Source organism: Melanostigma gelatinosum, assembly GCF_949748355.1.
Source record: "Melanostigma gelatinosum genome assembly, chromosome: 8".
NCBI classification, from domain to species: Eukaryota; Metazoa; Chordata; class Actinopteri; order Perciformes; family Zoarcidae; genus Melanostigma; species Melanostigma gelatinosum.
The window spans coordinates 23260969-23332634 of NC_136641.1; the positions used below are offsets into that span (position 1 = coordinate 23260969).

At 42.6% G+C, this 71666-nt stretch overlaps 4 protein-coding genes across 4 annotated transcripts; 2 read left to right on the forward strand and 2 right to left on the reverse strand.

Moving 5' to 3' along the window:
- Positions 1 to 9533: 9533 nt before the first annotated feature.
- Positions 9534 to 12902, forward strand: LOC306781180 (transcription factor-like 5 protein; the record flags this gene model as incomplete). Its single annotated transcript, XM_079273923.1, has 6 exons — positions 9534 to 10021; positions 10120 to 10258; positions 10357 to 10501; positions 10599 to 10785; positions 12311 to 12452; positions 12777 to 12902. The coding sequence occupies 6 exons, from the start codon at positions 9534 to 9536 to the stop codon at positions 12900 to 12902; spliced, it is 1227 nt and encodes a 408-aa protein (XP_079130049.1).
- Positions 12903 to 13569: 667 nt separating this feature from the next.
- Positions 13570 to 28824, reverse strand: col9a3 (collagen, type IX, alpha 3). Its single transcript, XM_079273728.1, has 32 exons — positions 28655 to 28824; positions 27798 to 27866; positions 26490 to 26525; positions 25631 to 25702; positions 25451 to 25504; positions 22988 to 23023; positions 22540 to 22563; positions 22309 to 22362; positions 21177 to 21230; positions 20999 to 21040; positions 20850 to 20906; positions 20666 to 20719; positions 20494 to 20547; positions 20350 to 20403; positions 20178 to 20231; positions 19991 to 20044; positions 19854 to 19907; positions 19715 to 19768; positions 19552 to 19605; positions 19378 to 19422; positions 19238 to 19291; positions 19063 to 19116; positions 18450 to 18503; positions 18296 to 18367; positions 17558 to 17593; positions 17337 to 17381; positions 16898 to 16930; positions 16082 to 16228; positions 15907 to 15961; positions 15635 to 15817; positions 14875 to 14952; positions 13570 to 14644 (listed from the first exon to the last, which is right to left on the reverse strand). The coding sequence occupies exons 1-32, from the start codon at positions 28718 to 28720 to the stop codon at positions 14460 to 14462; spliced, it is 2037 nt and encodes a 678-aa protein (XP_079129854.1). The 5' UTR covers positions 28721 to 28824; the 3' UTR covers positions 13570 to 14459.
- Positions 28825 to 31858: 3034 nt separating this feature from the next.
- ogfr (opioid growth factor receptor) lies at positions 31859 to 37231 on the reverse strand. The gene is made up of 7 exons (XM_079273729.1): positions 36989 to 37231; positions 36399 to 36464; positions 36226 to 36307; positions 36063 to 36141; positions 34920 to 34986; positions 34296 to 34444; positions 31859 to 34203 (listed from the first exon to the last, which is right to left on the reverse strand). Exons 1-7 carry the CDS (start codon positions 37115 to 37117, stop codon positions 33087 to 33089), a joined length of 1689 nt encoding a protein of 562 aa, XP_079129855.1. The 5' UTR covers positions 37118 to 37231; the 3' UTR covers positions 31859 to 33086.
- An 8271-nt stretch (positions 37232 to 45502) lies between these two features.
- kcnk15 (potassium channel, subfamily K, member 15) lies at positions 45503 to 47030 on the forward strand (the record flags this gene model as incomplete). The annotated part of the gene is made up of 2 exons (XM_079273737.1): positions 45503 to 45791; positions 46024 to 47030. The coding sequence occupies exons 1-2, from the start codon at positions 45509 to 45511 to the stop codon at positions 47028 to 47030; spliced, it is 1290 nt and encodes a 429-aa protein (XP_079129863.1). The 5' UTR covers positions 45503 to 45508.
- Between the last annotated feature and the right edge of the window lie 24636 nt (positions 47031 to 71666).

Sequence of the window (71666 nt, forward strand, 5' to 3'; positions counted from 1 at the left end):
AATGACCCCGATGGACATAAAAGTAATCTTGTCGAGAGCACCGTTGAAGGCTTTTCTCCCTGTTCAAATGAACTTCGTCACAATGTGAAGCTTGAAACTCCAGAACCACCACAATCCCAGGAGCCTCAAAAAAGTGGCCATGATGACACAGGTAGTGGTTCTTCTACACACGTCGATAAACCCTCTCAACAGGAGACTCTGTTTATGAACAAAATCGACAGTACAGTCCCTTTAAGAGAAATTGATCCACCCATTCGAGATTCTCCTCATAGCCCTGATCCAGAGCCCCAATTTGCGAAACCTAGCATCATAGAAAATAGTAACTCTGTAAAAATTGAGGAAATCAGAGCTCCTTTGATGAATATCAGCGTCTCAACGCAACATGTTAAAGTTGAAAATAAGTATCTGCCTGATGGAGGTCAAACAACAATGTCCAATATGCTGTGGCCTTCTGTTGGAGGTCCAATATCAAATGTTCGAGATATTGTTTTGAGAGCCCTAAATCTTAAGGGCCCAGGTGTCAGAGAAAAGGATATGATAGAGGCAGACAAACAGATAGAAGGGGAAATTCCAGGTTTAAAGAATCAAGTTGTTCTGCGTCAAGGGGGAGGACTTTCAAATCAAGCTACAGGCGCAGATGTTCAGGGCTCAGGAACTGAAATAGACCCCATACGAAAGCATCCAGGACCTGGTAAGAGTGGTCCAGGTATCAGGAATGCAGGATTAGATGTGAAAGAACTTGGACATAGGACTCCACAGATAGATTGTAGAGAAACAGGAATTCGATTCCCAGGACCTGATATGAGACATCCAGGCATGCAAGGAATAAGTCCTAACATTTGGGGACCTGGATCACATACACGAGACCTATATAGTATGCAAGGTGTGAACCCAGAAGTAAAAGGCCCAGGCCCTGATATGAGACCCAGCGATACAGAAATGAGAGGACAAATTCTTTTAACAGCTGTCACACAGGCTCCAGATATTATAGGAAGAGGTGGCGGCCAAAAAGATAGGGGTGAAAGTCCACATACTGGAGGTATGAGATCTGCTATGAGGGCTGGTGGTGTAAGAGATCTAAGTCCAGATACAATGAGACCAGGTCCATCATTTAGGGGTTCAGGAAGAGTTCAAAGGCAATCGAGGCATGATGGCAGTCCAGTTTTAGAGGAAAGGGGCCCTTCGAAAAGGTATTTTCAGGCTCATGGGAGAGATGCAGTCTTGAGCAGGACGGGTGGTGTTCGAGAGAGGAGTATAGATTCAAATGCAACTACAGGCTCAGAGGGTAGAGTTCTAAGAGCAATGCCAGATGAAAGGTGGGCCCTACAAAGAGGGCAAGAAGGACCCATGAGAGAACCAGGGCCAAACATAAAAAATGAAAGTGGTGGACAAGACAATAGCGGACCTAGAGAACAATTCAAGGAGCCACGGCCTGATATTAGGGCTGAAAGGAGTGTGCATGGCACTGACCGGAGAGAATCAGAAACTATGCATGAATTAAGAAGGCCAGAAAGCATTTATATGCCGCCTGGTCAAGATATGGGTGATGTGGGTAGCTCAGAAACAAGGGGTGGTGGCTTTCCAAACATTGCAAATCCAGATTGGAGAGGTCCAGTACCCGGTGTTGTTGGTCCTGATATGAGGGGCCAGAGGAGTCAAAATATAGGCCTGGGTCCACATATGAGGGGTCCAGATTGGAGTGGCCCAGGATCAGACAGAAGAGATGATTGGAGAGGGCCAGATAGGAGAGGATCAGGTCCAGTCAAAGGGGAGCCATTTGAAGATGAACTGAAAATCCATCCGCCTGATAGAAGAGATGCTAAAGACCTAGCCTTTAGAGAACCAGGGTCTGAAATGAGTGGTCCAAACATGGAGGACCTCAGGCATGACAGGAGGAGAGTAAGAAGTGCGGATTTCATGGGACAAGAGCCTGAACGGAGAGGTCCAACTAGGGGCAATTTAGGACCTGGTATGCAAGGACCAGGGGGTCCAGATGTTTTGGGACCAAGACTTGAAAGGAGAGGGGTAGCTATGGAGGGTCTAGGGCCTAACAATAGAGGACCTGGGGGTCCACATTTCAGAGGACCAGGACCTGAGAGAAAAGGTCCAGCTATGGAGGGTCAAGGACCTGACATGAGAGGACTGGCAGGTCCAGATTTCAATGGATCATGGCCTGAAAGGAGAGGACCTGATATTGTTGGTCCAGGGCCTGAAAGGAGAGGTCCAGCTTTGGAGGGTCCTGGGCCTGATCCAGATTTCAGTGAAGCGGGACCTGAAACAGGATGTTTATCTTTGGAGGGTCCTGGTCCTTACAGGAGAGCACCTGGAGTTCCAGATTTCAGGGGACTGGGCCCTGAAAGCACAGGCGTCTCCATGGAGGGTCCTAGGCCTGACAGAAGAGTACCTGAAAGTCCAGATTTCAGAGGACATAGGGCTGAAAGCGGAGGCTTTTCTATGGAGGGTCCTAGGCCTGAGAGGAGAGGACCTGGAGGTCCAGATTTCAGGGGTACAGGGCCTGAAAGCAGAGGCTTATATATTGAGGGTCCTGGGCCTGACAGGAGACGACCTGGAGGTCCAGATTTCAGAGGACCAGGACCTGAAAGAAGAAGTCCAGCTATGGAGGGTCCAGGGCCTGTCAGAAGACGACCTGTGGGTCAAGATTTAAGGGAGCCAGGGCCTGAGAGGAGAGGTAAGGCTATGGAGGGTCCAGGGCCTGAAAGGAGAGGACCTGGAGGTCCAGATTTCAGGGGACCAGGGCCTGAGAGGAGAGGTCCAGCTATGGAGGCTCCAGGGCCTGATAGGAGAGGTCCTGGAGGTCCAGATTTCAGGGGACCAGAGCCTGAGAGGAGAGGTCCAGCTATGGAGGGTCCAGGGCCTGATAGGAGAGGTCCTGGAGGTCCAGATTTCAGGGGACCAGGGCCTGAGAGGAGAGGTCCAGCTATGGAGGGTCCAGGGCCTGAAAGAAGAGGACCTGGAGTTCCAGATTTCAGGGGACCAGAGCCTGAGAGGAGAAGTCCAGCTATGGAGGGTCCAGGGCCTGACAGGAGAGGTCCTGGAGGTCCAGATTTCAGAGGACCAGGGCCTGAGAGGAGAGGTCCAGCTATGGAGGCTCCAGGACCTAACAGGAGAGGACCTATAGGTCCAGATTTCAGAGGATCGCGGCCCGAGAGGAGAGGTTTATCTATGGAGTGTACTGGGCCTGATGGTAGAGAATCTGGGTGTCCAGATTTCAGAGGACCAGGACTTGAAAGTAGAGGTCCAGCTATGGAGGCCCCAGGACCTAACAGATCCACAGGTTCAGATTTCAGTGGACCAGGACCTGATAGAGAACGTCCTGCTATGGGTCGGTTCTGGCCTACCAGGGGAGAATCAGAAGTTCCAGATTTTAGTGGGCCAGGACATGAAAGGAGGGGTCCCACTATGGACAGTCAAGAACCAGACAGGAGAGGACCAGGAGGTCCTGGTTTCCAGGGACCAGGGACTGACAGAAGAGATCTAGCTATGGATGGAATAGGGCCTGACAGAAGAGGACCAGGAGGTCCAGAATTTAGAGGGCCTGAGTATGAAAGTAGAGGTCCCTCTATGAAGGGTCAGGGACCTGACAGGAGAGGTCCCGGAGATCAAAACACTGATATACATGGTGCTGACAGGAGGGGACCATATGTAAGAGGTCCAGGGACTGAGTTTACTGGAATGGGGCCTGAAAGAACTAGTCCAGGCATAGAAGGTCCAGGGCCTGATGGTAGAGGACAGAGAGGACCACACATCAGGGGTCTAGGGCCAGAAAGTGGACAACAAAATATTGAGGCCCCAGGGCCTGACAGGAGTGGTCCAGTTATCAGGGGACCAAGGCCGGAAGGACCTGGTTCCAGTATGGAGCGTCCAGGGCCCAACAGGAGAGTGCCAGGAGGTCCAGACATGAGGAGACCAGGGCTTCAGTGTTCAGATACAAACAGAGAAAGCCCAGGAGCTGACAGGAGAGGTGCAGAAGGCCCACATTTTAGAGGGCCTGAGCCAAGAAGAAGACCTCCAAATGTGGAGGGCCCAGAGTCTGATTGGCGAGGTCCACACATCAGGGGGGTGAGGCCTGAAATAACTATTGTGGATGGTCCAGGGCCTGCTGGGAAACATCCAAGAGGTCCAGATTTTAGAGGAATAGGTTGTGAAAGTAGATGTCCAGACATTGAGGGCCCTGGGCCTGGCAGACAAGAACCTGTAGGCTCAGGCTTCAGGGAGCCTGAGCCTGAAAGAAGAGGTCCGGACATGGAGGGACTAGGACCAGAATGCAGAAGATCTGGTGGTCCAGAATTTAGAGGCCCAGGTATCAGACAAAAAGGTCCAAATTCAGAAGGTCTAATGCAAAGAAGAGATGACTGGGGAGGGCCTGACTTTAGTGGGTCAGAACCTATCCAAGAGAGCCAAGATATTGCTGGCCAAGGAGCTGATAGAAGAGGACGAAACTTGAGGGGTTCAAGGCCTATAAGGAGAGGCATTAGACGATCACGGCCAGATATAAGCAGTCTAAATCGGGGAGACCGATGGAAAGGGCCAGACTTTAGGGACTCTGCACTTGATAGGAGAGGCACAGACACAGAGGAACAATGGTCCGATGGAAGAGGGCCCAATATGGAGTCTGTAGGAAATGAAAGAGAATGCTCAGGAGATGATTGGAAAAGACATGGCAACATAGGTCCAGGCCCCATACAGGAAGGTCCTGGCGAGCAGGTTCAAGAACATAGTAGGCTAATTCCTTGTGGGGAATGGAGAGGCCCTGAAAGTAGAGGGCCAAGGTCCATACAGGAAAGACAAAATATGCCATTTCCAGGGCCTTTGAGAGTTCCAGGAGATGATTGGAGTGGTTCTGTTTGCAGGGGCTCAGGGCCTGTCCAGGGTGACCAAGAAATAGTTTGCCCAGGGCCTGGTAGGGGAGGACCTGGAAATGGATGGAGACAGCCAGAAAGAGGGGGTGCTGGACCAAATAGAAGGGGGCGTGGACCATTTTTCAGTGGGGAAAGAGTTCCAGACAATCGAGGTCAAGGCTGTGATAGTAGAGGTCCAAATATGGGAGAACCAGGATCAGATATGAGAGGAGGGCATATTGAGAATGACTGGATGCAGCCAAATTTCAGGGGTAATATGAGAAGGCCAGACATGGAAGGACGTGGGGCTCCACACTTGATGAATTCATGCCCAAACAGGAGAGATTTTGAAATGGAAGGTCTTGATAGAAGAGGCCCCAGAGGTCCAGATTCTAGACGTGTAGGGCCTGAAAACAGAATTTCAAACATTGACAGTCCTGGGACTGATGAAAGGTTTTCAGATTGTGGGGGATTAGGATCTGAAATGCAAGGTGTAGATGTGGAAATCCCTAGGACAGGTAGACAAGGATTTGAGCATGATTTTAGGAGGGGAAAAAGACGTCCAGATATGAGAAGGTTAGGGCCCGGTAAAACAGATAGTAGGGGAGCACCTTTAAGTTCAGATACAAGACATGGGCTTGGGAGGTGGGATACAAACACTGAGGGTCCTAGGTCTGATAGAAGATTTCCAGATATGGGCCCAGCCATGAAGGATGACATGCAAGGGTCAAATATAAGGGGCCCAGGATGTGATAGCAGAGGGCCAGACATGACAGCATCACCTCAGTTCAATAGTCCTCATCTAGTTGACAGATCCCAAGGCCCTAGGGATCCACATTCTGCAACATACAATGGACCCCTAGGTCCAACTCAGCATGCAGTAAAGCCCCAGAGACACAGAGCTGCCTTGCTTCCCACTCCAACAGAAGGTATCATACGCTATCCGAATCATATGATCAACAATCCTGATGTCCTTAGCCCGAAACGGAAAAAAATATGTCACCCAACAGACAGGACGTGGAGTAAAGGTAGACCAGTGAGTCGAGAGCGAGAGGTGATCAAAGGGCAAAGACAGGAGCAGGAGAAAAGTCCTGCTGGTAAAATAAGCACAGCTGAAGATGAAAACAAAGAGGATGGAGAACAAAAAAAGGAAGTGGGCAATGAAACTGATAAACAAGATACATGTGTAGAAATTAAAACCAATGAGAGTGTGGACAGTGATGGAAATAAAAGCAATGTCCAGTCAAGTTAGACACAGGCTAAAATCATAACGCATGGACCCCTCAGGACAGTAAGGCTGTCGAAACTAGACCTGCAAAAAGTGTCTTAGTGTCATCACATTGAATAGAGATACTACAGCATATCACACACTGAATGTAATTTTCTTCAGGAAAGCGTTTGTCCATATTTCTAATTTTAAAAAGACCTACAGGCAAAGCCATGCGGAAGATCAGACATTGTAGCTTGATATGAAAATGCTCTGAGGTATTTGAGTTTATGTTTTAGTTTGTCTAGTATTCAAAGGCGATGCATTTGTTTTTTTGTTTTTATTGGATTATGACGAAATGCTAAACTGAAATCAATGACTTCAACTCGATGTGTATTTCTAATTGGAAATGTTTTGTACAGAGAATGTACAGTTTGTTTTGTTCGATATTTAACTTAGCCATAGTGTCAGTACAGTAGCCTTGATCTGGCTTTTATGTTATTCTGCTGATAATAAATGGCTTGTTTCATTGTTATTTTAGAATGTAAGGTCAATAAATTGATATACCTTTTTAAAAATTTGTATTAAGTCTGAGTTTGTTTGTTTGGAATTGATCGATTACTTCACATTAGTGCCTAAAGCTGTTATTTTGAAAAAACAAGTCCCCTATTAATGTTCCAGCACCCTTTTGTTTGTGGTAATAAATCAAACTGGTTTATATTTTTCGAGGTACAATCAAAAGTGTCCTTTACTGCTCTCAACAAGGTCTGTGCATTATCTTGAGATAGCAGGTCATGATTTCTGGAAAGAGACATTGCTGTTGAGTTTTTCAAATATATTTTTTGGGGGCTTTGAGGCACTGCAAGCCATATACTCCCAATATATGCGAGAAAAGGCAGACATCTCTATGGACCATACTTTCAAAACCAAGCAACTCATACCAAAACAGTCTAGACTGATAAATAGCACTACAGGTTACTACAGGTTGTGTACTTTTGATTTGGGGTGAACTGTTCCTTTAGGTAAAGGTACAGCAAGGAAAACTGTTGCAAGCATAATGTACTCAACGTAAACATGCAGAATAAATGTCCATGTCAGTGTTATTATTGAGTTTTAACACATTCATGTGTGCGTATATATTGTATTTATTTAAACTATTTATGAATGTTAGCTACTATATTTGGTAGGTCACAATGCAAAATACTTAATCAGATAATCATGTCTTTCGTATATAAAGTTAATCTGCAATTAGGTATATTATATGTAATAATTACGTCACATTTGTCAAATTACTTCATATGCAATGTAGGTGGAGTAGAAATACAAAGTAGCATGAAATATGTATACTCTAGTACAAGTACAGTAATTTAGTAAACATTCTACCATTGAATATAACGATTTGAATGGTCAGTATTGTAAGACACAAAAACAAGCACATATACTGTTATGGGAGAGACTCCGGTCTCTCTTTAACATGATCCCCTTGTGCTTTGGAAAGAGTCATGGTGTTTTCACAATAACATGGGGATGACCTAGTTAACACCAACACTACCTTGTAATTTGTTGTCAGGTTTCTTAAGGGCTCATGATGAGACAAGCAGGTGGAGATAGACAATGGGTTGGCAAAAGAGAGAGGAGGGAGAAGAGAAAGTAAAAACTAAATCATGCTCATAGAGGACTGAATCTGCCTGAGGCAGTATTGTGTCTTATCTTCCACAGCCAAACTCATGTTTGACCAGTAGAGGGCGACAGCATTCTTCAGTCCGTCATCAGGCATCACAGCATCCACCAAGGAGTTGATGTTGATCTAGCTGTACTTAAACATTTGAGGTATTTTATTATTTTATCTTCGCCTACTTTGAACTCTAACCTTGTACACAATTAATGATAATTTCCAGTTTCCTATATATACACATACTGCCTGATTCAACACATGTTATTGGTTAATTTTGTCTCTTTGTGCTATTTGTCTCTTTTATTGTCATGACAATTACATGGTGTCCTGAGTGAGATCAAGTGTAGACCACGAAGTATTTTGTAGAAGAGCACTTTTGGCAGATTATTTTTGCTCCTGTAAAATGACAAATTTAACTGAAACAAAATCACCCTTTAATATTAATGTTCTAGTCCAGTAGACCTACTATTAGATAAGATACAATAAGAGAATCCTTTATTAGTCCCGCAGTGGGGACATTTACAGGATTACAGCAGCATAGTAGATAGTGCAAAGAAGAGACATAGTAAAAAAAACAAGATCAAAACAAGTATTATAAATAAGTAATACAACAGTAAAGAATATTAGATTAATAAAAAAGTAAACAAATCCACAATAACTAAAGAGTTATATATACGGACAGAATAATTGTTATAATTGGTGTGTTGCAATATTATATATACAGACAGAATAATTGTTATAATTGTTGTGTTGCAATATTATATATAAACTGTGCAATACTAATTGTAGTATTGCACAGTGTGTTATATTTATTATGTATTTGTATTATTACAATTTAGAAGCTTCTGACAGTTGGGGTATTTGCAAAGATAGTTTGATAGTAATAATTTATTTGACAGTACTGGAACTAAGTATTATACTTAATTATACTTTAGGAAAGGTTATTATTACTAATGTATTCATGCGTAAGCAGCATGTTATAGATGGGGGGACAACTACTTTATGGATCGTTTGATTCAAAACGCTGCATATTATTTTGTAAGGATTAAAACAACGCTATTTTATGTTGAAATGTAGTAGAGTGGAGATATTAGCATATGATGGAACCGGAAATAGTAAAACTTGTTAACCTACTAAATTGACAGTGACTCAGTGTAACGACGACCGGTCACTCCGGTGGTTGGACGTCAGTTTTCTTCTTCTATGGTTATCACCGGCCGCAATCAAAGTAAGTTTAAGTACCAAAATAATAAGGCCCATAAAGAAAGATGAATAAGAGCTGCATCTTATTTAGAGTCCAACTAGTATATATTGAACATACTTATTAATTGAAAATGTTTACTATTTACTATTTAACGTCAGCGTACATTACGTACGTCTTTTCTAATTTACGAACGTTAGCTTAAAGTCACGAGCTAGTTAACGTTAGCTTTGGTAATTAGCTACGGGCTAACCGACATTTTGGAGTTGGGGATGACGTAACGTTAAGTTGTTTCGGCTAATTTGAACAAGAATTTTGTCCATTTTTAATGATGTTAATAATATAATGTTTTCTAGTTGATTAACATGGACTGAAGCTACATAGCGTGTTCTGGTGTCAGTGTACGAAGAGTAATATATACATATATTTATATATATATATATATATATATATATATATATGTTTATGTACATGTTGTTTTCCTTGATCTCCAGCCCGTCTCTAGAGTGAAGGATGTCATCATTTCCCTCAGCGTGTACAGCCCTCCATGTTTCCCCTTCATCCAGAGAACACACCTGTGACCTCGGCGGGATGATTTTGAGCCACTGCGGATGTGTGCCGATCGATCACGGGCAAATGTTGGGACCTGATCTCAGTCTGGTGGAGATGTCCGAGGTTGAATACACACACTTCCAGCACCTCATCCAGGCACAAATGGAGGTACATGTTGCCCCTCCAGAGTTACCTGCCAGATCTCACCCAGCTACGGTGATGGTTAAAGACGCCACAGTGACTTCCCCCATCGTGACCACTCAAGCTGTCGACCTGTCCACTTCAATGGATGAACACCATCAGGTGATGCCAGGAGAAAAGACACCGGCTTCTCACGGAGAGGTCCCGGGTTTTGTGCTGGCCAGAATCCGAGGTGAAGACAGCCCGACTGAAGTATGTGCCAACAGCAGCACGTACTCGCAGACGCGATCCAGATCGGCTGCCAGGGTTTGCTTGGAGAAAAGGTTTAACGCCCTGTCTGCTAACACCCCAAGACAGCAAGATATTCAGTCTGCAGTTCTCAGCAAGTAGGCGTCACTCACATAGTCTACTGCTATTTGTTAGTAAATATAGCCCCATAACGCTCATTTTTATGGAATGTGCAAAAATCTCTGTTGTGTTTCAGTTTCTTGACAATGCTTCAGCAGTCTGCAGAGGCTCAAGAGGCGTTCATACACGTGACCACTGACAGAGCCAATCCTTTTGAGGTTTCCAGCGTATATGCAGGGGGTGTATTTAACCCAGTCACCAACATGTGTGAACAAGTATGATGACAAACAAAATATGCACTGTCGTACAGCTTGTATTGGAAGCACAGGTAGAATTCATTGTTCAATCCTCTATTTTCCTGTTTCAACCTCAGGTGATTGGCCATAATCCTCATATGGTTGAACCTAACAATCATCAGGGTTTAGTCATCCCCAAGTTCTCATTTAACTTCTGCCCAGAAAGGGTTGTTACGAAAGCTCACTGTACAATAGAGGAGCAGCAGTTGGTGAACACAGGAAGTAATGATGAGTACTCTAAACCCACTCTTTCTTTCATACATTTCTTTGTCATTGCTTTGTGTCTTAATTTAGTCTTCTACACTCGTGTTTTTCAAAGATGATGTGGCGACACCGGCTGCCTTCAGGAAGCGCGGTGGCACCCGCACCTCCCGACCCAGCAAGGCTGCTTCGGCTGCCCTGGACTCAGCCGGAGAATCAGGGAGCAGCACCTCCAATAGGACCCAATCTCATCTGTCACTGATCCAGCGCAGGGAGGTACACAACAGTAACGAGAGGAAACGCAGGTGAGTCACAGTCTGTTACATGGTCTTATGAAATAACATCCATAAATATGAATGTACTTTTTAATCAGAATTTTATGTTTTCTCTCTGGGTCATAGTCACAGTCATGTATATTCTCTTGGGGTGTGAAATAATGTTTGTATAACAAGTGTCTTGCTTAGCTGTCACTTCAGATTTAATTACTCCCTCGTTCAGTCACTGTACGCTATTCCCTAATAAACACTCAATAGTTTTATTCTATGGCACACTGACTTATAAATTGAGATTTGGACAATTGTCATAGGTTTCACTCTGACTGACGTGTGTAGTGTTGTGTTACTGTCATTTACACATCCATCAAAGGCTTTCTCGGTGTGATATATTTACAATATTTGTGTATATGTACATGTTTAAGTCAAGTACAAGGACCGAACATTCCCGAGCTTTGGCTTCTCAGTTGCGTGGGTTTGCTGTATTGCTTTGTCTTGAGTGATAGTAATTCAATCATGTAAGGATTGGTCGAGTGGTGGAGGGATTATATACACAGAAGAAACTAAAATAAACTTTCAAAAGACCATAAGGAAATCCATCAGTCAACAAAGAAAAGTTGGTAATTGGACTGAACCAACTTCAACTCCTCCTGCACATGAACCAAAGTTAGTGAATAACGAATTCAGACAATAGAATAACAGTTCTATGCAAAACAACAAACTACCGGTACTTTTCTAATTATCATAACATAGAAATATTGACAATATATATTTATATATTGTTTATGGTAGCCTCTGTTCCCTGCTCATCATGGTACAGTCTTGAGCCCCCCCCCCCCCCCCCCTACTATAAAGGCTATTGGATGCATTCACTTCCTGTTTGTCAGTTTGGACTCTTGACTCTCTCAATAAAAAGTCATAATATGGTGAGTCATTCAACAATCTTAGTACATGTCATAAAATGTCAAACATTGTTAAAACAGTCAGTATAGTATGTCATAAATAAGTCATAGTATCGTCTCTGTTTGGATCAGTAATGGGCGGCCCCAGACAGGAGTGTGGAAGAATGAAGGATTTATTGTAGAGTGATGAGGACGGTGAGAGGCTGAGCTCGGCTGAGCTGATGAGAGTGGGAGCTGCTACGATAGCTCGAGGTCACGGTAACGAGCTGGTGTGTTGGAGGATAATGATTCTGGGGACACGAGGAAACGGGTCAAGTTCAAGTAAATCAAACCGCATGAAGAAATAACTCATACGCATAAAACAGAGCGGCCAAGAGCGACGAACAACCGGCGTGGATATGGAGAAGAGTTATAGAGTAATATCATAAAAAGTAATAGCATAGTATGTCATAAATACTCATCATATATATCATTTAAGTCATGGGAAAGCATGCCATAAAAACATTGCAATTTAATAGTTAAGTGCATATAGACTGGTATAGACAGGGCATCTACACCTTTATTTATCTTATTTTATACTTCTGTCTTTCTCTGCTTGTAAAGACGTGTACACGATAAGGTGCTATTCAGATAAACTTGTCTTTGCTTGTGCACAGGAAGATGATTCGTTTGTACTGTGATGAGCTGAACATGCTGGTGCCGTTTTGTGAGTCGGATACGGACAAAGTGACCACCCTGCAGTGGACCACCGCCTTCCTCAGATACATCAAGAAAACATACGGAGACACCTTCAAAGAAGTGAGCTTGTGTTCAGTTTGGCTTCGTCCTCCTGCAACGGAATCATTTGAGACTTGAAACCCGGGGCTGCTCTTGCTGCCTGAGTAATAAGTAATGCAGATGAACTTTATTATTTGACTATGATGGCTCATCTAGCGTTGCAGTCTGTGGTTTTACATGCTAAAAATCTTGGCAGCGAAGTGAAACAATCTACCACATTATGCTGACTGTGTGCAACAACAACACCACCACCACCTGGAGTAAAGGAGGGGGAGTCTAGATAGACACTTAAAATAATAAGGTATCGCTACTATCTGTCATTTGCCACAATCATTTGCTTTACAGGAGTTCCAGAAGACATTCCCTGATGGGAAAGGACGCTTTCTTAAATCCAGCCCTTCTTCAGGCCCGGACCCAATCCACCGGGAGGAGGACGACACACTGAGCAGCCCTCTGGCGGTAGAGCAATGACCCTCTCACTACTTTATCCAACACATCAGCCAGATATCTGAGTACATTTGAACGTAACATGGAAGCCTGTGTTGTCCCAATGAGGCCTGGCTATGGGTGAGGCCAATGTGTTGTCACATTTTTACTGACAAAAAGCATCCTTTTCAGAGGAGCTCTGCTTCTGACTACATAACAGATATGTAGAAGTCTCAGACCACAGGATGCTCAAACATGGCTGGTGTTCTCCAGCTGCATCTCTAAACCACACTGCATGAGGCTGGTGTTTGAAGTGCCATGCCATTTCTTCTTCTGCTGATATATTACCCCCCCCCCCCGCCCCACACACAATGTATTAAAAAAAGGTTTTCCTCGAGCCGTACACAGGTGGCACTGTTTCCCTTTGAGAACAGCTGAGCTAGTGCTCTAATGATTTGATTCCATCTCTTCAGCTATCATACATTTTTTATGATAAATACACATTTTATATGCTTGATTCAAATTTTGTTATTTAATGTTTGCAAATGCACTGCCATGCTTAAGTGTTGCTACTTCATGAATGAATGGGATTACTTGATTTTCATGCGTTAGCGTATTACTCTGACATACAGACTGTTCACTTGATGTGTAGAGAAGAGTAATGTTTTACTGAAAAGTGGCTTTATTTGTTCTTTCTTACAACATGTCGCTGTAGCATCTTACTGTACATACAACAGTCACCCACAAATAATAAATAGTATTTAAGGTCATGTATATTTAATAGTTACAGCACCGGTAGTACATCGTGGATGTGATCAATGTAGTTTTAAAAAAGAAAAAAAAAGAAAATATACTCTGCTCCTAAGATTATTAAATTTATTTTACAATGTCTGATTTACGCATTTACACAAGTTTTATTTTGTTTTTGATTCTCAAATCTAGAGAATCATCTTCACATGTAATAGAAAAAACAAAGAAGCTGTAAAAAAAAAAAAAAAGACTATAAAAAGTTTTTTTGCATTAATCTACACAATTTCTGGGCACCTTGGTATTTGTTTTTTTTATTACTTTTACAATACATACACAGCTCCTCGACGGAGGCTTTTTGCCTCCGTCGTCTATTTCCATATCTTACACTGTAAGCTCGTATGTTGAGGTAACACCTGTGATTTATGCACATTCACCTCAGAGACAGTCACCGTTGTTTTTAGGATGTTAACCAAGGTCAGCGGGGCATGGAAACAACATGTACAAAGTTTTTATACACCAAAGGACTCGTTCATTTTCCAGTTGTTTGTAGGTCAAGTCTTGTTATGTGACACTGTAGTATATGGAGCAATGCAGTTGATCTCTTGGACTCTTCTGTCTGTTCATTTCTGGATGTCTTCTTCATGTGTTTGTCTCTCAGTTGCTCTGGTTTTCATGTCACTCCTGGGATGTTCCTCTCAAAATATCACCTGTTTGATGTTACTCTTCCCATCTTGTGATACATGAATTTAAATAAAGAGGACATTTTTGGGACCACTCTTCTTTCCTTCCTTCCCTCACTTATCACCCTCCCTCCTTTGGGGGTGGATGGCATCAGGTTGTAGGAAGTCACGTTTAATGGTTTTTGGGGTTGGAGGATTTCCCAGCGACCGATGCTCCCTGGCAGGCTGCTGTGTCACAGATTCCAGGAGGTCCCTGGTGCCCCGTCCTACCCACCCTGCCTGACTCTCCAGGCTCACCTGGGTCTCCTGGAGATCCGTCACGCCCATCTTTGACAATTCCACGTACTCCTGGTAGACCTGTGGACAGCGTACAGGGAAGGAGCAGAAGGCAGAGCGCCGCGGCTCTTTCAACAGGTTTGTAACAGATTCATATTTGAACAGGAGAAAAATATTAGTCTTATTGGATAGGTTTGACAAGTCAAAATGTCTGCCATGAGTATGGTCAATATGTAGAGTATAGTAACTTTAAATCTGCTAGTGTCCAACGTTTAAACTCTAATCCGAGTGAACTCCTTAAGGCCACATACCTTGGTATCCTTGGTCTCCAGTGGGCCCATCAACAGCTTTGCCAATGGATCCCCTATCACCGTGCTCACCAACATTACCTGTTGTGAAGACATTTTCCATCAGTGGTGGAAAGTAACTTGTTGCATTTGTTACTAAAGTACTGTACTTTACCTTTACTTGACTACTTCCATGTTATGCTACTTTATGCTTTTACTCTGCTACATTTCAGAAGGAGATATTTTATTTTGTATTAGAATAAACATGATAAACTTTCAGAATACTGTGCATTGGATGCAACCAGTGGTTCACAAAAGGTTCCACCAAAGGGTGAGTCACTCTCTAAAGGTTTTCGTGAAAATAAATGTTCAAGGTCCAAAGAGATGGAATCATCCAAACAATGAGAAAAGAAAAAATACAAATGTATAGAGTACAACGTTTCTTTTCCTACCCCAGTGATCATCTCACAACCCCTCAGATTAATCTTGAGCTCGGCCCCTAGGTGGACTAAACTACCTCGCTGTATGTAAAACATACACTGCTGTGTCTGTATTAATTGAATAATGCCATGTTAGATCTGTCACATGGAACAGAGGTCTTTTATTTATTTATTGTTATTTATAACACCTCTGCACTTTTGAGTAGTTATTTTAAATACACAGCTTTTACTTGCAGGAGAGTACATTTACTCAAGATGATGATCTTCTTCCTCCATTGATTTTAAGTTATTTTTGTGCTCCTTTCAACAGATCTAAAGTCAGTACTGATGCCACTTGTCAGTACCTCTGGGACCTGGGTCTCCGAGTTCTCCTGGCAGGCCTCTGTACCCTGGTGGTCCACGTTGACCTGGATGCCCATAGGAGCCAGCGACTCCCGTCTTTCCTGGAGTCCCTGCAGGGCCGGCGCGGCCCACCATTCCAGGGGCCAGGGGTCTCCGAAGGTTAGCCGCCAGCTGTGCAATCTGGTCTGCGTGGTAGAAAAACACCAGAAGGTCAATTATCCAGCTCACCTTTTACTCGACACTGCAGAACAAAAGATTGATGAAGACGTCTCACCATCGATCATCGAGCCACACAGCTCTCTGATGTGCTGCTCACTCGTCAGTTTACCCTGAAACAAAAGTGAATAAGAACAGTGTAGGCTCATACAGGCAGTTCATTAGAAAACATGAATATGTGTCAATCAATCACAAGCTTTTTACAGATTAGAATAAATAGAAGAAACACTCACAGGTACACCCGTCTTTCCTGCAATTCCAGGCATGCCCTGCTCCCCTTGGAAGCCCATTATTCCTGTTTTTCCTGGAAGCCCTCTCGCCCCAAACTCTCCTTGTGGACCCGTCACGCCCTTAGGTCCAAGTTCACCCCGCTTTCCTGCCTGTAATCAGCAAGAGCTATCTGTTAAATAACTCGTGACAATTTCTTTGCAAAAATGAAGAAATTCATTTTCTTCCAAAAGTGGAGCTAAAAACCTCCGTAAGCCTCGTGATTTGATCGTTTAACCAAGGAGCAGACTGGGTCTGTTGAGACGATGCGGAGGCGGCTTCATATGGCGTCGTGATGCTTGACGATTACTCCAACGAGCAAACATTAAATGAGACTGTGAGTCTGAGGCTCATGAGTGCCGAGTCTCTAATTACATAAATTGTTCTGCAGCTTAATGTGACTCGTCTCTCCCTCGTGGCGGCGAACAGGCTAATAAAGCCAGAGCAGCAATACCTAACTCTAATTAATCCTATTAAACCTGGAATGTGAAGCACAATCATGTGCAGTGACTCTGACAAGTGGGCGGCAGCGTGGAGCGGGGCTCCATCTTTAAAGTTAAGTGAGGGAGTTGACACAGAGGGAGTTTGGAACAAACTTGTGCTGCTAATTGAACCCACTCACAACATCTGATCAAACTCTGTGCTGTGTTAATGGAAGAGCATCCACTGTGTCTACAGAACTGGTTTAAAGGGAGCTGATCTATTCAGAGTTACCAAACACTGCAGAAGTGTCAAGAGGACACACGTAACAAAACGTAAATGAAAACATTGATGTGACTCACCGCTCCTTTTTGTCCAACTGGGCCGAAAGGACCCTGTAAAATACAGACGTGTTCAGTTTCACAGCTTCAACTGTATTCGTATAGCAGCTTTCCTGCAGGTTACTGCGATCCAAAGAGTCGACGAGGCGATACAAGTGAACATAAATGAATTTAGAAAATGTAAATAATGGCCATAACACCGTTTATTCAACAGACAGACCAAGCTAGATTGTACTCTTTACAATCTAAACACGTACAAGTATTTTCTATCTGAACACTGACAGGAGACCAGCGTAAAGATGTGTAATGTGTTCTCTCCTCCTGGTTCTCCTCAGCAGTCGAGCAGCAGAGTTCTGAATCAATTATAAAACTAATTGCTGCTGACAAAGTAATGAGTCCCCGGGTCACTAGTACTGCGTGTTTGGACTCTGATTAATGTGAAATTCAAGAAGATACTTACAGGTTCTCCGTTCTCTCCTGGTACACCATCACTTCCTGCCACACCCTAAACAGACAACAGATGATCTGAATTATTTGATTGAACTTCTTTGTTTGAACAATTTCTAAGAAAAGTCTATAATCTCTTGAGCTGATAAAAGACTTTCAGCATCGTGACAAAAAGCTGGATGAGAGCATTCAGTGGAGATCACACTGGAGTTAAACTTGAACTTCAATATTTACCATGTCTCCTTTAGCTCCATAAGCTCCAACGGGACCCTAAAGGGTTGAAAAAGGAGAGAGAGAGGGAGAATAAATGAGATCCATGGAGAGATATTTGTGGAAGGCCGTCTGTGAATGAAGGGAAGTGAGGTGGGCTGGTTAGAGGGGAACCAGCAGCGCTGTAAAGACCGGCTTTGTTCCGGCCCCAGATTGTGAACAGGAGGCCTGTTTGTGTTTGAGCTCTCTGCTGGCTGCAGTTTGACTTCATACCACCAAGACTGAGGTGGGACGACCCGCGTATTGACACGCGGTACTGGACAGTTGTCTCTGTGTGAAGACGTGCGTCAAAGTTTCATGTTTGCATTTGAAGCAGTGGCACTTGATGACGATTTGTATTTTTTTTTTTCGCTTTGGAGGCTTTTACCTTATTTTGTTGTCGTTCATCTGTACATACTGTATTAAAGCTGGAGCCATTAGTCAGTTAATATGTTCATCAATTATACAGATTCATTTTGAGTAATTATGGAAAGATTCTCTTGTTCCATCTTCTCAAATCTGAATATTTGTCTTGAGTTCTTAGTCTTACTCTAGATTAAAGGCGATGCTACTTAAATGGACATAAAATGACACGACTAATATCAATAATAACCAAGAGAATATATTTGTCATCATAAGAAAGCCTTATACAGTATCATGGATCATGTTGGATGACGTTCAGCCCGGGGACACATTTCATATCGTCACCTACGTCAGACTCACCCTTTCGCCAAACTCTCCACGGATACCTGTTGGACCCGGAAGACCTGGATCCCCAAAGGCTCCGTTTACCCCCTGCAGTACACGACACACACACAGCCAGTGAGTAAACTGAAAAGTGAAAACTGATAGTGGTCGGTGATGTCATGCAACTGACCTGGAAGCCTTTGACTCCCTGAGGTCCAGCGATGCCCGGCGGCCCGATGCCTCCCTGTAGGGAGCAGACATTGTCATGTCACCCTTACTAGGAGGAGCTGACAGGAGTGAAAACAAACTGGAAAGTAGCGGCAGGTCAGAGACGCAGAACTCAAAGAAAGCGGGCGTGATGGTTTGTGTAAAGCATGAGTCGTTATGCAGTGTGGTGTGTGAGAGAAGTCATTTATATGCTGTTTTTTCTGTTTTTCTTCCCCTCGCTGCAGGGTCGTATGTGAAAAACAAAGAGCTCTCTGTTTGTGAATGCCTCCTTTATTAATACCTGCTCTCATCACTGGCCCTTCATTGCTACCTCCACCGTAGCAAGCCACTGACTCAGACGCAGTGGCATGCCAACCTTTGAGGTGCAGGATCTTATTATTCAGCTATTCTAGTTTAATCACATGCCGTGTGCTGCTATGTTTGTGCTTTACACAATGGAATGTCGAATAATTTGGCTTCTAAATGTGTCAGAGATTATTTTTAAATGCCCTGTGATAGATGCTTTTGAAGCTACATTGCAGCAATGTGACGACAGATACACGTTGCCTTAGTTTACGGTGGAAGCATCAACTTACAGCCACTCCTCTGGGTCCGGCTATCCCCCTCTCTCCTGGGACGCCGATATCACCCTGAGGGAGGAGACGAAAGACGGCAAGTCAGGAAAGTTCAGAGTCCAGACTCGACATTAAGTGACACAACAGAGAGGCTGTGACCCCCCCCCCCCCAAAAAAAAGCCCATCAGATACATACAGGAATACCTGGCTCTCCATAGGGTCCTGTCTCCCCATCCTTCCCTGGATCACCCTGATTTAAAAGAGAGGAGAAGATGAAAGTTCTCCTCCGTGGTCCTAAGATCATCTTCACGGTTAAACTTGTATTTTGTTACTCACAACTTGTCCTTTATGCCCCTTCGTACCAGCCTTTCCTTGTAGACCCTGGAATAGAAAATATAAAGAGTGTTACAATCAAACTGCCACTTAGACTGCAGCATCAAGGGACCGGAGGATATAAATAACATCCTTTGTTATCAATTAAGACACCAAAGTCTATTTCACAGCACTCACAGGAAGTCCGTTTGGTCCTTTCTCTCCAACTACCCCATGGCGTCCAGCATCACCCTATCAACACAGACAACACCGTCACCTCGACATCAGCTCTCCTCGCACAATCACACGACGGGCACTCGACACGTTAAAGCCCAAAGCAGGCAGAAAGGAAAGACCTTACCTTCTCCCCATCTAGCCCTGGTGTACCGTCTTTGCCATCTCTGCCAGGCATACCCTGTAGAAGACGTTACACATGAGCTGATGTATATTAAAAACATGTTTCATTCATGTAAATAATTTACAATCAGATATGCACTTACAGGCTCCCCTTTGGGTCCGGCTCCTCCGGGACCTCCTTTGGGGCCAAATTTACCCTGTTGAAAGACACATCAGGACGTCATTTATACATCTCATACAGACTCGTGAAACTAATCACGAATGAAAGTATTTTACTCACAATTCCTCCTTTGGGTCCTCTGTATCCCTGCGGTCCTTTTTCTCCCGCGTCACCCTGGAGACATCAGATGAAACACACACAGCTATTCATTGATGGGACCAGCCGTCTATTCAGGATGTAAACGACTGCCAGACACTGTTTTATTTGTTTTTTATTTCAAGTGCGTTACAAAAAAGGAGAGACTCACTGTCTTTCCAATGATGCCAGTAATGCCAGGTTTGCCTCTGTAACCAGGCAGGCCCTACGGACGAAGGAAGGTGAAAGGAAACAAACAGTAAGTGCACAGATTCAAACGTCTGCACCGTGAGGGATAAAAAGCTGAGCGAGGAAGGAGTGGTCACGGTCTGAACGTTGCTTACTCTGTCTCCTACAGATCCCATTGAGCCTTGTAAACCTCTGAGACCACGTGGGCCCTGAAACACAGCATCAGAGCATCATGAAGGCACTGCAAAGCATTTTTAACAGGTGAAGAGTAACAAGTTGTGAGTCATTGTGTAACTCACCTGCAGACCCACAGTCCCGGGAAAACCTGGTGGGCCGGATGGACCAGAGTCACCCTAGAGACGGAACAGGAAACCAAATTACAGAAAGTGATAAAACCAATATTTTGCACATACTAGGTTTATTCTATTCTTTTAAAAAATATATCAATGTCACATAAAAAAAACAACTTACCTTCTCTCCATTTTTTCCAAGCTCTCCCTTGTCTCCTTTATGTCCCGTGTGACCCTACATGAGCAGAGATGCAGACACGAGGAGTGTGCATGAGGACATGTGTTGTGGGTGACATCAGCTCTGCACATTCCCAGAAGCACATCATTCAAAATCAAACAAGGACCACGACGGACGCCATATTTACCTTGAATCCTGGCATCCCGGAAGGACCAGAGGGACCAGGGGGGCAGATAGCAGGACACTGCAGAGGACAGAGACAACACACTGAGGACTCGACTATCGGTGTATTGAAGGGGACGCATCTTCAGTTGACTCTCATTACGCTGCACTTACCAGAAGGTCCCCGCTAAGATCCTGAAGAGTACCAGGAAGACCCTGACGGAGGAGGAAATGACAACACGCTGTGAATCCACAGACATTCAACAAGAGATCCACTGGGTGGCGGTGGACAAATACAGTCATTGTACCAGCAGCACCGGTTATCAAGCGACATAATGAGAGCTGCACTGACCGGCGGTCCGTCGGCGCCAGAAGGTCCGGGAAGTCCTGCAAGACCCTCAGCGCCCTGAGGAGCGGACCAATAGCAGCGAGGTTAGAAGCATCGTCAGCACGTTGGTGTAAAATAAGTGATGAGGTTTGTTTTTCTGATTGTAACAACTCAGCTAAGTGAAGTCATGTGGTCACAGTTATTACAATCAGCTGTGATTGTTGAGTAACACTTCAAGGATCCTTCCACTCAAAGAAAAATGTGTTTTTGCTTATCGTCACTTCACCCGCAGAAGGATGAACGTGCAGAGTTTGACGCTCGACGGCTGTTTTGTAATCAGTCTGATGAAGGAGGAACGCTTCTCTGTGCTCACTTTAAGTCTGAGTTTAATCCGACGAGCAAGATTTAGTGACATCGCCGCCAGTTTGTAAGCCAGTCACGGTCCAACATGCAGCTCAGACGTTTCAGGTGTGACCCTGACCCCTCCAGCACACTGAGACTTTTCAATGAATGAGGAGCCTCTTGTTGAGACTGTGTATCTGAATCAGAAAATATGTGCATATTGCATATTTTTTAATGAGGCAACTGAACGTGTTATACCAAGCAGAGTATCTCACATGTCTTAAAACATGTGTGGAGGGGATTTTTAACTACTCAAATGGCTTTAACGTGGTAGACAGTAGACGTTCAATAATACTGACCCAAACTATAATTATAAAGTCAACCCCAACAATAAAATGACTTCACACTGCTGCTGATTATATTGTAGCATCATTCTGAAAGAGTGATCTGTTAATTACACACTAGAGATGAGCTTTGGATAATCCAAATAAAGTGTGACCTGGTAGGCCAGTCCACATACTGACATGTCCTTCCTCTCCAGTGGTTATTCTTATCCTGCTGCTCCAGCTGTGTTATTTAGAGATTTAGGGCAATGTTTAAAAAACTAAAAAACAGCTGGATTTCAATCGGCATCAGATTTACTGTTTCTAATTCAGAGGCTTGTGTATGAATTTCGCTGCCATTTCCTTGTTTTCACGTAATAACATCTGGGTATTGAATCAAACCGGCATAAAATTGATAACAATAATGTTTTGGCTATCTCGTTGAATCAGAGGACAGGAAGTCGAATTGGAGAGATCAGGCGGATACTCACCGCTGAACCTTGTGGTCCGACTCCGCCTGGCAACCCGTTGGTTCCGGGTAGTCCCTGGAAACACAGGACAGCGCTCAATCAGAGGCTATGACGGTATGTGATGCGTACACACTGACTCTCGCAGGATGATAAACAACGCGACAGTGATATGTGGGAAGTGATACAAACACATCACAGTCTCCATCTTTCTGCACATTCGAGTGACATAAGAGCCCAGTGCTGTGTACTCACTGCAGCTCCTGTTCTCCCTCTGCCCTACGGAAGACACAGGAAGGCAAATTAAGTCACAAACACCAAAGGGATGATTCGATTTGCTCACAACATCAATAACCCCCATGTGATGGATCACTGCGTTGAATCCGCTTTGAAAGTTTGTATCCCAGGATTGTGGCTGTGAGGTGGATATGCACTTCTACAGGCCGTTATACCAGTGTTCAACTACAATCGGAGTATTCCTGTGACAACATGTGACACTGCTGCTGTCGAAGGTGTCGCCTTTATGTCAGCTGAGGGATTAGTAACTGCCTTCTGTACATACGGCAAAGCATCAGTGGAGGATGAAGTCTTTCAGGGTGTTCTAGTCGATGTAACAATGGCTGCACATCAGAGGACTGCTGTGTACCTCCGTGAGGTTTCTGAGGTGCGACATGGTGTTCACGTGGTATGTGGGTATACTTACAGGAGGTCCAGCTGGCCCAGAAGGTCCAGCGTCACCCTGTAGGGAGCAAGTCACAATGCCACAATCAACCTCACGGACATAATGCAACCATAAAGAACCATGGCCCACACCCAATGTCGCCCTTAAAGACTTAAACCCTGAACCCTCAGGGACTTTATGGAGACATCACGATGTTGATTACACCACACCTGTTATGTGCAATCAAGAGTTTCCATTTTCGGTTTGTTTAACTGCTGATTTTAACGTCTTCAAGGCTCTTGCCTTACGAGACAAGAAGTGATTGTCCAATAATCAATTTACTGGTTTTTGTCAAAATAAAAAGAAATGGTTGATGAGTAAACCAGGTGTGTAAGTTAATCGATCTTATGCTTGCATTTCATGTACAATCATAAATCTTTCAGCTCATGTTTCTCTGTAAATATGACATGCCAGACTGAACACCAATGTGCCTCTCTCTTTGTTTGCCTATCTTTCTGGAGGCTTCCCTCTGATAACTCCGTGTGCAACATCACAACGCTATGAATTGCGGATCATTTCCTCAGGCAAAGTGTGCAGAAATGCAGACTTGCAGATGGAAAGTGTGTATAAAAGGGCTGAAGATGACCTTGATGATTTGAAGGTAATTGTTAGAACATCCCCTCCCACTCTAACGGTCCTCTACCATTTATAGCAGCTTCAGTTCTTTAGGATTTCTTTGCTGCACTGATGACGTTTCAGTTGTGGTAAAGTCATTTCTTCATCCCGAGGTTTGTTTTCGATGTTAAATTGCCTTTGTTGGATTGTTGATAATTAGAGTTTGGAATTATGATGCACAGATTAATATCCTTTGTTTTCCTCTTCTGTTGTCAGGTAAACCAGTTGAAGTATCCCAGAATAAAACCTTGGCCCGGATCTCCTGCCTTCGCTCATCTGTCCGAACAGACAAGCCACGAGGTCGGTAACAATCCTGGAACCAGACTGTCCGAAGGGGATGTCAGTATCAAACTACACTAAATATTCCTAAATACTGCTTATCCATGTGTGGAAGTAACAGACATTTAGATTTGTATTTCTTTCTTATGACTGAGGTGTGTGTGTGTGTGTGTGTGTGTGTGTGTGTGTGTGTGTGTGTGTGTGTGTGTGTGGGGTGTTTGACACAATTGCTCGTCACAGTCCATCTAGACACGATAATGAGGAGCGTTGTTGCAAACGCTGTCTTATTGTAAGGCAATCGGTGAGACACTGCTATCAAATATGTTCTTTGGCAAATTGATACAAATAATAATCAATTGATTGATTAAAAAATATGATCTGTAGTTATTTTGGACAAGACATTTCTGCTGCCATGAGAAAGTGAAAAATCACAAATGCGTTGCAGCTTATCACTAAAGTTATTGAGATGAGAAAATGATCTTTGTCATGAATTATCATTTATGACTCCGCTTGTGCATTTTGGTGGCGTTGGTATTTCGTCTCGTGCTCGAACTCCTCGTCCACCTCCCTCACAGTATTTGTGTTGTCCGAGAGGTGAAAGGGCAGAACAACAAGCGCAACACAGTGATGCTACTTCTTCACTGCATTCCTCGGCATGCAAACAAGACAACAAAGTGTACTGGCGCACACACACACACACACACACACACACACACACACACACACACACACACACACACCAGCCGATGTGGGGTAGCTGGAAATGTTCAGCAGATGTGCCTCTAATTATAGAGAAATCTGTATTGTTGTAAAAACGACCCCGTCATCGTCACAGATTACTGCGGCACACCAGCTTGTGCTCCGTCTCAGACTCCACCAGTTTGATCCTGTTTGTCTTTGCACGACTCTTCAGCACTCTGAACCAGCCATGGCAGTGGAGTAATCTCAGCAATTAGAGACACTGGTTGACGCAGGCATCCTCATTATGGTTGGCTAATTAGTTTAATTGCTAGGAGGGGGGGGGGGGGGTTATCTGTCTTGATCGTGAATTTGCAGCATTACAGCAGAGGTCCTTCCATCTTTATTCCTTCATATCGCATATTTAATGTGTCTTCGTGCAGCGGTGCGGATGTACGTGTGGTAATTCTGTCTTCTCTTGTGTCTCTCGGAGGACGTATACGCGTTTTCCTTGGCGTCGGGGCAACGGATCATCATCCTCTCCAGGTTGGTGGGAAACTGTGTGCATTCCAGGTCGGATTAGGGAAGCGGCAAGAAATTAAATCCCTCATTAAAAATACTCCCAAGAGAGTGAGCCGGCAAGACAAATCCATGCTGACAAGAGGAAACACTGGCCTTGCCCCTGTTAGACCCCCTCTAAAGATCTTCAGCACCCAAATCAACATGCAGTGTTTCTGCATTTGTGTCTTACTAGTGGTTGACTTTGACTGGTTGATGAATAGGGGGGGGGCAGTTTGAAGTACGGTCATCAAATACAATTGGGTGCATCTTTAAGCGTGTCCCGGAAAGATCAAAAGACTAAGACACACTTACTGCTTCCCCCGAGGGTCCATCCTTCCCAGCAGGACCATCAGGACCAGTCAAACCCTGCAGAGAAAGCACATGACACCATTGCCTCATGCTCTGCTGGTATTTTAAAAGGTCAATCAACTTCACGTTCATAACACTGTTTAAGCACTGATCCCTGACATTCCTTGTCACTGTGTTACTTACGTCCACCCCTGGAAGTCCTGGCAGGCCTGGTTTTCCTGCTCCGCCTGGTATTCCGGATTTCCCTTTGGGACCCTACACAGATAAAGATTCATGAAGTAGTGCACAATGAATCTATCTACGCAACAGAAAGATTCTAACAGTTCTCATTTCTATTGTTTTAAGGACATTGGGGGGGGGGGGTGCTGAACTGAGCCCTTTGAGACAGATCATATCTTTGGATCATATCGGGGACTGTACCAAAATCATCAATGGGGGGGGGGGGGGGGGGGGGGCAGAAAAGAGGAAGGGGTAGTCTGATTTGACTTCGTCAGTTTTTCTGGGGAGAGCTAGGAATGGTCTTTGATTCTATTCTAGTCCGACATTTACATTTTCTTTCCGGCATTCTTTGAAATCTTTATCATCATTTTATGCAAAACAAAGCTCTTTGTATCAGGATTCTATTATTTAGTGCACCGGTGGCACACAATAGCAATTGCATTAAGATTTGAACGTTTCGATTGAGGAACACAGTTAAACAAGTTGTACCAATCTGAGGCTCCTGTATTATTCTGACACGTGTGGATGTTATTGCAGCTCTTTTTCTGAAGCCAATCAAGTTCTTTTTATGTTGCACCTTTCAAATGCAACTCAAAGTGCTTTACAAATGATTTACATGACAATGGAGAGAAGATTAAAGAGACTAATGCACCTTATTGAGTTAAGAAAAATAATACAACACTGAATAAATAATGAAGTCAAAAGAAGGGTTCAAAGGAAACACAAATAACATTTGGGAGGTTCTTGCTTTTTTTACGAAATAAAACGTTCACCAGTGGCCCAAAGTCTAAATAAAACTGACTTGACTTGTTGGAAAACTTACTATTTTCCCTGGTAGTCCAGCAGGTCCAGGTCTGCCCTGTTAATGAGAATGAAAAAGTGATATAGCCTGATAAAACGTGCATTTTATTTATTGGATGTACACTGCCACACAGGCCCAAATACTTCCAGAGTACTTCACTCAACTACAATACAAACAAAAATAACATCAAGTAACTGAAGCATTGAGTTTGTGCTCTGATGTGCTGTTCTGCCTTTGCAGTGACTGGGGGAAGAACAAACACGACATAACCGACCGGAGTCACCGCTGGTTTGCACAGGGGGCTGGAGGTGCGAGGTGAAACTCTAGATGGTCTCACCGGGTTGGGGAATGTATCAATGGGCCCTCTGTGAGCCTGAGCTTCACTGGAGTCACTAAAATAATCACAACTTTAGAATTCCTGACATGGCTGTACAACATTTACAACGTTTCAAATAACAGAAACGTTTGACAAAAGCCAGACATGAATATAACTGATATAAAAGGGAATTACTTTATCAAAGTTTTTCTTTCCCCCTGGCTTCCCTGTAATCCAATTTCCTCTTATAACTTGTGCAAATAAAGTCTTTTTTTAACCATAACATCATATCCTACATACCAGGTAAAGCCCTTAAACAGTTAGTTCAGTAGGTCTGGCTGCTTCAATGTCAGTGGCCTGTTCTTGTATCGTCAATATTTACTGACAAGATAAAATGATGGAAATCCACACATATCAGACAGTCTATGAGTTGATGACCAGATAAAGAAGTCAAGCTTGTCACACTATGAATATAATATAAGCTTGATTAGAGGTTTAAGGGAAAAGTCACTGGACAGTTTTTCGCCTACAGAACTCCAGTTATTCGACACACTTAAACCCTGCCTCCCTGACATCCATCATTATCGATGCATACTTGGAGGAGGGGCTTTGGGAGGAGTCAATGTGATAAAAACCAACATCTAGAAACATTCCAGCCACATGTATGCACAAAGAAAACTCTTTCTACCAAAGACAGCTGGGTGTGAATTTGAATTTAAAGTAACAACAAAAAGATGACCAGGCTATCAATATGGAGACTGTGGCACAAATTAAAAAGTATTCTAACTCATGGCGATGTTGATCTGTAATGTAAAACCCCATTTTGCTTAAATGATGAGGAAACTAAATCAGTTAATTACTCACAGAGAGAAAATCTCCATTCAACTGAGACGCTAACATTGTTTTCTTATCTACTTACTGGAGTTGATTATATCTGAAAAGGGCAAAAAAAGGAATTATGAGGCACATTCATTTTAAAGTAGAAAGAAGCTGTTGGAGTCTGGTCAACTCACATCAGTGCCATCCTTTCCCGGTAGCCCTCCGGGTCCTAGGGGCCCAGGAGCTCCTCTGGGGCCCGGCCTCTGAAACACAACACTTAACAACATCAGGCATCTGTCCCTGTATTACGCCACCACTACTCCTTATCCTACAGGAGGGTTTGTGATAAAGTAACCGTATGATCATGAAAAAAACCTGTACGATTTTAATTAGGACAAAATTAAAAAGTTGTAAATATATAACTAGACAGATTTAATTCAACTGCAACTCCATGAAAACGGGCGTGCGTAAAGACGCTTTTAAGCCCCCTTAGGCACACGAGGAAGCTGAAATTAGATAATTAGAAAGCGCAAATCAGTGGTTAATTCATAGTTCATCAAAACAAAATAAACGCAATTCACTGAGGACTCTCCAAACGAGCTCCTGCGTATTGGAGCCTGAGCGAACAGAGGTGGCATTGTGCGCTGATCTCCGATCCGTGCATTCCGCAGGTTCAGAGGAAAACATAACCCCGACTTCACCAAACAGTGCGAAACGCACAGCCACCTGCACACAAGTAGGCTGCTGTGGGAGAGTAAAAATAGGCCTACAGGAGCGGAGAGACAGAAAACTGATCCACGTTCAGTCAATGAGAGAAGAATCAGGAGCACTCGAGGGTAACATATCAGAGACAGCATCAGGTTGTTAACGGTGGAGAGCAGGCAGGTCGGGGCTACAGCACAGTGGGCATGCTTTGATATCAACAGATGGACCCGCAGTGGACACAACTTTGTTTTGCAATAGTTAAGTTAATTCACACTAAACGCTACCAGCAAAAACAAAAGCTCAGCACCATTGAGATGAGATGCAGGCGGCGGTTTACAAGCCTTACCTGGGCAGAGGATGATGTCAAAAGCTGGCACAGTAAGAGCACCCAAAGCGCAGAGAACACCGCCATGGCTCCTCCGCTCGCCCTCACAAACCCGAGTCTATGCGGAAAAAAGGTCAAATCCCCGGTTCCCGGTCCTCTCTCACGTCCCCCCCAGCGTCCGCAACGGAGCCTTTCCTTTACCTCACGGCGCGCAGCTCCTGAATGGCTTTCTCTTTCGGATCCAGATAAACCCGAGCCTCCAGTCGAAGGGGCTGAACTCAATGTGGCGCACTGTACACAGGGGTGAGGGGGGTGAGGAGGAGTGTGGGAGGGAGGCAGCAGCAAGCAGAGGAGAAACTATTTCGGACAGCGAGAAAGTGGGTTGAGCTAAAAAAAAAAAAAAGGTTTGGAAGTATCCGGGGGTTCCTTCTTTTAACCAATTAGAAAGTGACCTAAAATAGTGTTTTTCCACGTGTGCAGAGTTCTGAAAAGTTCTGTAATGGTTTTGTCATTGTGTAGAAGTAGAATTAATTAAAGCGGTACTCCAGCACATTTAATAGGCTACACACTTTTATAAGGTTTGGCACATTAAAAAAACAAAACAAGGATGGTAAAAACTGAAGCCACACAGGCCAAGAAATCCTGCCCTGAATCTGTCAAGCTCAAACTAAATACTGGACTACATGTCCCACAATGCAACTCAGCGGCAAGTCTTCATTTTTTTGTAGGCCAACCTGGAAGTTAGCATCCTTCCCTTGACAAAAAGCAAAAAAACCTGGATTTTTCCATTGCCTTTTCGATTATTGCAGAAAATAAAGTGTGGCAAAGACACATTTATGACACATAAGATGGTTACTTTATACTCTGTTTCTCTTCGTTACAGTTTTTCGCCATTGCTAAAACACTGAAACCCATTGGCTGAACAAAGTTCTCAGTTGCCTGAACTCATTTAGCTAATTGTGCAGTCTGTTGTCAATAAACTATGTCACATGGTAAAACACAATTTGCAGATCTCACTTAGACTTTTCAGCAAAACTCTAAACACATTCTCAGTCTCAAAACACATTCTGCACTCTCATGCGCATGTCATCCATACTGGTAAACACAAGTGGCAACAATCAAACACAAATAGAGAACACATGTCATTGATGAAACACAATCACTCAAAATGGATTTCACTTGTATCAAATGATGTGACACAACCAATATTAGCCAGTTTAGAGAGCAAACAGGTGGTTGAAGGTGGGAAGGAGACAGTCTGAGAATGGATAGAAGAAACAATGTGAGAGGACATGGTGCTTTCTATTTGTTACAGTAACAGTACTGACTGCTCAACAGATGTTGGCTGGTTGCAGGTTCATATCAACAAAGAACAAGAATTACAGCATCACAGAGACAAAGCACACGTTTGTGAGCTGCAGGGTACAGTACTGTAAAAATAGGGGTCCGAGGAGGAGGAAGAACAAAAGAAATTGCAAAGAGCAAAGCACAGTAGTCATTTCTGATCAATTTTGAGCGACTGTAATAGAACATGTTTTCGTTCATCTGAAATTTGTTTTGAGATAAAAAATCGACTTCTCCCTGAGAACTATATGTTTTGAACAATGTGTTTTCTATTTATTGGTGGATTGTTTACTGACTGCTTGATGGTGTATATTATTTTGATCACTTTGTTTGTGATTTGAGAGCAGTGTTTGATTTTGAGCACAGGTAAAACTGTTTTGAGGCGAAAGTTTCATTTTGCAAGAGGATTCAGAGGTTTTGTAAATTGTGCTTGAAGATGAGGTTTTGAGTTTAGTTGTGAGAGAATGGGCGACCGTTTCAAGAAATGTGTCTTAGCAATCGAGAAAACCTGTAATGGTGATGTGGTAATTGATTTAGGACTTCTGTAGATGCTTGTGATGCTCAGACACTTGCCATTGAAATAGCCTGTCAGTTAAAATGCGGACTTCAATGTTTCCTGAGCAGATGCACTGGGATGCATTTGGATTGGAAGTCGGGAAGTCTTCTTTGGCGACTTGTTAGCAACCATCTTTTTTTAAAGCTTTAAAATTCACGTGTATTCATTGACATATTTAATATCCCAGAACAAAAATTTTACTTTATCTAAAGTTTCTTGTGTTAACCAGAGATCTTATCGAAGGCATCTACCTAAACAAACGTTAAAATACAACCAAAGACTTTGAGACAAGGGAACCTGAAGTGCATGAATGCCCTGACTCAAATCTGGGTTGAGGACTCAATCTTGCTGCACTCTATCAGACCCAGGTGCCAATTGCATATTACTTTCTCCATTAATAGAGCGCTTGGTCAATAAAATATCAGATAATACGGAAAAATCCCAATTTCCTAAAGCCCAGAGTGATGTCTGATAAACAGTCCAACTCCCAACGATTAGTTTACGATCACATAACGATAAAAGAGCAGCAAATCCCCAAAATTCAGCTGCTTCATCAAGTGAATGTTTTGTATTTGTTGATAGAAAAAAACGATTCCTGCACTGTCAAAATAGTTCCGATTCATTTTCTGTCAATCCACCAACTGTCTGAACACTACCCGAGACAACCTTCACACTATGGGGCACAGATGCAAATATCTTGACCACAAATCAACATAAAGGAATAGTTTACATCATTAAATCATCAGTCAATATGGAGATTTTAAAAAGCTTAAATCCATTTCCTCTCTTATGAAGGACAAACCTGAGCACTACTCTCAACCTAACTTCAAAACACGTCCGTTACAAACGGGTCGATCAATAGATGGAGGCCGGCAGGAACAACGCAACCAACAAGCTCAGACTCCAGCAGCAGCATTTCTCACCGTCCTTACTCACCCTCCACTCCAAACGGATCCACAGTGCTGAACAAATAGTGTTGCGTCAATATCTCTAAATTCAACTTCTTTCTTCTTCCCTCGGTTGTGAGTCATGTAACTTCAAGGTCTGTTTGCTGGGGTAAAAAAAGAAGATATTTCGGACTATATGCTGCTGGGATTTCAAATAATAGTCTCAGCAACAGGAGCCGACATCTACCAGTTACACAGTTATTCTGAGGATTGCTATTTACTCGGCTATAACCAGACTCTGGCTGAACACATTCATTTCATAACAACTTCAAAAAATAGTTTAACTTCATTCTGCTTTGCCAGTTGGGAGGGGAAAGTCATATATAAACAGTTCAGCACTTTTGTAAAGTAATCACATTTCATTCTGTAAATCTCAGCTTTAATAATTAATAGTGAAATTGAAGCGCGAATATAAAAAGATGCATCAACATACGCGCCCTGGCTTTAAATGAACATACAGTGGACTTTAAATCATAGCCAACGCGTTATCAGACTTACATATTGTACAATCAGTCCCACCACATCGCTGGCAAGGCGTTGTTAACACGTCTGCCTGCCAAGTCTTCATGAGAGCATACGGATTGTGCAACATTGAGATATAACTTAAGTGACATTCAGCGGGGTCCAGCAGGAACACAGACCAGTACAGGTGATGTTTTTACTCACAAAAACAGCCCAAAGAGGGAGAAAAAAAAAAAAAAAGCTCTCAAAGTCAATATTTTTCAGTGCAAAACAATTATTAAATTGTTAAAGTATTACGGCGTTAACAATACTGATCCATCATCTTCTTGATATACATTAATAATCACGCTTTTAGAGATAATAAATATCACAACTACGTCAAAAGGAAAGTCAGGTTTTCTTTTTGTCGACAAACCTCATGAAAAGACAAAAACAATTTCTGATACTCACAAGCATCGTCTGTGTACCTCAACTCAATCACTGAGCAACAATGTCACAGTGGCTAACGTGCCCCTTCATCACAATAACATAATGATTAATAATATAACACACGCTGAAGTTCATTTTCAGTCAATCACACATGCTGCTGAAAAAAAAAAGTCCAACAAAACCCACTTCTTACGCCTGTTTAGTACCAGTCGAGAAAAACGAGTCACTTCCTGTGAAAGGATCTAGACTTAAACAACTATGTCGTCAATATTTGAGGATTCACGTGTTCAATGAGAATCAATGGGATTGGAGCTGAGAGTCACGGATAGAATAAAGAAGCCAGAAAGCATTGAGAGCTCAGCTAACACACTGTTGGTTGTGGGGAGACTAGACGGCTGGCACACGCTAGCTACTAATGCTAACATGTTAGCCTCCTGTTGGTTTTGATCGTTTTCATGGGACTTGTTGACAATAACAAAAAATATAGAACATCAGAATTCTCCTTTAATCTCATCTGATGGCCACGAGGAAACCGACCAGCATCCTGTCCCGCAAATTAATGAATTAATACTCGTTCAAAGTGAAAATAATTAATATCTAAACAACAAATATAGTAGAAATAAGGCCCAGGAAGTCTTTTTAACTCATACTCTGTCCCTATAGCACATTTCATTTAAGCTCAAAGTTATGTATTTTCTTCTGTCATCCAGTTTATTCATGAACTTTTCACATTTTGGTCCGAGCTTGAGGGGTTTGATTCCATATCGACGTCCTCCGACTCCTTCCCGTTTGTCCGTTTGTCTTTGTCGGTGCTCGTCGCCGAGCCATTTGTTGCAGTCTCATTTGTTGGCGTCTCATTTGTTGGCGACCCATTTGCCTTCGACGTTTCCTCCTCTTCCTTTTTATCTGGCACTTGATTAAAATCAGTCCTTGGGATTTTTTCCTCTCTTCCAGAAGAAAGAGCGGGCGAATGTTTTGAAGTCTTAGGGGGCGTCTGCACCGAGGGGCTCGTCTGACCGGCGGCTTTATCAGCGCCAGCCTTCTCTTCCATCGGCCCGCTAGCGGAGTCCCCGGCGGAGCCGTTGCTTTGCAGCTCCTTGTCGTCGTCTTCTCTCTTCTTCTTCGGTGGTTTTTCAGTGTCTATGTCTGCATCCGTTTGCATATTGTCGTCTGGTTCCTGGGTGGTGTCCTTGGAGTCGTTGGTAGATGCGCCCTCGCTGTCCGCACAGGGCTCGTTTTTTGCCGTAGCAGAGTCGAGACCGGACGACTGATCCATTTCATCGACATCGTCTGTAGAGTCATTTCCGTTCCCCAAACTTTCATTAGACTCTGCGTTTCCATTTCCGACAGTCTCTGCATCTGGTTTAGTCTCGGCCTCAGACAGTTTGTTTTTGTCTTTACTTGCCGTCTTATCAGTTCCTTTCTGAGCCTTCGAAACATTATCCAGTCCGTCCTCCTTTTGTTGCACAACCGCCTCTCCATCTTTGCCTTTACTCCGTGAATACGCCTCATCTTTTCCATCTCCATTCCCAACCGCGTCAGATTTCTTCTCTGCCTTCCTGAGTTGTTTCTGTATCTTTCTGGGACACCACACAAACTTGTCCTTTGGCTCAAAATGAAAGTAGGCGAAGCGCAAGAGCTCCTGGCGTTTCTGCTTGTCCAGGACAGCAAACAGGAAGTAGTCGAGCACGCTGCGCTTAACACTGCTCAGGGTCTTCTTGAGTAGAGTCTCTTCCAGAAAGAAGCGCACCAGAGGGGCCTGGTAGTGCTCAAAGCCCAGCTCCCCGAGGCTCTTCAGGATGCGAGTGATGCGCAGGTTGTTGTGCATATTCCTGCGAGAGATGAAACAGTTGAAGCTGCGATTACAAACAGACATGTATACATACAGACGTTGCAAATATGAGACTTTTTTTAAAATATTCACCGCTCCAGGTTTCCAAATCGCTCCTTCCAATTATCTGCTCGTTTAATTTCGCCCGTCTCCTTGTTGACCAAACGCATGCCATAGAAGCCCAACATGAGTTCATAGGACTCGACTAGTCTCTTTTTAGCCTCCTCGTTCTTCTTGAAGGCCTGGTGAGCACAAGCAGTGGCGGTAAAAATATGAACAAATCACCAGTAACACGGGTCAAACATTTGAATTTTGCTTAAGTTACGGGTAGAAGAAGAAAATATGAGTTTTGAGTCTTTATGAAAAGAGCCGAATGTTCTATAACAGGTTTCCTAAACATTAAAATAAGGTCGATAAGTGTTTGCTTGATAACCAATCCTGCAGTTTCTAAGAAGAGTACGAATGATGTTTGTTGAAAACGTTTACATAATACAATGCAATATTTCTAATAACTAATTTCATCAGCTTTCAACCTGTTTAAGCATTTGTCTTAGTTTTGATAATCCCCTGAAGCTTTTCTCACATAATGCATCTCTAGCCACAGCATCTGAAATACACATTCAACTCACTGGATGACATTTCATTTCGGCTTTGCATTGACCAGATTTTGTGGCATAAATGGCCAAATTAATTAGTAGTTTCATGTTGTGCACTGACCTCAATCTCTTTCTTGGTGAGTTCTGAAGCCATGTAATTAACCCCCGGCTCTCGCAGTGGAAACAACCTGATGATGGCAGATGACAGAAAATCAATTAACTTCCAATGAAACGATACTCGTTCAGTGACGATGACTTCAGTGGTCCCGAAAAGCGTTCTTAACCCAAACATAAAATATCCTCAGTGCTTCATCAAACACCACGTACAACTCTGAAGCCCTGTGACTTCACTAAGTATATCCTTCTAATAAACAGTCAAGGATTCACAAAGCTTTCATGTCAACATGACATCCTTCTGGTACAATTGGGATTTAGTGTCAACTTAATCATAGTTTTTTTTTTCTTAAAACTGTTTAAAAAAAAAAGTAATGGCTGAACGAGGAGAGACCGTGATCTTCTCATTTGGATAAGGGCTTTACCAATACATGACTGTGTGCTATTCGATCACTAAAGGTTCTTTGAAAGCTAGTATGTTAATACATTTTTTTACTGGCGCACAAAGTTTGCAAACTACTATTTACTGTTTTAACTCCTTGCTTAAAGTTACTACAAGGAACTTTCATTTTGCGTTGATTTTGGCAGCTCCTGTGGACATAAGTGGTAGTGTTCCTGAGCGCCAGAGTCCCTTTAAAAAAACCTACTTTTACTGGCAGTGGTTCTGGTTCTCTCGTGAGTCACTTCCCTCCAGATTGCCCGGCAATACGGCCTGGGCCACCAGCAGCATGGAGCCAGTGTTGGCTCCCAGCAGGGACCCGGCAAAGCAGCGAGGCAATGCTCTGCTCCTGGCCGGAGGAGGAGACGCTGCTGGCGGCAGCGAAGCCGGATCATCGATGGCAGGCCGGCTGGTGCCAGAGACCCCGTTAAAGTCTGAGCTGAATAAGTTTTCGGTGAAACCTGCAGGATTTCATCTAATTTTGCACAGAAGCCGTCCCGATGGCACCGATCACGAGCAGTAAGAATAACAAATCGAAAGAGCCAATCGTCCCGCTGATGGTCTCGTTTATGTATGTAGGTCATATAGAGGCATTGGTTTAAAATTTAGACTGTTTCATGAAGTTCCTCACAGAAACTTTAAGAGTGTGCTGCATGCTTCCGACTGCAAGGTATATGATGACACGCACACCAAGGCGTAAACAATACATACCACTGAATGTACGAGTGAACTCTCTCCAGTCGTTTGTAGTCATTCTTCCACTCCTTAAGAAATGATTCAATGTAGATCTCTGCACCAAGCGATAAAGAAAGCATCGTGTCACTGGAACAGACTTAACGAACATTGAAAATGTAAGAATATCTTGATATGTTACCATCAGGAGCGGAGGGGAACTTATTTAGATAAAACTGCAAATTGTTCATTTTGTCTTCTGAGCACTCGTCATCTGTAAGATTCTGACAAAAACACAAAAATATATATATTTATAATTTGACGTTTCTCAGTGATGCTGGACGAGATGCATTTGGTTTCTTAGCTGTAACTTACTGGATATCCTCTCCTGTAGGTCTGCATGTCCTTTGCTGCCCTCATGTTTCTGGGCGGATGATGCCACTGCAAATACAATCGAAAGTGAAGTGAGCCTGCATCTGTCTCAGCGCTGTATACAATTTGATGATGTGGATAAAATCATTATTTAGGATTAATGCATCCTAGTTCAAAATAACTATGACAAGCAGTGTAGTCATTGCTAACGATACCACGACACGTAATGTAGCAGTAACGTTACAAGTTGACCTAAAAGGCCAAGCTAATCCATTTCACACTCCCGCAAAAATGGGTTTAACACAAAAAGTCTGTTTTGGCTGTATATTACACAGTATGCATAGTTATCGCTGCAAGCAGCCCAACGTAAATATAGCGACTTATAACCCCTCAAAGTAAGCAAACGTCAGAGGCTTGCTAGGCTAGTTAGCAAGCCTGCAGCACAGCGAGGCAACACAGCTACCGTTAGCTTTACAGCCAGGTGAAAAAGCAGTGAGTTACAAGTCAACATATTCCAACGCCATGATTTTAGGCAAGTTGTGGTTTGACCGAGTGATAGTAATAATAATAATAATAACAATAAAAGCACGTACAGTTAAAGTCCAGCCAGATTTGTTTTTGTCTGGACATGACCGACGCGTTTGGCTCTCTCCGGCCGGGTCGTCTCCATCACTCTCTGTGTCCCACGTCGAGTCGTAGTCACACACACAGTCGTCCTCCATGATTATTAAAATAATAATGTGACTCAGCTAAAGGCTAAATAAACGTGTAACCCGTGTTAGCGCTATTTGACGAACATGAATCACATGTTCAGGTTAGACGAGGACGTTCCCTGACCATCATCCGTCTCTCTGGTCGAGCATCGTCAGTCTGCAGTACTGATGCTGCCTTTATGTACCTCCGCTCCAAGTAGCGATTATGGGACTTCACGTAACTTGGCACAAATAGCGTTTGCGGTTAGTTTAATCGGAAAGGAAGTTCGTCTTTAATTGTCACTTTTGTCTGTTTAAGAGAAAAAATAAGCCTTCAACAGTATGTTTGAGTTGCTGCCTCACGTGACCACCATCTAGGTACAGTTTAGGATAAGGTAAAACAGGAAGGTATCGATGTTATTAATGCTAATGGCGTTTATCAACACTTAAGGAAACAATTTATGACTTTCTTTTGGCTTTCACGCCGTATTTTAGAAGCGGGTGTCATTTGTCACTTAATGAAGTTGTTAGTGTGCTTTCCAATACAAAACAAGTTAAGTTTCCGACAGTACAGGAAGGCAGCACACTTGCTGTATTGGATGGTTGATGGCGATAAAAACTGCAAACCAGAGCCATTTAAAGAGAGAGTCGCGTCAACGGAGGTTCAAAATGCTTCATCGTCACTTGAATGAACGTAGACTTCAGGTAGTTCCAGGAAGTACTTAGCGGGCAATTTGAATGTGTAGATATTGGTAGAATCGGTATAAATACTTCTAATAGTACTCAATAAATAAATTGATTGACAATATTCATATATAGCAAGGATGAAATGTATTTAGTAACATACATTTGTGTGTTTTTTTAAAGTAAAATTAGCTATTTAATTACCTGCATTGTTGACATATTTTAGGCTAAATGTTATTTATAATTTAGATGTAACTTAATATTGTTTCTAGACCAGCAACAGTCATGGTTACAACAGCAAAGTCACAATATAAAGTCATTAATATCTCACTGGAAACAAATCTAAAATGTAAATAAAATAAATGACTTTCCTGAATATAAATGATACAAAATCTACTTTTTTCCCCATAATTTAGCAACAAATCCTCTCATTGGATAAGCGGGATCAAGAGAACATTTGGTAATTTTGCTTGAAAAATGACCTCGACCATTATTAAACCAATCAACCAATTATTAAAATAGCTGCCGGTAAATGTTCTGTGGATTTACTAGTCAATTAATCCACTAATCATATCAGATCTATTTACCATGACGTCAGTATTCCAGAGCGGCAGGGTTGGAAAAACGCATGCACTGTTAAATTGCATGTAAAATTCTTTAACTACATAACTCACAAAATGTATTTCTAAATGAATAAATATTGATTATTTTTGTTGAGGGAGAGTTGTGACAGCCATGAGACACATTCTCCTCAATTTGTCTAAGTTGGTGGAAGAAGTATTCAGATGCTTTATTTGAGTATAAGTACGAATATCACACTGTGAAAATCACTACAAGTAGAAGTCCTGCATTAAAAAACTGACATGAGTAAAAGTATTATCAGCTAAATATACTTAAAATATGAAAAGTAGAAGTATTCATCGTGCAGTGAAATGTTCCCTGTCAGTGTTTTACTTTTATGTATATTGTTTTTGGAGGAACGCTTCCTCCTTCAGGCTATCACAAACATTCACATTCAAAACCACCAACTTTGCTGTCAGACAAATGTTGTGGAATAAATAATACAATATGCTGAGATGTAGTGAGTAGAAGTATGAAGTTGCATAAAATGGAAATACTCGAGTGAAGTACCTTGAATTTGTACGAAGTACAGTACATAAGTACAGTTACATTGCACTGCAGATCGACCATCTGACCATCTGTCATGAACATCTCTTTGTCACAACATCTAAAAACACTGCATCCGCTCACACACAATCTCACATGCTCTCTCTCTCTGCAGTCCAAACACAGTCCAATGTATCTGGTAATCCAGTCTGAGTTCTGTCTAATATCTGTACCAGCAGCACAAAGGACTGAAGGGTGTAAACATGTAATTTGTCCGTGATGTCCATCCTCTCACAGTAATTGGACTGATGCATTTATACAAGGGATTATTTCACCATTAGAAGATATAAATAGAACTGTTTGTTGTCACAGGGGGATTCAATTTTGAATGGTCGCTGGTGTGGGTTTCTATTTTTGGTCTTTTTAGTTACTGTGGAAACCGGCGGGCCCTGCAGGCATTCAGAATAAGCTGTTCCTATTTAATGCCTCTGCTTTATAAAATGGATTCGCCGTTGCCTTGTTCTCAGCGAGTTCAACACAGACGGAAAGATTTGTTAATATACAAAGGGATTATAATCATTATGTAAACCCAGTCTGGTTGTGTCTGTCGGAGATTTGACAAGAATTTAGTAACATTAAGAAGGCACTACCTGCCCCCTTGTAAAGTTGAGCTTCCTGCTTCCTTACCTGCCATTTCATTTCAGACTGAATTTGTTTTACTTGAAAATACATTTAATTAGATGCATTCAATTTAATGCAAAAATTCAGAGCGGGGCGATTGTAACCGTGGTTTGGTTGCAATTATAACACTTGACAAAAATAAAATAAGTCATATTTACCCACTGTAACCCAACATATACTCACAAACACACACGCACACACACACACACACACACACACACACACACACACACACGTATATATGTACGTATGTATATGTGCATACTTATACATATACATGTTTATACATATGTACCGGTATGTATCATTTTAATTGTATGTGGAGTATCAATGTATCCAAATGTTCAAACACCTTTAAATTGTGGTATCATTTAGTAATCTCTGCGTAGACACTCAATGTTTACATATTTATTCACACAAAGGGATACCGGGGAAATTTGAAACAATGTTTGCAGCAAATAATCAGAAACTCACTGATTTTTATTCTTGTATCTGATTATGATTCAGCACATAATCTCATTTTGTCCACTGCAAATTCAAATTCTGATACGTGGCCTGAATGATCAAATCCGTCATTGTTATCATCATCCAGATTAAAGCCCTTGCAGCTGAATTCCCCACTGTCCATGTCTCTGTGTCTTCAGGTCCTCGTCCTCTTGTCTCTGTGTCTTCAGGTCCTCGTCCTCTTGTCTCTGTGTCTTCAGGTCCTCGTCCTCTTGTCTCTGTGTCTTCAGGTCCTCGTCCTCTTGTCTCTGTGTCTTCAGGTCCTCTTGTCTCTGACAACATGTTTGTCTCCTCATAAATCACCTCTCTGTTTCAAGCTGCGTCCTCATCTTGTACTCATGTATTGTGCCTGTAAATGTCCTTGTCAAAGCACAGCTGCTGCTCTCTGCTAATGACCTTTCCATTCTTAAAGTTTGGCTTTAACAGAGGAGTTCAATTTCTCTGAGCCCTCCTCCAGGATTTTTCCAGATTTGCACCCCCCCCCCCCTCCCTGAAGAATTGGCAGATGGGTTTTATTTAGGAGAGAAATGTGCCTTCAAGCAAAAGGTCCTCTTGTCTTCGCATGAAGCCATAAGCATCTTTTGCAAATTTTTACCATCTGCATATTGTGAGACCGAGTAGATGCTTTTTGATTTCATGAAATAAAAAGGTGACAAATGCTTTTTGTTGACAGCGTTTAATGTTGCATGAGAGTAAAAATATAAAAGGCTTCAGGGTTAATACTAATCTGGTAGTTAAAACACATCATAAATCACAAGCAATAAAAGGCACAGCATGCACAATACAGACGACAATAACCAACATGGTCTCAGCGTGGGCTGTGCTTTATGACGTTTGGTATGAAAGACTTTTTATGAATGTGTTTGCTTGCTGCGGTGGATCTGTAGCGTTTTCCAGAGGGCAGTTTTTTAATTATTTTAAAAATAGGATGAACAGGATCAGATGCAACTTGTCAAGGTTTTTCTTTCACCTGCGTCATACATCCCATTATTTTCATTCTTTCCCAATAATTGTATCTATTTGAGATCTTAGCCCCCAGGTGCCCATTAAAAGTTAAAAGACGTTCAAGAAGACTTCTGCAAACATTCTCTAAAACGTTCTTGCTCATGTCTCATGAATCAAATTTCCTGATTAGATACAAGCACTGCATTGCTTTTTAAAAAATGTGTTCTGTGATGGCTGTAAAACTTCCATCAATCAATTTCCAGCAATCAAAAAAGGTTCCTAAATATTCACACTGTTCACACAATGACAGGCATTTTGGTGAATCATAATTATTACTTTCGTGAATACATTTTAATTATGGAGATAATTAAAATCTCATAATTGGAGATGAGATATAATGAGCACTTTTTTTGGTTTGAGCTAAGAAAACTCTACCAGCTGTCAATCAGCAACCGTGAGAAAGATAATAATAAGGTAACAAATGTAGACTGCAAAAGAGGAAAAGCATTAATATTCATGTGCCAGAATTTAATAATATACATCTGACATTTGTTAGATCCGGGGGTTTTCCTTGGCCCGATACGGGGCTACTTATTGACTCAGCTCTCTATTAAAAGATTGACAAGTTGGTGTTTTTTCGAGGAACTCGCCTGGCTCTGCTAACTACCGTTACTCCTGACGTCTCCCCTGCTTCCTCCGGTAACCACGCACTCGGCTGAGGGGCCGCCCTGGCCCCGGGCGCACCTACCTGTCATGTCAGTTATGGTAGCTTCCTCTTTTGGATCCGTGCTCTTGGTAAATTGCCAGGTTTGGTTTTAACGGCTTGGATTACTTATAAAGCCGTAAGGGATTGTTAAGTGGATATTAGGATAACCATTCAGAACTCAGTTGTCAGACATACATAGATTTAACTTTTTACGATCATGAGGAACATTTACTACGTCAGCAAAATTAATGCAATTGAGAATTTTACTTTAAATGCAGGTTAGATATTTATTGCAAAATATATTTAGCAAGGGCAAAGCTTCAGCTCACATAAAATAATAATACTACACATGATTTCTTACTTTCAATTCTTTGGTTATACTCATGGTTAGAGGTTGGAGCTGGCTGGATGGATAGGTGGTTCTTCGTCTTTCAATCTTTGCTCATAGAAGGGCCGTCTTCTGCTTTCGTCTTTTCTCGTCTTTCTTCCTTCTCACTTGGATTCGTCCTTCTTGGTTGGATCGTCCTTCTCACTTTGGATTCTTCCTTCTCAGTGGGATCGTCCTTCTCGGTTGGTTTCCGGTCTTGCTTCTGTCGTCTTTGTTCACAAAGGGCCGTCTTCTTCTTTCGTCTTTTCTCGTCTTTCTTCCTTCTCACTTGGATTTCCCCTCTTGGTTGGATCGTCCTTCTCACTGTGGATTCTTCTTTCTTGGTTGGATCGTCCTTCTCACTGTGGATTCTTCTTTCTTGGTTGGATCGTCCTCACTGTGGATTCTTCCTTCTTGGTTGGATCGTCCTTCTCACTGTGGATTCTTCCTTCTTGGTTGGATCGTCCTTCTCACTGTGGATTCTTCCTTCTTGGTTGGATCGTCCTTCTCACTGTGGATTCTTCCTTCTTGGTTGGATCGTCCTCACTGTGGATTCTTCCTTCTTGGTTGGATCGTCCTTCTCGGTTGGTTTTCGGTCTTGCTTCTGTCGTCTTTCTTCTTTCGTCTTTCCTTCTTTCTTTTCTTCATTCTTTGTTCACAAAGGGCTGTCTTCTTCTTTCTTCTTTTCTTCTTTCTTTTCTTCATTCTTGAGCAGAGACGAAGTCCACCGCTGCGTCTGTAGAGCGAAGTCCAGGGTCCTCTCAGGTGGAGCACTCGAATGGCTCTTACGACGTTATCCTCTCGTCTGTTAGTGTGTCACTTCTTTTATAACACCTTTGGGTTATCTTGACCCCCCTCCTTTCTCACTCGGCACCTGATCCATTCTTCGTCATTATGTGTGTGTGCTTATGTTGTGGACGTGTGGAAATCACCTTGCCTCCCGTAGGCCTGATTTTGCAATCCTAACGTCTCTGCTCCTTCACTTCCCCTCTCGCTCACACACGCACATTTATAACTCAGATTGGTTGTCTTAATCACTGTTACAATCATCATCATCACAGTTACAGTTGTTATAATCAGTTCCAGTTGTTATAATCACAGTTACAGTTGTTAATCGCTTTATTTAGCACACGCTTGATTTTAAAATAATTCTTAGATTTCATCCTCTTCTCTCTCTGCAGCAGTTATTTCCACATCCTTTCGGGCCTGCACCCAGCTCACTTCCTCTTTTCTCACACACACACTTTTCTAACTCAGATTGGTTATCATCATCACGGTTACAGTTGTTATAATCAGTTACAGTTGTTAATCGCTTTATTTAGCACACGCTTGCTTATAAAATAATCATTGATTTCATCCTTCCTCATTATTATGCTTTTTTTCCTCATTCTTTCTTTTTTTCTCTTTTCAACGGCCGATATTTCCACATCTTTTCAGGCCCTTCTCTCCTCTATTTCAGAACTTTTACACTCACACAGTCTGCACCCTGACTCAGATACACCTATCATTATTATCATCAGGTTGACATTTGTTAAAATCACTTTATATTTGTGATTTAATACCTGCTTGATTGAAAACAATGATTCCATTTCATCTTTTAACTCTTAATTTTACGCTTTGTGTCCCTTTAACCTAATTTACAGGCCTACCATGTATTCCTCTTTTAAGGCTGGTCCTGGGATCTCAACTCTTTTAGACACATCTAAAGAAAATGAGGCATTGTGACCAAGAAAGTGGACACTGGAAGGCATTTCCATAATCCACTTCATTTGTTTCCATTGTTCCTCGTAAATGACAGTAATATGTGAGCGTGATAATGAAATGTAATTGAGAGAGCAGAGAGAACAGAGAGAGCCCAAACTAAATCGATGAAGCATCTCTTAGAGTCGAAATACTTATCCTGAAGCCCAGGCCTGATGGGGATTGATGGGCCTCCTCACTTTGTTCCAGGTCCTTGGGCTTTGAAAAGGATGCGACTACACGCTGTGCAGATTGATGGGTGGCTGTTGGGGGCTTCAGGTTCCTCTCTTATCAGCGGAGATGTAATTGCTTTATGGAGAGCTGGTTTGAATCATGACAGGGATGCAAGCGTGCTGATTTAGCCACTTAACACAAAAACAGGGCCTCTGAGAGCAGGTTGCTCTGTTTCTAGAGGAACAAAAGAACACAAAGTCATCCACCTGCAGAACGCTGCTGCTGACGCTCCCGTTACGTTGTCATCTGGTACAACTGTGTGCCGTTCCTGTTCTTTCCTTCCATGTTTGACTAGAAAATCCAGCTTGAATGATTGATACTGGATGTTGCGACATAATTCACCCAACGAGGGCCCGGATCATTGCGCTTATTATCTCCTCACTGACAGTTCAAGTCTGTGCTTCTGGTATGAGTAACCGTGGCAACCGGCATCACCTACAGTAAGTTTCCAGAAGCATGTGAAGCGATGTCGTTTATTCAACAACTGTACCAGCATGCATCAGTTTGTGCAGGGACACACACACACACACACACACACACACACACACACACACATACACACACACACACTTCATTATTATTATTATGTTATTATTCTGAGGCTGTAAAAGGATGATAATTCACATGAGATGACATCATTACATTAGTTATTAAACAACGTATTGTCTCAACTAAAACGGTCCTTGCTTCTTAATCCATTTCACATCAAGACCTACTCATTGTTATTGACTGTTGAATTGGTCAAACTCATTTTAGTTTCCATTGTCTTTTTTATTTTTTGGGATGTTTTCAGGAGGCAAACACAATCCTATTTCATCCATTTATGGTTTGGTGTTTTGTCAGTGGTGCAAATAAACCATAACTAACAAAGCAATTTAGTTCTCATCGTGTTAATAAACCCGAAAACACGTTGTAGGATAACTTTGTAAAACGTTGTGCCTGAAACCCTGGTCGTCCGTGTTTCTCAGCCTCTGGCTGTCTCCACTTTTAGATGCGCAGTTTCAAGGCCAGATGTGAGATCCCGCTGGTCGCTGTCCGTGGTGCTGAACCCCCCTCCTCATGTTAGATTGGTATCGACTGAGTCGGGACTTCACTTGTTGCACACAGCTGGGATAAGACTGAACATTGCTGCAAAAGCGTACGAAGCGTCTTATTCATACATTTCATACAGCGTTTTTTTATTATTATTTTGGAGTGGTTTGCGCATGCGAAGAGGCACGCTGAGGCCACTTGCTGATGACCGTGTTGAGAGCATCGATCGCTCTCAAAGCGCGCAGCAGGATATGCGCGTTTTTACATAAACCTGGTGAAAACAGATTTCCTGCTTTTCTTTTCTCCCGCTGCTACGTTTCACGCAACAGGCAGCAACACCAATGTGGAGACCGCGCTGAGGGAACGGTACCACCTGTAACGGTGCGCCTATCTGCTGCCGACTTTCACGCCGACGCCGAGGATGAAGAAGCAAAACGTCCGGACCCTGTCGCTCATCCTCTGCATGTTCTCCTACTTGCTGGTCGGCGCCGCGGTGTTTGACGCGCTCGAGTCCGAGTCGGAGAGCTCCCGCAGACGCATCTTGGAGCAGAAGCGCAACGAGATGAAGAAGAAGTACCGCTTCTCCGAGCACGACTACCGCGAAATCGAACGAGTGGTGCTGCAAGCTGAGCCCCATCGCGCCGGGAGACAATGGAAATTTGCTGGCTCTTTTTACTTTGCTATAACAGTCATCACCACCATTGGTAAGTTGATGCCATGCTTCTATCTTTAGACATGAGGGGTACTGTTTGACTCTGTTGCTATAGTATTTACAGTGGAGCATTTATATTTCCTCTAAGTTAATGCAACATTTAAGGCTTGTTTTGCAGACTAAATCATGAATTAAAAAAATAGATCCACGTTTTAGCATCCAAGCGTTGCCACAGTATGCGTTGTAGGTTATGCGCCTTCTCATTTCCATCCCTCTGCATTAAGGTTATGGTCATGCAGCACCAGGCACAGATGCCGGAAAGGTCTTCTGCATGTTCTACGCTGTACTGGGAATTCCTCTCACGTTGGTCATGTTCCAGAGCCTGGGAGAAAGGATGAACACGTTTGTCCACTATCTCCTACATAAGGTGAAGCAGTGCCTGGGCTGTCGACGCACTGAGGTGTCCATGGAGAACATGGTCCTGGTGGGCTTCCTGTCCTGCATTGGAACCCTGTGTGTTGGGGCCGCAGCCTTCTCCCACTTTGAGCGATGGAGCTTCTTCCATGCTTACTACTACTGCTTCATCACACTCACCACTATCGGCTTCGGGGACTTTGTGGCCCTGCAGAAAAAGGAGGACCTCCAGGAGAAGACGCCCTACGTGGCGTTCAGCTTCATGTACATCCTGGTGGGGCTAACTGTTATCGGGGCCTTCCTGAACTTGGTGGTGCTTCGCTTCCTCACCATGAACACCGAGGATGAGCGGAGGGACGCTCAAGAGAGGGCGTCGCTGAAGAGGGACCGGGGCCTTTTGGATGGCTCTCTGGGTCTCCGTGTTGTAGGGGAACAGAGCAGAGGCAGCCACAGAGAGAGGAACAGGAGCAATGCGGTGCACGGTCGCAGCCACAGCACGCTCTTCCTCCCGATGGAGGAAGGAACCAGCTGTACCAACCTCATCGCTTCCCCAGCGGATCAGGAAAGGCAAGGAAGCCCCTGCAGACACAGGCTGCATTTTCAGATCAAGGCAGGCAGACGCCAGCCAGAGACAAGCCTAAGCTCCCTCTGCTCCTGTGTGTGCTACCGTTTGGGGATTTGTGATAGTCCTCTTATGTCCCACGGTGAGCACCACGGCTGCCATATCAATTCTGTTTACGACAACTCCGTCTCCTACAGGATCCAGGGCTGCTCGCCGGGCTCCAGGGACAACACTGGACTCTCTTCCCCAGGAAGCACGCTCTCACCGGGGCATAGCTTCCGTGAGTTCCCTCGTTCAAGGAGAAAGTCTGTGTAAAGAGCACTGTTGTGAGGTATGCACAGACTGTAAACAGCATTTTCAATGACACTGTATTTTGTGTTACACCTTGTGCATGTCAGAAGACATTGATTCTGTTCAATGAATAAGTTGTCAGTTGTGGTTTTTAAAGATCATTTTTATTTGTTAAGCAAGGATGAGATTTCTTATCCTCTTTCATGACATTATCTATGTGCGTGATTCTGCTGTGTTCCTCGCATGAAAGCGAAAGTGCATGCTAAAGAGAATGTACAGCACAAAATGTGGATGCATGTGCAGATGTAAACAGTTGGGCTTTCTAAAAGTATTTTGGATATAGTGCTTATTAATGACTGTTTAACTGTTCAGTGAAGGTATGTGAATGATCCTCAGTGGACTCTGCTCCTGCTTCCAACAAAATACAACACTTTTCATGCCATAGCTAGAACATGTCAGCTTACTTTTATATCAAAAAAAGCCTTAAATAACGTTCACCAAGCACATGAGATATGTGGCTTCTTAGCTCAGTGAATTTAATAAATGCTTTTATTACTGATAATGAGGGAGTCAGAATAACTTTCATGTGCATTGTTCTGCATTAATGCACTCTAATATAAAGAGATTATGATTGTTACATGACTGATTCTAACATAATGGATGGAGCACGTTACAGATACGATGTAGCAGGTTGCAAATAAACTTCCCCAAATCCTGGAAAAAGTGTCACTTTCCAGCCAGGGAGGTGTTTTCATTCGTCGTCCTCTGTTCTATTTGTGTTCGTTTATCAACATGAACAGAGGAAAAATGGAGAAAGTGTTACTGCTTTTGGTGATGGTATTATATTGACTAACATGGTTTACAGTTGAAGGTATGCATTGATGTGATGATTTGCACGTCAAGAGACTTTGAGAGGAGGTTCAAATGGTCAAAATCTGGTTGAAAGGTGAATGCTTTTTAGACATCTAGGCAGTGGCGGGACGTGTATTTCATACCTCGGCATTCATGCAGCTGAAACACAGCTACGGTTATGATTTGTTTCATGTAAAAATGAAGCTCAATATCTATAAATACACTAACTGCATATAACTTTGTGATTCTGTCTAGGCCAGAGAAGGCCTTGCAGGCCCTGCTGTAACCACTGAATAGGTTACAGATAACTGTTTCCATAGCATACTTTAATACAATGGTAAGACCTGCTTCTAACTTATGGTCATTGAGATCCACATTTCAACCAAAGCTTGAGTTGATTTTAACACAGCAGTAAGTACATTTACTTGTACCTTACTTAAGTATATATTTCATGTGTTCTTTAAACGTCTGCTTCCCCTTTTTAAACTTCTACTTCCTTACAATTCTGAGGTAAATATTGTACTTTACACTTGCACGTATCTGACAGCTTACATCACTTTACGTTGTAGTGTGACTCATTCAGACGCGCCAATGGGCGCCATGTGCGTCGGTGTCAGACGCCGAGAGGCGCGCAAAAGGCATCTGTGTTCGACACCCTGGGAAGGAGAACAGGCTCCAAGAGACGGGTTGTCAGTGTTGACAACTGTCTCACGAGATTGAGTGACTTTTGGAGGTGGTGCTGCTCGTTACTTTCATTGGAAAATAGTCGCCAACACTGGACTGTTTGTTATGGTTGGGTGATTTTAAAAGTCTTTCTTACTCTTGCTGCTTTTTCAAGATTATTTCAAGATTACAAACCCTAGCTAACCCTAGCTTTAAGCGCATTGTGTTGTTTATGACACTTATGGACCTTTCCTTAAGTGACATATCCAATGCAGGACTTTTACTCATAAGGGAGTGTTGTTATATTGCATGCTGTCACTCATTGAGTCCTGGGTTCCAAGAACCTTTGTTGTTTTACCTCTTCTAATACTCCCAAGTAGTCCTGTCTGTTGGAGCTATGAAGTTCATAATAGAATGGCCACAAACAACATCACACCTTTGTTCTGTCACAAGATGGAATCACATCATGTGTCTTAACGTCTGCACATTGCCTCCAATCACGATTTTTAAAATCAATTTTTGGTTTGAAACGAGGAACAGAAATCATGAAGGCTTTACAAGCGTCCCCGAGCATACATTTCACGCCATCTGTTGATCTGCTGGAATAGTGAGCTGCTTTACATATAAATGTGAAACTGATTGGGCAATAGAATCTGAAATGGTGATTGGTTATGAAACGCCATCTGCTGTGGTTTGCATGCATAGAAATGTTTCCTCTGTTCCTTACATTGTCACATCACAGGCTGTACTTCTGAACCGTCGTGTGCAACAAGTGTTCAAAGTGTTTGTCCACTTTCAAATGTACAGGGTTTTCATCATTCTGTATGATTTCATGACAGAGACAAAGGAGGAGAAGTATGATGCTATAACTTTGACGAGGGGGCCCTCTACAGGTGGTAACTCGCTTAGGGGAAGTTAGAGGAAAGGAAAGTCACAAAGATCCATGTAAAACATTTAGCCACTAGAGGGCAGTATATATCCACACAGCAGCAGCAAGCCGTGTTCATCTGTAAAAGTCTGCTTTGATTTCATTCTGACACAGTGAACAGCATTATAGCAACCATGCTCTTCTATTATGTTTATGGAACTTGTGTTTTTGCCTGTAAATCCCTTTTCTGCAGATTGAGTTGTCGGAATTAAGGGTCCCTAAACGTGTAAACCTGCATGGACCTCGTGGTGTCAGGGGCCTGTTGATCTCTAGTCCGGGTCAACACCAAACTAGTTCACACATGTTTACTGTATGAACTCTCATAACTAAGGAGGTGATCGCTCCAGGCATGCTCGTGTTCATCAGCAGAGAAGCAGAGAGGGCATGCACTGAGAGTTCACATGCCCAGAATGTGATCTAACATGAGGCCGATCAACATCTGTGGTATTGATCCTATCGAATCCACTATCGATACCAGAAACAAAGCTTGGTATCGATACTTTAGGTCTTGATCTGAGCAGTAGAAAGGAAACTAAATGTAACTTTTTCTCTGACATACAGTACCTGAGTATGAAACGTCATCTTATTGGTGTTCAAGGACTCCGATCCTCTTGACTATCATGTATCGCTGTGTGAAATAGAGAGTTAATGGAAAGTACAGATGTTTTGGATGATTCCTCTGGGTGCACTGCTGTACACTGTATGCTTACATTATCCACATATCCTTTTCTCATTGGCCTTGTTGCCAGACTCTCATTAAATAATCAATATCTGTCAAATCAACATTTCTAGCGATCATTTCTAATACAAAATGATTCTACATTGTTCGTAGTAAATACATCGATTCAAATATTCATTTTCCGGGAACCAGTTATCAAGCGAACTGCCTGAGTGGTACAAAGAAATTATTGGCAGAAAACCAGGACACAATTAGCTTACATTGATGGATCACAGCAGAGATGGCCAAACGTGTATAAGATAGATACGTCTTATAGGATATAAGATATAAGATATAGGCATAAACAGCACATTACACAGCACGGTGTCCTATGGATGGCCAGTTCACTTGTTCGTCTCACTGGGATGGATGAGGTTCCGGTTAAAAAGGATGATATTGTCATTGCAGCATTTTCCCATTGTATCCAGAGAGAGTGGAATCTATGCAGGTAGACAGATGAAACAGAGGGGTGATCTTTCTTTCCCGATACATTATCCGTGAAAGTCCCCCTTAGGGACAGAAGAACCCCTTCATCTCATGTACATTTCATTATCTGCCCAAACTATTTGAGGTTTTCTGAGGGATTTTGTTGTGCCCAGGGACATGGATCAAAGTAAAGTGCTATATCTCCTGCTAAAATGAATGATCTTGAAAGGGATCATCAAATGGAGACTCATCAAAATGGGAGCTGGTGCGAGTACTCTGTGGAGAGATAATTATACTCTTCTGAGAGCTACTGAAAATTAATTTCGGTATATAAAAATGTAGTCTGCTGGGAAGGAACATAGAGCCTCCTGTTAGTCACCTTACATCCCTTGGTGTTACTTGTTTTTCCTGTAAAAGTGAATAAATAGTATTTCACATGCAAAGGGTGTCACTTTTCTGTCTGTGATTGTGTTTATTTTTCCCACGTATATATATACCCATATATATACAGATAATATGTCTCGGGATGACAAAAGACATCTCGTGTGGCAAAGATAATGGGTCAATTTCAAAGCGTCTGTTCCATTTAGCAGCTGATGGCTGTAAGAAAGCATGCATCAGAAGCTTTAAGACTAAATCAACAGATTTCTTCTGGTTTCTTTGGTTTCTTTATCGTACTGAGAAATCTGAAATATCGACTGAAAGATAAGAGTATTATCTATTCATCCATAAACACAGCTTTGGGATGAAGCCCTGAACTTAATTGAAAAAATGAAAGTCCCTTTAAGGGAATGTTACCCCTTAAAAAAAAAAAAGATCTCTGCAGATCATCCAATAAAATACACCCAGAGGGCACTTTACCATATTTCACCCACCTTTGAAGCATTTTTGTGAACATGGGGGCTATTTCTACAAGTGATTAAGAGAGAGAGAGAGAGAATGTGACTCAGCTAAGAACCTTTTAACTCCTATAAATTGCTCTTTATATGTAATTCCTAGATGTTATACAGGCAACAAGCCGCAGACAAAATGATTTTCTTTGACAGCAAGTCAGCAGTCTTTGAAAGTCACAGAAGTACACGTGAGTCAGAGCTAAAAGCAAAAAGTGAGTTGATGGTTGAAGGACGCATAAGTCATGCAGCATTTGTAGTCCACTGGGAGGCAGTGACACACTAAATGGCTGCACAATGTGCCTCCTATGCTTGCCCAGCTGTAGCTCTTTGGACGTCACCCCCCTGTAAATGAAACAGTTACTTCAAACTGATATGTCAGCAAATTAATTGGACACTGACACACACACACACGCACACACACACACACACACACACACACACACACACACACACACACACACACACACACACACACACACACACACACACACACACACACACACACACGCACACACACACACACACACACACACAAGAGGATGAAGTAATCACATCCATTCTGTTGAATTCTCTCCAGGAAAGTCATGAATGGTTTGAAATGAGGACGAGCTGCCACCGATACAACTGATCTGTGTGTGAAATGGAATTAGGTGGCTGAGGATGACAAGTGGAATCTTTTATAGCCAATACTCATTGCGGCAGTGTAAATGATGCTTTTTTGTCTTCTGGTCGGTGGCTAACAAATGACACTGACAGCACACATTTTCTTCTTCCCATTGACATATAATCAATTGAACTGATATAATCATCCATACAATCACTGGCACATCATCTTCTCAACACAAATTGGTATCTAACAGAGGAGTGAGTGCCCCCAGGTGAGGAAAGAAACAAAGTAGTGCAATCACTCAAGTACTGCAATGCCTTACTTGAGTATTTTCCATTTTAAACATAGGCCACTTTACACTTGTACTTCATTACCTGGACATTTCAGAGGTGTATTTTGTCGCCATTTGGTTTTTTTTGCAATCAAAAGTGAGGGTGGAGCTACATGCAACCAAAAAGGTTGAGGGAATTTTAATGAACTGAGAACACACTGTGATAGTTTGAAGTTGTAAGATGAAAACACTGGTGATAAATACAAGACAAGACAACTCTATGGTCGTGGTACCTGTCCGGTCTGTCACGCGATGCCATTGGGCCCTATCTCCTCAGGTTTAGGAAACAACACTCCTTCTTTAGGCTCAAGAAAAGATTATGTTTTTTAGTTCAAATAAATCCTTTCTGAGAGAAAGCCCCCCAAAGCAAACTTCTTTTATGCAAAATGAGCTCAACATTCGAGGCAACGAGTACTGGCCAATCACAGCACAGTAGGGCGGGACGAGGCGGAACATTTTTCGCGTCATCAACAGGTGCGCGCTGGCTGACATGCTGAACGGTAACTTGTTCCAGGTGGAACTGTGGTGACGTCGGTGTTTGTTTCTTTTTTACCTTCACTGAGGCCTCGCTGCTGTTCTTGACAATAACCCCCGATGCACCGGAGCAGAGTGACATTAAGACAGGTGAGCAACGCCACAAACCAGTGTGTGCGCTACACTCTGTGCTGAGACTCTGCAGCTCTTCTTTGTATTATTTATACATGTCTTGTCTGCTTTGGTGATGTTTTTATTATGCTGTTGATTCAATAATATTGCTTGTTGTTGCACCCGCCATGGTGTCCATATTTTTATTTACTATCGGCTGTTTTTGGCTTAATTGTGAGTTGTATCTCATCTCTGGTGTCTTCTCGTGAGGCTGCACCGAGGAAGGCGGTTGTTGCTGTAATTGATAATCAGTTGTGTGCACAGGCTGCAAAGTGCTGTCTATAAAAAATGAATGTATGGTTTGTTTGGACATTGGGGCTCGGTGGTGTGACGTGTGTCGCTGATGTGTTAATTGCACCTTGTTTGTAGCCTAAATGTGTTTAATTTATTAGATCTATCATACAACATCATCCATTTTCCCTCTCTTCCCTCTTTTACCTTTTGTTAAAAAATGTAAAGCAGTGATATTGTGAATGACCGACATTTTACTTTTATCTAAGTACATCTTTTCACGATTACTTTTACATGTCTGCGTACTTGACTAAAATGTAATTAAAATGACAGTACTTGTGCTCTTGTTAAATAATGTAGCACTCTGGTCATTGCTACTTTTAGCATTATAGAGGATCATAATACTTCAACCACTGTGAATATCTGCTGGTCATCTGATCAGTTGAATCATCCCTGCAGGTACACATGCGCACACACACGCACACATCAACAGGACTTCTAACAATCGATCAGAGCTGCTGACGCTCCCCTTTTCAGTGCCTCATGTTGGTCTCTGAGCAATTAGCCTGCCTGCATCCCAGTAAGTACAGAGCAGTTTGTGGCAAATCTTCCTCCCTTTTCACCCCCCATCTTTCCCTTTTTATTGATTCTTTTTTTTAATCTTCCATTGGACATTTTCTTTTTCCCCAGAGTTTGACTATCTGACACGCATAACTGGAGGTGTGACAGGTTTTACAGCTCTTACACTAATACCCTTTATTTGCCTGTAAAGGGCTGTCGTTGGGAAGCCGTTACTGGCTGTAGGCTTTCAAGTCTGTGTGTGCGAGTGTGTTGGTATGGATGTGCGGTTTGTGTAGGTGTGTGTCACAAAGATATTTCGTTTACAGCGCTGTCATCGCCCCGGAGAAAGGAGCCATATATACAGTATAATTGTATGCATGACATGTCTGTGACAGTGTGAGCTTCTTTATGGAGTATATATAATGTTCACTTTATATTCACAAGGTGTCAGAGAGCTGCTCATTCAACTTGAACTTACTGTTACTGGTGTTGTACTCAGGTGGCAACCTCCGCTTCAGAAAAGTGAAGCCCGATGGCTGAAGTGCCTCAAACCTCTGATTGCCCAAAGAAGTCTGATTGTTTTGAAGTCTATGAGAAAATGACCATATTTCTCACTTGATTTATTCCCTCAGTAAACATTGTGAAGATGAGTTTATGGTCTCAATCGCTAGTTTCATGTTTTCTTCAATACAGCATGATGTTCACTGAGTAAATGATGGTCCATTTAGAGCAAATAGACAATGAAGCAGGGTATGCTTAGGGCATGTCTACCGTGTGATTGACAGGCTGCTGCCACGGCGTTGTCCGGTTTGTGTTTTTAAACCATTTCACAGTGTGATTTCAGTGCATGGACGTTAAGTGTAACCGTCTTTCTTATTCGGCCTTGTACTTGCAATTAGTTTCACCATATCGTGTCTTTTCTGGTTGCAAAAAGCCAAGACGTCAACGGCCAAAAGCCAAGATGGCGATGGCCGAAATGCAGAACTCCAGGCTTCAAAGCGGCAGTCCAAAAACCAATGGGCGACGCCCACTTGATGTTGTGCCTCCTCATATGAAACTGGGGTGAACGAAATGCCCACAAATAACATTGACAGAGGGATTAATGACTGCAAAAGAGGAAGTTGGGTGACATTATCATTGAGCCACCTGCCAACAGAGGAGCTCAGGGTGGCTGGATGGGTCAGCAGAAACAATCGACTGGAAATTTATCTTCAGATAGTTTAATAATCGGTTCAGCGAATCATTTGTTCATTTTCAAGCAACAAAGCCAAACATTTTAGGGTTCCAGCTTCTTAAAGGGCCAGTATTTAGAGGGGATCTATAGATGGAATATGATATTATAAAGTATGTTTTCTTCAGGATTTGCTGCTTTTCTCAGGGTTTTTTTTATCATTGTAAATTGAATATCTTTGGGATTTGACATTTAAAGATAACATTACTTTACCATCTTGGACATTGTACCATTTTTCTTGTAACGATGAATCTATTTCCTGAAAAATGAACTGCCAGAATAAAATGGTTACTTTTGAGAACCATTTTAATGTTGAGTTTCGTGAGTGCAAGTCATAATACTACACCGTACCGCACGACGAGGTATTCCTGTGTTTGTGCTCGTGTGCTGTAAAGCTACAGAGAGATTTGCTCAGTGAAAACCTCGAGCCTGTGGATAAACGGCTAACTCTGTAAAATATTGAAATAAGGCTCAGCTGGACTCTTTAGTCACAATATAACTTAATTAATTGGAAAGAACTGGACATGGACTGCATTTAGTTATAAAACTTAGCCCAAAGTAATCAATGCATCTTGTTTTTTTGAACTCGCAGCCAAAAGACTAATGACACAGTCGCCGACAGCAGTGGAGTAAACACGACCGAGTCTCCCTGCTGCCTGCTGCATGCGGTGACCTGGGAATGAAGGAGCTCAGTCGTGCTGACTCGGTGAATCTGAACGCCACAGAGGCTGGCTTGTCACAGTGCCAACCATTCGATTTGTTTCGAGACACAGTATGGCCATCTTGGCTGTGTGCTGGAAAAGTCGCTAGGGGAGCCGGTGTACTTGCCAGCCAACTTTCTCCCGGCGCTCGTTCTCTCTTATTTTCCACTGCGAGGCCACACTCAGCAGGGAGTGTTTGAAGAAGGAAATGTGCCTTCATGGAAGATTCAAAGCCGTGATCAAACATGCAATGTTCTCTGAAATAATTCAACATTTTGACACTTTCATTGTCTCCTGCTTGATTTATGCCTTTCAGCCTCACAATACAGTGATGTTGCTCCCCCCCCCCACCACAGTTCTCTAAAATATGATTGTTTTTAACACACATTATTTTAGTCTTTGATGCAAAAGATCTTAATGAGTAAGCGTCGAACAAATAAACCTGTTTGAGTTATTTCTGCGATGACAAATATAAGCCATTATCATTTTTACATAATGACTGCATTAATGGCGCTGATGACAGGGTTATCATGAGCCTGATCTGTCATCCTTCTCTCCGCCGCAACAATAGCAGCTAATAGCAAGTGTCAGAAGAATACAGCGCTCATATTAACGTGGAAGTGATCATTTAGCTCCATCCGAACTTCCCCTTTCTGAGAGCTTTCCACTGCACAGCAACAGAGATAAAAGATGGAAACATTTAGCCGCTCGCAATTAGTCAGTGTCGATTCAGATATAAGTCTGCCTCAAAAGACGAGCTGGTATCTGTTTAGAAAAATCCATTGACTCGACATCTTAATAAAGGAACTTGTCACCTTGTAAGCATACAACAGTTTGACTCGTATGCGACCTTTTCACGCAGCAAGCTTTCCTCGTTACGTACACAGTGGCACGTTGCATTTCATTTTGTCTAGGTGACTCATCCAATGACACGCAGCGTAGGTTAGTTGATGACTCTAAATGGACCGTAGATGTGAGCGTGAATGGTTGTCTGTCTATGAAGACGTCAGCCCTGTGAAAGTCTGGCGACCTGTCCAGGGCGTACCCTGGCTTCGGCCAATGTCAGCTGGGATCGTCTCCAGTCCCCCCCCCCAGTGACCCTGAACAGAATAAGTGGTTCGAGATGATGGATGGATAGATAATTCATCTTCTTGTTAGTATTTGAACGTGTGCTGCTCCCCCCCACCCTCCCACCTTTAGTGTTAAAGGATTAGTACACCTAATTCATAAAACATATCCAGCCAGTTTCCCATATGCCTCACTGACAACGGCTTTTATTGGGACTGTTTTCAAGGTAAACCTGTCCACAGAGATGTCTCTCCAAGGACAGAAGTTTGGGCACCCCTGATGTTTTTCTAAAAAACAATATAACATTTTGAAGAAAACTTGTGATTTCTTCTTCTTCAAACCCCCCCCCCCCCTGCTAAAACAACAAATACAAATCTCAGACAACCAATGTTGAAACTAAATGAAAATAGATTTTGTGATCAACAGCCCTGTTTTTGTGTAAAAACACTAGAAGAGGGGTGAACGTTGTAGGACATGCGCATGGATGTTACCCAATCAACTACGAGGGAACGATGGTTGTTCAGTTCGGAAGTGTTTAGTTTTGTTCTGATGAAGCTAAAAGCAAGCGCTGTGGGTTTTCCACTTGGGGGGGCTGTGATATCGGGGGGATTTGTGGGGGGGGGGGGATGAAGAAGGAAATCTGTACTGAAAATGGAGGAAAGAAACCTTAAATCCAAATCTTTGAAAAGAATCTGAAGAGTAAACTTTCTATTTACCAGGAGTGTGTTCTTCTTGAATAATTGCCGGGGAGCAAGAAGTGAAAAGGTGTGTCAAGTGTGACCTAATCAGCTGCAGCAGAGACTTCAACGCTGACTCTCTCTCAAGTGAATCGCAATCGACGGGAATGCAGAACTGAACTACCTGTATGACTCAGTGGAGAAAACATGCCGCTTGTGCGTTTATTCTTCAGTTTTAAAATATTGCACTTGTAAAATGGCATTAACAGAGATCATAATGCTGTTATAGATCTCAGTGAGATAAATGGCAAGTCGGGGTAATGGGGTACAGTTGATCAATACAATAGGAAGCCGGCTTCATCGTTAGTTACACTGCTTTCCCCCCCCTCTCTATTTCCCTCCATGCAGCTCATCATAATCTGCTTTAATTTATTTGTTTGTACTCATCTCTTGTTCGTCTTTTAATAGTGTCATTAAAATGTCATACTTGTTGTCTTGGCACTGAGGTTGAAACTTTTCCCCTGCAACGGGCCCACTATTGAACATTCACTGGTAATTGAACGGTAATGAACTGTTCTGTGACCTGTGGTGTGTGAGTAATTGATTCTGAAAGTGGTGTTTGTAGGCACGGTGTGTGTCTACAGGGCGAGCAGGCACTGTGTAAAAGGCAGCTGTTGTCACGGCTCCGGAGAGTGTCGTTGCAGCTCTGGCCTATAGATGGTGATGCTGCACTTCCTGTTGAGCGGACACGCCATGAGCTGTCTGTGCTCGGGCTCTAGGTGATCAAACCTCCCAAAAATATAGAAACAACTGTGATCACAAGCTGCAGGCGTCGACCTGCTATGGATTACGGTTTGTTTTGTTGTGTTTTGGGATTTTTATGTTGGCTTGGTATCTTTATTTAGTTGTTGGATGTCATTTTCAGGCTGAGTCTCAATCTGTTGCTATTGATCTCATTCAATGTTTCCACATATTTCCTGGTGTTATGGCAGAATTGAACTTTTTGGTAATATTTTGAGCTACTGATTGGTCCACCGGAACTGCAATTGTCCAATCATAGCTTAAAAACCATAACTAGGCTCGACAGGCCTTTGGACTTTTCAACATGTTGAAGCTCATTGGGCTGTAGTATGTCTTTGAAGGGTGTGTTCACAACCAAAAACACAACAACAAAAGTAAGAAATATGGACTAAACCGTGTGTCTGTCTGCTCTAATGTAAGCTGATAGCATTAGCATGCCAGGGTAACTCGTTAACTACCTTCTGTACAACACTATTTCTAAAGTTAAACCAGTAGCTAACTGCATTATGTCGTTTCAGCTTACAAAAGAACCTCCACTGCGTAAGAACCAAGGTGCTGGTATGTCAGAGTTTAGTGACTGTAGAGAAACTCTCTCCTGCTCTTCATTTAGTTTGAGGAAGTTTCGACTCTTCAGTCAAACTTGGGTTGGATAACATTACGTCTGCCAAACACCACGGTTATTAAAAATGTATTCTTACAAGTGTTGCTTGTCCAAGAATGATATTCGACATTAAGCTTTCCAACCTCCCAAGGGTTCGAATGAATGACATTTCAATTATCTTCTATTAATGATATTAGACGGAATACAAGGGCTCTATCCCACTGCTCCTTTATTTCCATGTCTTCTACGGATCATCGGTTGGTGAGGATTGCTGCCGTCTGCCTCTTCCAGCCATGTATAGCATTGCCTCTTTCTCTTTGTCTACATTTTTGGTTTCTAATTTTTCATTGTAAACTGCATACGTGCTCCGAGCACGGTGCTCTGCCAGAACGGAAAGCTTCACAGGCATAGCAACAGTAACTAAGGGGCTTGGGGGCTCAGCGACCGGTCAATGGCTACCTCCGCGCACTCTCCGCGGCCGTTGTCGTTTTCGCAAACTTAATTTTCCCGTCTGTCTTCCTCTCTAAATGTGCAGTGCAGAGTAGCCGCTGCATTAACCTCCCATTCACCTCCCAGGCTCATCTCTTTCATTGGCCCTTCACTGTAATGGCCGTAGCGAGGTTTTGCCTTGAGCACAGATGGTGAACAACATGAAGCTATGGGGACCATCCAGGCTTATGGCCAACTGCTGCTCTGTGTGGGCAGGTAAACTGTTAGGAGAGTGATGTGGCAAAAATCTTTTCGTTGTCGGATCATTGAATAACGGTGTTTGTTTTCGAATTGCCTCTTGCTGAAAATTGTTTTAGAAAGTAGAAAAACAACAACAAAGGCCTAATTGGCACGAGAGCTTGTGATTCCAGCTGTAGCTGTCCAGTATTTATTCTGCAATCTGTGTTGTGTTCAGGTACATGAAAAGGGGCTGAGATGGATTTGATTGCTCGTGCTTTTGGAAGACATGAAATTCACCACACATTCTGCCGAGGTTATCGTGACCGTCGGTTTCCTTTTCGTTCTATTCTCTCTTTGGGAACACTGGGGCATATTGCAGTGCATCTGGACCCTGTTTGGATTGCTCCATGATTGAAACTCCACCAAGTGTCAATGAAACCCTGAAAACCTACTCTTCACTGTCCCAGCTGAGATGAGGAAGTTGAAATGGTCCGCGACGGATCAGTGGCGAAAATGAAGGGCAGGTGCCCTCCAAAGAGGTTTCATACATACGTATGTTGTGATGTAAGACAGTGAGAATTTGAAGTGAAAGTTGTTTGCGGAGAAAATCTCTTGAGCTGTGTATAAACAGTACAGAGCAGCCAACCTCCCCAGCACTTAATGAATGCTTGACTGAGTGGCGCAATTACAGGGGATGGCTCCATTAAGCCATTTACATTTGCTCAATGTTAGATTGCCTTTAATTTGCTCTATTTGGAAAGCTTGAGAAAAATAAAGGCATGTTTGTTATTGAAATAAGCCAGCTGCATGCAGATGTACAGCAACTGAAAACCTCTGTGGTGGCAACGTGTTTGCTGTACCGTTCGTCCCTCGGTGGATAACAGACTGTCAATGGTTGACTGACTCGAATAGTTGACGTGGCAGCAGTTGAACCCCATTAAAAGTTTCAATCCCTTAAATATAATGCTTTATTTATAATGTTAGGAACCACTAAAGCGCTCTTATAGATCTAGCTGTTTTCTTTGGGGATACTTTCTTGCTCAAAAAATAGCCGCAAGGAAAACTGTTGATGGTGAGGTTTTTGGATGATCCTCAGCAATCAGGATGTTGCTTTTTAAAAGTTGAGTTTGTCAAATTGAAGTCTTTCTTTATTAAATTGTTTTATGCTTTGAGCAGCAAAAATGAAATTCTGTTCACCTCCATCATATTGAGGGCATAGCAGAAGTTTCAGCAGCAAACATCTGAAACCCTCAGTGCATTGAAGGAAAACTATCTGCATGGCTCGACGGTGAGAAAATGTGTTTTTGTGATTTGGGTAAAGTAGGGGTTGAAACAAATATGCAGACATTATGCGAATATGCACTGCACGGATACAAACAATTATATCTGCATTTTTGCAGCACTGTGGCCCAGTCATATTAAAATTCATGTCCCATTGATTTCCATGCAGAACAGAGGGAGACACATTTGCTTCCGGACGTGAATTGAGTGCACTCCTTTCCTTCAACCTTCGATCAACAACAGGACGGCTTTCAGCTGATCGGCCGTGACCGGTCGAGTAGTCTCACATTATTCTTGTTTCTTTTGATGGTTTAAAATGCACACAAGTATGCGTCATGAAAGTTTGTCGTCAGTGTGAAAGATAGTCTCTGTGAGTTGGGAAGCTCGCAATTTGTGCACAGCGCAAGTCCAGTATAAACCGCGGAGGAACAACCTTAAAAACAACTAACTTAAGGTAAATTACAACACGATCATAACGTGTTCAAATGTATTCTTGTAAAATGTAGTTTGTAGTGAGATACTTGAATAAATACAGTTGTTTGAAGGAGATGTTTTCACAGCAGTACAAAAATCGATATCACTTTAATTAGTTTAACTTCCTGACATCTCTAAGTAGCCGATAAAATATAATACTGATGCCAAGAATGTTGTCATTTGAATTGTATGTTTTCACGCAAATCACCACTATGGATGACAATAACAAAGTAAAAGGTAACAACTTCGGAAGGGTTTAACTTTTTTTTCGGCACGGTGGTGAAAAAAACGTCTCGAGCCTTGCTGTCAATCTTATTCTATCGAAAGAAAACTGTAATCGACTAATCAGAATCTGCAGGTCCGACTTAAAAAAAATTGGAATCTGCCAAGAGAATTGCATTTTTAAGGCGTGTTTTCGAGACAAAGTAGGAAAGACAAAAATATATTTATATATTCTTTTCCTTTTTTTTTTTTTCTCCCATTGAAACATTTCATTTTGACAAAGACACCACCTGCACCACCTGCAGACTTTTACTGCTGGCCATCATCTTCAAGGAATCCTCATAATTCAGTGATTCTTTCTTTTCCCTCTGATTTACTCAAACTTTGTCATGGCAACGGAAGTTAGAGATGCAAAAGCTCGTCAGAACATATAGCATAATGTGGTGAGTGGCTCTGAATTAATTACTCCGTGTAGGAAGTGTGATGTGCTATATGCTTCTGAGGCAAGCGGCAGATTGGTGAAGGTATTATGATGGAAGTAAAGAAATGCTGACAATACACCGGAGCGACTTATAGTACCCAGCTGGCCCTCGGGATGTGCCTGTTTCACACACAGAAACCTCCAGCGTTGCTGTTTATGCGACTGTGCATAACCCCGCTTACATGATCCCATCAGGAGCCACAAAGTGCTGTCACATTGGAAAGTCTGAAAATGGACTTGTATATGATTTTTAGGGAGGATCAAAAATATTTGCAAGGGCAGCCTATTCACAACTCTCAGCTATAGGTGTAATACGATTTTCCTTGGAGTTCCAGTCTCTATAGTTATACTTCCGTCACATGTTTAAAACGGCTCCAAAATGCTGTCCAATCGTATAAAATCTCCGTTTTGATTTATGCACAAACACAAAGGACTGTGTCCATGTACCTCACAGGCAGAGATGGGCGAAGTTATTCGGTGCTTCCTGGAACATGATGTTCAGTGCTGATATGGGCTTGTGGACTCTATTTTGCTCAGCAGAGGTGATTAAAAGCACTTTTCATGAGAATTACTGCTTATGCCTCTCAGCTTAATGCTCAGCCAAGAAAATGATCTACCGGAGTTTTTTTCCCCTTCAATCCTTCTTTCCTTGACTCATGCACTTCGGTTTGTTTCTCTCCTGCTTTTCGGTAAGCTCTTAGGTACTCCCTTGTTAAATTCTCCCAAAATGTACCGTCTATTCTTTTCCTTCCTTGCCATTAGGGAGAGACGCATCAGACTGCACAGACTTTAAACCGTTGCCAGTGGAAGGAGGGTATAGAAGCAGACGGAGGAGGGTGCATTAAAGACTTTAGAAGTGCTTGGGATAAATAATCATATTTCTATGCACCCACGATGCTGGAAAAGCACCATCTGGGACAGGCCATGGATTTGCATTACAATATAAATGGGAAGTTGCTGAAGCTGAAAGGGTGATGTGAAGTCATTCAGCCAGCCCCCTCACTCTCTGACAGGTCGCATCTCCCTCCCCACACCAGGCAGCAGCAGGCAGAGGCGCAAGGCACTTTGTTGGCGCGCGGTACGCCGGAGTACTTTTGTCGCTCGAACTAACCGCTTCCACCCCGCCCCCTCAACCTCGTCTTTTTTTAACACGCAAGCTCGTCCTTTTTTTTTTTTCTTTTCAAATGCCACGTCTCCACACACATGGAGCAGCCCGATAGCGCATGCACCGGTGGCTTCTCTTTCACATGTGATCTTCAGTGAACCCTCAGAGCTCTGCTCACAAGTAGGTGCACAGGAGTCGAGCAAAGAGGAGGTGGTGAGAGAGGTGGTGCTGGTGGCATATTGGTACATAATGAAACTCCTTTTTTTTTTTCTTCTTTTTTTTTTTCAATCTTTTTTCTTTGTCCTTTATTTATCCAGGAAGGTCCCATTGAGATACAAGCAGCATAAGCAGCACTTTAAATGTGCCCACTCAGCTCAAACACCATGGACCTTGTTTGTTTATTAAAAAAGATAATTTGACTATTCATCTAACAGCAACATTGCCTCCAAAATACACACGCAAATGTGTTTTCACAAATTAGATTTTGAAAGCTAAAGGGCACAGGTGATGTAAGTTTTATTGCTTGTTTTGTTTTATTTTGTACCTTTTTTATTTTTTAAAGCTCTGTTAATTTCCATTTTTTTTAAAGGACTTTACATAACTGAACCCCACAGGTTGAAGCTCCTGAATCTGTCGGTGTACAAGCGGATTTAGAATACTTTGTAAAAGTTGGCACCACTCCGTATCGCAGAGCAATGTTGGCAGCAGAGAGCTGTTGATATGCCTCGTGTTCAAATGACTGATTCTGCTGTAGTCTGACTCCGAGGACACACTGAGCCTGCTGAAATGGTCTCTAAGTGGTATACCGTTTACCGGTGCCCAAAAGAGCCCGAACCAAGTGACTACGTTTATAGGATGAGCTTTTTGATTTTGACGCACGACGATTGTTCACTTTTTTCCCCACAGTGGGTTGTTTCTTTTGTTTGTCTGATCCAATAGACGGGCACTATGATTTAGACCCGAGCCCTTCTCATGAAACTTTAATCATCACGCTTGCTGTAGCACACGTTTCGACAACATACAGGAGCCTTCTGTTTCTCTCTTGTGTATTCATATAGGCACATCGCTCACCAGCTTCCACAATCTAAATATGCATGGCACAACTACATGACGGGAAGATCGCAACGTCGATGACGTCCTCTCACTCGAAACGAGTCACACGAAATGTGCATGAAGTGTTCTGACCAAATGAAGCTCAGTTTGTGAAGAATAGAGTAACCCAAAACTGTCTTTGCAAAAATATTTCATTCTTTAGATCTTTTTTTTTTGGCTTGTTAGCCTCTTGTTGTTTTTAGCAAGAAGGCGAGCGCTTACTTGTAAATTGCACCATAAAACGTGACACACAGAGGTGATGTGAATGCATGCAAGTCAATAAATAGACAAACATGAACTTGAGCAGATTCTTGAGAGACGGTGAGAGTTTGGATTCCAGTCACTGATTATTTCCTCTCAAGATTGGAAGAACTTTGTTATAACATTGTTATATGTATTGATAGTAACAATGATTATAGTAATAATAAAACAAAACCTCAGACAAAACAAATTGATTTATTTTCACTGCTCAACTAGAAAGGAGTACAAGGGTTAGTTGCACAAATATCTGTTGTGCTTTAAGACCAGATTCCATATTCTGAGGAACTTCTGAATATTGCCGGACAGCTCGTATCTAAAGTCTTTCAACGTGGAAAATGCTCACCAGGTCCCTGAACTAGGTCTCAAACTGGGGGGGGGGGGGGGGGGGGCTGAGTCATATTCCCACATTGTCTCCCAGCTTCAATGGAACTGAACCGTGGCGTAGTGGGCTCAGGTACAGAGGTGACGACGGGGATGTTTTCCAATCTATCCGCTTTGTCCGTCTGCTGCTGTGCAGACCTTTCAGTCGACTGTTCCATTGTTTTCTGCTTTGAATCCCACAAAGTTCTTCCATCTAAAAAAAAGAGCGAGAAAAAGACAGGATAATAGCAGCCTTTGTTGAATGTGGCTTTGAAATATCACATATTAATGGATGGCATTTTAGAAGTGCAGTTGCTGTTAAGTTTGAATATAATGTGATAAACCTTGCATAGAGAGATAATACTCATTAAAACACACCCGCTCTACACTGAAGGGGTAATGCATTCAACGTTCCACCAAAAGGAAAAAGAAAATTGCAAGAATAAACAAAGGAGGCAGAGAATCCAAAATATAAAAGCACAATTATTGTTTCTGCTTTCAGAACATAATAAGAATAGATTCGCCTCGCGTTGTCCTTTCTTTCTGCTCTGGCTACTTTTCTATAATGTCTGCACTGATTGTAGAATAACTGACAACTCGGGTCGTTTTGTTTTTTTACACAAGGATGATCACAAGGATGAAACAAGCAAAAATCACAGACCGCACATGCAGCGGCAGTGAAACAAGCTTGTGTGTGTGTTGGTGAGCAAACAATTCCTGAGCAATCATCTCCAAAAACTGTGCTGGAAACGGAACACATTTAGAGAATAATTCATGATTTAAAATAATGCAAAACCTGCTTCCTGATAAATAAACATGCTATATTGTGTTTGCATTGACCTATTGGACGACTACTGACCATTATTGGATAATGTCGATACATTACAGATGTATTATCGGAGAAGATGTAATGTTCCCACTCTGTTCTTTTTTCTTTCCCAAAGTTTTCATGTTAATCTGGACCACTGCTCTTTACTGAGCTTGGGATTTAGTGTCCGCTCAGCTGATGCTATTCTCAGAGCTGTATTAATTGTCAGCTCGCTCTTTGATTTGCCTCATTTAAAAGGTCTTTGGTTAATTTAATGGATCGCAGAGTTAGCTTTTCAAAGTACTGCTGGGTATGAAAAATTACAGACGGTAATCATACATCATTCATCGAAAAATACTTCTTGGCAGGAGTTGCTGTTCTTTAACTTGGTTCTGCCCGAGGGTGACTTCTGCACGCAGTCTAAGCCGACTGGAGGTCAAACAAAGTAAATGTGTCAAAATGCATGTGAGTTCTTTACAGTTCCTAAAACCTCCTAGACTGACTTCTCATCCGCCGCTCATTGTCCTTCAGTCCGACTCATAACTGACTTCATAAACTGGCAGTTCCAGGGAGAGTTTATTACTTCCTCGCTGTTTATTTGCTGCTGGCCCAGCGAAGAAGCTGCTCACCACTTCTGTGTTTAAACTTCCCAGTATCAATCATTTTACACAAACGGACCAGTTGCTTTCATGTTCAAACGCAAAGGCAGAGTGATTGGTTTTCGTTAATTAAATAATTGCACCGCTTTTGAAGTTGGTTTCGTTGTGGCGATGCAGGCCGACGAGTATTTTGGAGTTTGGGAGGAAGGTAGCTGTGGAATGAATAAAAAAAAAAAAGTGCCCAAAGATTTGCTGTCTAGAAGTAAAGTGGAATTGCTGAGATGTACAGTACAAGAGTGTACTCAGTGGTTTAGCGGCACTGTGATTTTGTGTGTGTGTGTACGTATATGTGTGTGTGTGGAGACCTACTGCACTCGTAGCGGGCTCACACTCATAAATCAATGTCGTGTTTTATTTAGAGACATGGCCAGCTCTCTGCCAGTGAGCCCCCTCTATCTCTTCTAGTCCCCGGGTAAAGACGGCACACATGAACAACACCAGCCATGCCTTTGGTTGTCAGCCGACTCATCACAGGCTCCTACAATCCCCCCCCCCTCGTTCATTCTCTTACTCCTCTGCCTTCCGAGCGCAGCATTGCGCTCTATTACCTTCAGCTGTGACATTTACTCACTCTTTTATGATGAATTCATAAAATCACGACAATGATGGCACACTGAGAGCGCTTTATAGAAACTCATTATAGAGTATCTGTCTCTGTCTGTCTGTCTCTGTCTCACACACACACACATTTTCTGTCTTTCCCCTGAACATAAAAACAACAGTGGCAGCACACTGATGTGAAAGGTTTGGCTGTGAGCTCTCTGTGGAGTGTTCTGATAAGGCTATCAACGCTTGGCTGGCTGATACACTTGGTGAGGCTGCAGTCGTCTTTTTCTTCTTCTCTGAAAATCCTTTTTCAGATCATTCAGACTGTCTCTTCGCCACATTAAGCTGAATGTTGTTTGTTAGAGGAGAAAATAGCCTGCGATGATACAGACTTTCAAAGTTATATTCAAGATGTTAAATTTGTTTTAAGTGAGAAATGACCACCTCTCAGAAACTGTAGTCATGCATGACAAATACCAAGGTGCTATCACATTTATTTTTATTTTTTTCATCCGCTTATCTCCGGCGGCATTATTCTTGCTTTGATGGGGACTACGGCATTGTTTGCCGTGTCTTTCCTCTGGGAGAATTTAATTTAGCAAGAATGTCATGCATTTACAGAACGTGTCACGCTGAACATTTCAGAAGACGCCATTCATTCGACAGGAAATTTGAAAATCCTCACAAGTCCGCACAGCATCTAATTCACACAAAGAAAACACAACATTCAAGACGGCAATGTGAGAAATAGTCCTCTCTCGCTTAGTTTGCACTTTGCAATGCCGGCCTTCATGCAACAGCATAATGATTTCTCTAGCTTCTCACGTCATCATCTCAAGCCTTAAGTAACCTCAGCGACCATTCCCCTGATTCCTCACAATCACCACCACCCCTCCGGGTTTGCCTGTACCAACTATATTACCATGCTCTCTGGTTTGATGAGAAAACTCATGCGTCAAATATGACCCGAAGGCTGAGTTTCCATTACCGACCTACCCGTAACTCAAAACTGCATGCTTTGCTGAGGCACTTCTGAGCAGCGCTCTCACTTTTGTTGGAGCAGAGGCAGATAAGACCCTGTAGCTCCAGGTGAGCTCCCCAACAGCTAGATGTACATCATCAGAGGGGGGGGGGGGGGGGGGGGCAATACTTCAGTTAAAAATAGCTGTGCAGAAGCGTATTGCACAAACATGTTGCATACTTCACTCACGTAGCTCCAGATTGGGTTTATGGTCTCTTTGCACAACGCCGTCTCCTTGAAATTATAATTATATAATATGAATTTGTTTAACCGTCGATGCTGTGAGGGGAAATGTAATTGCTGTTTAGATTATGTTCACTGTCGAGTTGTTTTTCTAGTGTATGGAGTGCATTTCTGTAAAAACAGGAGTTGTCGGGAGAAGATTGGGGTAAACGATGAGCATGCAAAGCTGGGGACTTTGGATGTGAACCCAGGTCAATCTTGTCCATCAAATCACTTTTGTCTTTTTCCAACAGACAATCTCCTTAACCTCAACAGAGCGTGCTTGAACATAAACTACAATCATGAATTAAGAATCTACATCGACGCTCAGAGCTGAGGCTGATGGAGATTATAGTTTTGCAGGTATCCCTTCATAAAAGTAGTTGACGTATTAAAAGTTATGAAACGTTACCAGAGGTAATATAATTATTTCAAAAGGAAACATGAATGTGTGTATGGAAAGTTCTTTGAGTTGGTTCGCTTTCTTTTTATTTTACGAATTTCCACTCAGGCTCAATGAAGTATTTGTGCCTTCAGGATTAGCCAGTCCAGTCCGATGTAGAAGCCTTCACCGGTTTGATTTTCGGCAAACCGGCTGAACTGGCAGTTGTCATTAAGACCATTAAGGTGAACAAGCTATTCTCATTTTATCTGTTAAGTCAAATGAGACACCGAATGCTAAAATTGTACATGCTGGTCCGGTGTTTGGCTTGATATCAAACTGGTTTGGAATTTTTACACCATTGAGACGTTTCACTTAAAACTCCAAAAGTCAACCTCTCTGTGGCGCGACAATGAAAATGACACCATAACCAAAGCCATTAGGGTTCATCTTCTGGACACCATGAATGTACAAAATGTCATGGCAATCAAACAAGGGCTGTTGAGATATTTTAACCAAAGAGGTGGACGGGCCAGGAGGCCCGACTGACATTGCAATCCATAAAGCCAAGCCGCACGTATGAAGTTTTTATCATGCTTTAGTTGCGAGGAGCAGACTTTCTCAACAGGATTTGGAAAAACTTGTCCACGCATTTATCTTCAGCAGACTGGACTACTGTAACGGTGTGTTTACAGGTCTCTGTAAAAAGTCCGTCAGAAAGCTGCAGCTGATTCAGAACGCTGCAGCTCGAGTCCTCACTAAGACCAGGAGGGTGGATCACATCACTCCAGTTCTGAGGTCTTTGCTGGCCACTGAATCCCCAGGTTATGTAACCAAATATTTTAGGATTAATAAAGCCCAGATTCTGTGGTAACCCCAGGTGGTCAAGCAGTTGTTTCCACTGTTGGAGTGCAGCTACACAGGAAATTCAGTCCCCAGTGTTGTGGATCTACGGTCTTGGGCTTGGGGCAGCAGGATGTTGTTTGACCTCTGGGTGTGCATGGGGAGTTTGTGGGGTTTCGAAGTTTCTTGAGGGAAGGTTGTTTTTTTTTCTTCTGTGTATGCGCTGTAAAGTTGGGACATCACGTTTGAAGTTGTTTGAATTCTGTCCTGGAGGAGACAGAAAACTAGCACAGGGTGTTGTTTTACATGTTGTCTGGATGTACTGGAGCTTCTGGAGACTTATGCAAGACACAACCTTTATGCATGAAGGTGATTTAAAAAAAGACCTGGGCACAGCTCTGAAATGCCCTTCAGATGGTTGAAGGATGCTTTCAAGAATTGCAATATGTTGCTATCAAAATGGCTTGTGGTTGTTAAATCAAGAAAACTAAGGAATGGTTCCATCATTTTCCCTCAGCAGGTTGTTCATGATGCAGCTCATGTCCGTTGGAACCTCTCACAAAGGTTTCTGAAAGTGTTTCACAGCTTGGTAGAAAGTATTTTTGATTCTGTTGGACAAAGCTTCCAGGGCAAAGGTTGGCTTCTTCAGATGAGGGCTGCAGACCGAGTTTGAAAGGATTGGATGGCCTTAAGGGGAGGTTTCAGGGGCAGAGTGAAAGAGCTGCAGATGTGATTAGCTGAATGGTAAGTCTTTTGTCTTCATACACAGTTCAAGACTTTGATATTGAAGCCCATGGTTTGCTCCCTGAGAGCCACATGTGGTTTGGTTTAGGCAACAAAAGCACTTTGGTTCAGGTTACTTCGTTAAATGTTTAAGTGCTTTGAAGTGCCTCAACATAATCATCATTCAACAGCTTGATCAAGACTGTCCTCCAAAAAAAGAGTATCTTTACAAAAAAGAAAGGGCCAAGGTACTCTAATGGCAAAAAGTTAAAAATCCTTTAATCCGATGGATATTTGATGGTAAAACTCTGAAACCATAGACCATGCTGGTACATGTTAAGATAGTGCTGGGTTACAATCCGCACATTGCGAGTACATTCAAGCCTCCTAGGGGTTGTAGTCATTAGTGTTTCCCACAGCATTTTTTGAGGCTAAAGTGGGTGGACCTTGAACCCTCTGAGGGGGTCCGGGGGTAATTGTGTACATTTTAAAGTTAAATGCATTACAATTAAAAGTTACCAAACATGGCCGTTTGACAAGTGGTTAACGGATCAAAGTCCTGACCAAAACTGATGTTGCAGCAAAGAGTGGCCAATAAAAGTAAATGAAGTAACTTTAACTTGGGTTTGTCCGTATGTACGTCCGGTCCATTCTCGTGAGTGCCTGGAAGGGATCTCTACAAATTTGGTGCGAATTTCCACCTGGACCCAAGGTTGAACTGATTAGAATGTTGTGGTCAAAGGTCACCGGGACTTCACAAAACACATTTTTGGCAATTCATATGATTTGTTACACAATTCTAGACAATGTCTCATAGGATAAAATGAAGAAGTGATGATATTTTGGACAGACATGGATGTAAACTGTAACATGATTGGTTGATGGAGGCATACAACCGTGGTGGAAAATCTGTTTGCTGTGATTTGTACTTATAATGTTAGTTTTCAAATTGAGTTGAGTTGTTTTCTTTTACCTTCAGTTTCTAAAGGATAGAATGTATTTGAAGTATTGTAAACACTCTTTCATATGCTATCTTATATATAGACACACGACACGCATGGGCATGGGACAAGTATAAACATACACACACGCATCCAGCCAAAAAGACAAAGCCCATAAATAGTAGCACTTGCATGAAAGAGATGGCAGGAAAAAGTATTTCTGAAAGTGGTTTCTGGGTCTACCCGTGTGGGTGTGATGGCATGGCAGGTGCTACATCTGAATAAAGTAGACCTACATAAACAACACAGGGATAGCAGCCGCAGCGCAGCAGGCAGAACAGAATTAAGCGGGATTAGAGACACTTTAAGGAAAGTCAGGAAATGATTTCTAATCCCTCTCTGCCACATATCGTTCTGATTAAAAGAAAAAAACACAACTCGCGTTACATGTCATTCAGACAACGACACGTTGATTTATGTACATTTTTCTTATGCAAGCCAAATTTTTCCCTCGTCTCTAATACATCCAGAATAATGGATATACGGTGCAGAAAAGAATTGACAGGGTCTGGCATGGATCTCAGTGAATGAACACGCATCCACTACAGCCTTGCTACGGCTGGGTGAAATGGAGCC

What these genes read in the sequence shown, in the direction of transcription:
- col9a3 (XM_079273728.1), bottom strand. Translation starts at nt 28,720, where the DNA reads ATGGCGGTGTTCTCTGCGCTTTGGGTGCTCTTACTGTGCCAGCTTTTG. An exon ending in CCGGGATGCCAGGATTCAAG is followed by an intron (nt 20,720 to 20,849) that starts GTAAATATGGCG and finishes CTGCTCATGTAG; the next exon opens with GGTCACACGGGACATAAAGG. An exon ending in CAGGAGAGAACGGAGAACCT is followed by an intron (nt 16,931 to 17,336) that starts GTAAGTATCTTC and finishes TGTATTTTACAG; the next exon opens with GGTCCTTTCGGCCCAGTTGG.
- ogfr (XM_079273729.1), bottom strand. Translation starts at nt 37,117, where the DNA reads ATGGAGGACGACTGTGTGTGTGACTACGACTCGACGTGGGACACAGAG. An exon ending in GTTCACTCGTACATTCAGTG is followed by an intron (nt 34,987 to 36,062) that starts GTATGTATTGTT and finishes TGCCATCATCAG; the next exon opens with GTTGTTTCCACTGCGAGAGC. An exon ending in TCACCAAGAAAGAGATTGAG is followed by an intron (nt 34,445 to 34,919) that starts GTCAGTGCACAA and finishes TGTGCTCACCAG; the next exon opens with GCCTTCAAGAAGAACGAGGA.